The following is a 72,089-nucleotide window of genomic DNA, read 5'->3' on the forward strand; positions in this document are numbered from 1 at the left end:
TTCCGCTGGGAATGGTTGGAGAAAGAGGTTGCTACAGATGTTGGACATAAGACTGTGAGACATTTGTTCAGCGATTTCGTTCTTTGTGGGGACGGCAGAGGTCTCTGGCTGTCAAGTTTGAGGATGCTGGGACTTCCCCTGCCCGAGCTATGAGCGTGCAAAGTCGGGCTGGAGCCCGGGATAGAAACGAAACCTAAGTGAGTGAACACAGTAGTTTTGAATATCTTTAAGTGAGTGAACACTGGGGTTCTGAATATCCTTAAGTGAATGAACACTGTGGAGTTAGGATTATCCTTTGGTGAGTGAACACTATAGAGTTATGTATATGAAGTTGACATTGCTAGAGTAGTAACTGCAGAAAAAAGTGACTGATATGCTGGAACTGGACATGGATGCTAGCATCTTTTTTCTTTGAGAGTTCCTGAAGACTTGTGGATGAATTCTTATGTTGCATCATGTTTTGTTTGAAAAGGCACATTTAGGTATGTTCAACCTCTACAGTAATTGAAAGTATAAATTTTGTTTTTCCTTATACAATTTTCTATTTATTCTAATGCAGATGATTTAATTTAGAATGACATTTTTAGGTTTCATGTTTTGGCTTTTTGTCAGTTAAGAATCATTGAATTTACTATAGGGGCTCAGAGTTGCATGTTGACCATTAAATTGGCTTGAATTTGTTAATCATGACAAGATTTTTCTTGTGTGTTTGCTTGCCATTTTAGTACAATTTTTAAGTCAGAAAACCCCAGAACCCAGGAGCTTCGGGGGGCTTCGCCCCCCTTGTCCCCCCACCAGGGCGCTGCCCTGGACCAGCTGGGGGCCTATGGCCCCCAGACCCCCGGCTAAAATTTTTAGATAATTTCACCAGCCCCAAATCACATCCCTGTGACTGCTGTTTGTACATCTGATAAACCACAGGAAGAGTACTGAAGCAACAATATTTTTGTACTATAATTATCATTTAATTATCGTTATATCGTAGGTTAGTCTTGGTTAGGATGTGCACTGACTCTGTAGTGTCAGAAAAGTTAATATAATGTGTCTGCATGTCTCTCCAAACTCACCAGTAGCTTTCAGGTTGATCTGTGTGAAATAAACCTTGTATCCATGATCAGATGTCCCGGCTCCTTCAGCTCCACACCAGTATTCACCAGAGTCCTGCTCAGTCACATTTCTAATACTGACAGTGAAGATCTGTTTTGCTCCGTCATCATACAGGGAGAATTTCCCCTCATTTACAAACTTTCTACTTTCTTTAACAGATTCATTATAAAAACAAGCAGCTTGTTGCAGCCTCGACTTGCAGAGAAACTTGGGGTCACTCCTGAGGGATTCTGGGTATTTAAAGCTGATGTTCAAATCTCCTCCTACATGAACAGTCTTACTGATGGACTTCTCATAGGACAGATCTGCAAATCACAACCAATCAGTTTATATGTGTATGTGTGTATTAGCTCTGATTAACAACATGCATACAGTAAATTTACATAAAAAATATAATCACAACATGTTTCTTCTGCTAAAATCCATAATTATAGCTGCTCACCTTCTCTAACATTCAGCTTCACTACAGTGTAGGTCTCTATTTCATCAGACACAACAACAGCACACGAATATGTTCCAGTGTCCTCCGTAATCAGCTCTCTGATAAACACACTGAAGAATCCTGCACTTCTGCTGTCATGAACTGAGAATCTGCCATCATGTGACCATTCACTGTTTAGTTTTGTTGTTATTTGATTAAAACACCACTGATCAGCTCCGTTCTTACAGAAAGATTTTGGTTTGTCTTTATATTCATCCTCATATCTGCACTTGATGTTGATTCCTCCCCCTGCATCTGCTCTCACTTCTCTAGAGACCAAGTCCCCTGTTCAAAACAAGTTCAAATCAGGTGCAATTCATTAAAACTGGAAATAACTATTACAATTTTATAATGGAATTCAAGTTTTAATAAAATATTTTTCTTTCAAGATGATGTCTCTCTGGCAAATTCCTGACGATGCACATGATTCAATTTGTATGAAAATTTCTTAAAGTTCAGGTCACAGTTAGACAATTGAAATCAGAAAACTCATGGTCATAAAAAGGCAGGAGTGAAACAGCAGGCAAACTGAGCAGTACAGGGCAATCAGAAACCAAATGAAGTGATGTTATAAATAATAAAGTTTTTATGTTAATAAAGTATGATTAGCCGGTACTTTGTTTGTTAATGACACTGAAGTTTTGGGGAGATAAACAGAAGGCAGTGGTGGGAGACTCACCTTCCTTTACCTTCAGTTCCACAGCTGTATAAATGTCTGTCCATGTAGGTATATCAACTCCACAGTAGTACGTCCCAGTGTCCTGTACAGTGAGCTCTCTGATCATCACCCTGAACTCTGCTGATTTGGTGTCATCAAACAGTGAGAATCTTCCTGAATTTACCCACTCGTTTTTATTTCCTGTCTTTATTTGGTCAGAACAGCCTGGAGATGAACCCTTACAGAAATATTTTGGGTTTGGTGTGTATTCTGTATGATACTTGCACTTGATAAGGACTCCTCCTCCTGAATATCCTGTTACTTTCTTGGAGGCTCCTCCATCTAACAAAACACCAAACATCCATCTGAGCAAAACCTTCCTTCCTGTAACACTGCTGCTGATAGTGAGGATTATTTTGAAGTGCGTTTCTTTACCGGAGATCAGGCAGAGGGTGAAGATGAGGAGGATCTTCATCCTGAGTTCACACTCGCAGATCACCACACCAACTCCACTTCAGAAAGATATTAAAGCTCCTGTTCTGTTACACACTGTTACTGTCTCTGTCCTGCTCTGTAAATGTTCTGTCTTCATCTGTGTCTTAACCAGAAAGTGCTGCATCCCCCACTTCCTCTTGTAGCCTTGAGAGAAAGAGCTGCACAGCAAGTTTGTGTCTGAAATATATGTGTGAATTACATCAGCACAATACAAATGCTTTCATTTTAGTGACACAAAAACAAGCCTCTTATTACTTTTTGTATGTAAACAATCATATGAAAGTGTCCGAGTGTTTAATATTACCGTTCTGCATGTGAGCGTATTTCTCCATGTGAGTTATTTTTCCTCTCAGTGCTCCAGTGTTAACTTTACTGAGGATATTTATTACTCCATGTCAGTGTGTACTGATCTACTGCCAGAAGGCCTCGACTGCCCTCTAGACCACAAGGTGCGACACAGAGGAAGAAAGATACAGTTTAAACTGAACACTACAGTATTCACTATGGATGGTTAAAATTGTAACAATCAGAGAGCAGGACTTTATCTGAATTGTAGAAGTTTCTGGTGCTGCTTTGGGAAAACACAATCACATTCACATCATCTGCAGTTCTTAGATCAGTTTCCTGCATAACAACACCGCTGTGTGTCTGTGAACACTAGGGGTGTAACACAATGACACTTTCTGTCCCTGTATCTGTTCAATGCTCTAAATATCCAGATTTGCATGAAAATATTCACTAATTCACTCATACAAATGACATGTTTATAGAGATCCTAGCCTGGACACTCTGTATATAATGTGTTTATATGCCTGCTTCATGAAAGCTGATCCAAAGTAATGTACATGCATAGAGTGATGCTTAGTGTCAGTGTATCTATAATGAGTGCATGTGAGTCTGATGTGTTCACCTTTTTAATCTGCTGCTTGTGTTGTGAATGAGATTTAAATTATTTTCTTCTGAGAAAAACAGTGCGATTATTAAACGCACATGGATTTCTACTAGATTATTAAAAAGTTTTACTCTACTTATTACTCAAATTATTCATTAGGATCGGCCTCAATCTGTGTACTTTATTCCAACAGAGTTATCAGTCTGATTAACAGGTTATAAAGCTGCATGTAAACATCACTGTGGTGGATTCATTTCAATACTGAACTGGAATTGTCTTCCATTTTGTAATTTTCACCCCAATCTTGATGCCGTACTTCATGTTTCTGTATCTATTTGTGGCAGCAGGGGCGTGGTCAAGCACCGGTCTGTGACCGGAGGGCGGAGTCAGGGTAGGTAAGTGGCAGAATCACCTCACCTGATGTCAATTAACCTGTGTTTGTGCGTCTTCCCAGTGACCGCGCCCTATATAAAGAGAGAGAGAGCCAAGGAAGTGAGCTCTCTCCCCAGCCAGACGCTCGCTCTCACTTACGAATTATTTAATTATATTCTTGAGGGTGTGATTGAACCCTTTGACTAAACCGTCCATTTGTGGGTGATAAACGCTGGTGCGGATCGGCGTAATTCCTAATAACCCATACAGTTCGTTCAGTGTGTGTGACAAACGCGGTGCCTTGGTCAGTCAGAATCTCTTTGGGGATTCCGACTCGGGAGACGATGCGGAAGAGCGCTTCCACAATACTGCATGCTAAGATATTGCGCAAAGGCACCGCTTCCGGGTATCGCGTTGCATAGTCCACTAGAACTAATATAAAGCGGTACCCTCGTGTTGACTGATCTAATGGCCCGACGAGATCCATCCCAATTCTTTCGAACGGGGTCTCGATTAATGGCAGAGGGCGCAGAGGCGCTTTTGGAATGGCCGCTGGATTTACTAACTGGCATTCACTGCACGCCGTACACCACCTACAGACATCGCCGCAAATCCCTGGCCAATAGAACCGGGCCATTATTCGGGCTAGTGTCTTATCCTGCCCTAAGTGTCCAGCCATGGGATTAAAGTGAGCCGCCTGGAATACATAGTTTTCACTGACGTCACGGCATTCCGGGGAAAGCCCTCCAACTGCCATCTTGTGGGTCAAACAAAACGGACCATCGCCATTACCGGCTACGTTATCTCGGACGAATTTATGAAGTTATATAGTCAGTTTTCTAAAATAAAGATTAATGTCGGCAAAATCAAGCAAACAGAAGTATATAAATACATTAGACGACATCTCACAACAACGGTATGCAGCCAAACTGGCCTTGATTGGGGGAATTGACCCCTACGAAGTGGACAAAAGATGCATTTTCAAGTGACTATGTAGGGCTGCCATCCATATCGTACCCTGATATTGTGAACTATTTTGTGAATAGTAAAAGTGCCTACACACTTGATGACCTCAAAGCATACATGTCGCTGGAGTCATAAAATTATTTTGTCTGTGGCTGGGTCCGTGAAGTCCACCATATAAAAACAAGTGACAGTCGTGTCCTAATTACAGCCAAGGTATGTAAACATTGGAATTTTAGAGTTCTCAACACTGCATATAAATATATGTGTGTGTATAATATCGAGTTGATTTAAGACAAATTTTACATCCATTAGTGGTATTACAGTACCATGTCAGTGTACAATGTAAACGTACACTCAGCGGTTCCAGTTAGGCATTCTCTAGAGATTGTTTACACGATGTTTTGGTTTCCAAAAACAAACTTAAACACAATTGATTGTTTAAATAAACAACTTACCACTTATAAAATGATCGGAGCAGACTTTGCTGTGTTTGGAAGGCTGATCATCCTTGCGGTTGATTCGCGCAAGCCATAGATTTCTCCTTTGCATGCTGAGTTTCTTTGTTTGCTCGCCTTCGTGCTCCCGTACAGTGGGAATTCCATAAAAGCTCTGCTTGACGTCATCATCTGACCTATTATGACAGCATGAATACAACAGGTGTGCACCATTGCTAGCTTTAAATAGCTTGCTTGGGTTCTTTTGAAGACTTTGTACTCACGCATTACAATGTGTGCTCAGTGACCCGTACAGTAAGCTTGCCCCACAAAATGGCCGCCACTAAGGAATCCCCGACTCTGTGACGTCATGTGCAAACTATGTATACCAATTCCCGGCGGCTCTTTGGAATCAAAAGCTGCATGATCTGCTCTTTAGTCTGAGTGTCCTGCATCACTCTGTATAATCACTCCTTCATAATAGAAAAATAGGGGAAGGACGGGGTGGCGTTTGGCTGGAGCGTTTGACCATCGATTACTCTCACTTGGTCAAACGCATGCCGCAGAATCTCGTCTCGCGCCTGCTCAAACGGGAAATCTCCAAGGGATTCCCCGAGAGAGGGAGGAGGAGCCGGCTGCTCCTCACTCTGACGCGGAGATGACGTAGACGGCTCTGTGACGGCTGCTCCCGCCAATGCGACACCGGGACCTCCCCCTGCTGAACTACGGCAGGACCCACTCTTCACTAAATGACTCATTAACTCGCCGAATCCCAGCCAATCAGTCCCCAAAATTATCGAGTGGGTAAGGCGAGGATGAACCGCCACCTTCACTATAAATTTTTTCCCCTCAGAAAAAAATGTGGACCGACACTAAAGGGTAGCTTTGAACATCCCCGTGCACACACACAACACCTTCACCCCCTGTGCTCCCCCCAATGCCTCATCTTGCACCAGGCTTTGGTGAATTGAGGTCTGATTACAGCCAAAGTCCACCAACGCCTGATATGTATCCCCTTGGACACTCACCGGTATGCGAAACGCTTCAGCCCGATCGAGGGCGGCTCCTGGCGCGTCGGGGATCCGAACCACCGCACCCACTTCCATTGCCGAGCACTGCTGTTAGAGGTGGCCCGGCTCCCCGCAGCGCCAGCAAACCAGCCCGGGCTTTCTCTCTGCACCGGCACTCTGGGGCTCACTCACCTGGGGGGGGGGGAGACAGACACAGAAGGGAAAAACGGGAGGGCACTGCGGGTGCGACGGGCTGGCTGGGATGGGGCTGGCCCCCGCCTCCATGGTGGGGGAGCAGGGCGAGGACGAGACACAGGAGGAGAGAGGGGGAGAAAGAGGAAAGAAGAGGATGTCCGCTGTCCTGCCGTTGGAACAGCCACCAAATGGTCCTCTGCCAACTCGATGGCCTGATCCAGCGACGCTGGGCGGTGGCACTGGACCCACTCCGCAGTTCACTCTGGTAGGCAGGCGATGAACTGCTCCAGTACCACCTGATCAATGATTCCCTCTGCGTCGCGCTTGTCAGCCCTCAACCACCGTCAGGAGGCATCCCGAAGCTGCTGGCCAAACGCGACGGCCAGCCGACTTCCTCCAGACGCAGAGCGCAGAAGCGCTGTCGCTGTTGTTCGGGGGTGAGCCCCACCTGCTGGAGGACGGCCCGGCGAAGGTCTGCGTAGGCCAGCTGGCGGTCGGCAGGGAGCTGTAGCGCGGCCAGCTGTGCCTCGCCCATTAGCAGGGGGAGGAGGCGCGCTGCTCCACTGGCCAGCCCGAGGCCTCTGCTGCCTGCTCGAAGAGCGTGAGGAAGGCCTCAGGGTCATCGTGTGGGCCCATCTTAGTTAGGGTGAGGGAAGAAAGGCCCGCGGCGGTGGAGATGGTGGAACCCGCAGACGCGAGGAGGTGCCGGAACGCCTGACGATCTTCCTGCTGCGCCAGCACCAGGGCCTTGAACCGGTGCTCTTGTTCCTTCCGGAGGGTGACTAGTGCCTGGTGCTGGCTCTGCTGGGCCGTGGCGAGGGCGTGGACTAGGTCTGCAAAGGGGGAGGACTCCATGGGGCTGTTCTTTTCCTGTACTTGGTCCCGGGTTTCGGCACCACTGTAGCAGTTCGTAGGAGGGGGAGGAGCACAGAAAGACGGCAGGCCAGAATAAAGTTCAATAACTTGTTTATTTTGAGCTTTTCAGATGCAAATTCACTCAGGCATGCATGCACACCAGTCGTCTGGCTGGGGAGAGAGCTCACTTCCTCTGCTCTCTCTCTCTTTATATAGGGCGCGATCACTAGGAAGACACACAAAACACAGGTTAATTGACATCAGGTGTAGTGATTCTGCCACTTACCTTCCCTGACTTCGCCCTCCGGTTACAGACCAGCGCTTGACCACGCCCCCGCTGCCACACAATTTTTTGTAGCTTTTTTAAAAACCTCAGTAATGTCCAAAATCCAAAATGAGTTTGAAATAAAATGAAAGTTGATCCACTTTTAAACCCTCAAAAAGATTTTGTTGTCTGGTCCAGACTTGGACTCCTCGCTCTCATAACTTCATACATTTGCTATTTTAGTTGCTGATTAAAAAACAACATTCTACTGTAAAATCAATCAAGTGTTTAGTAAGCTGTGAGTCGGGGATTTCACAATTCTGGTTTAAATCCGGGATACCCAGAGAAATACAGCTTAAAGAGGTTAATTCTACAAGTTTGAGGATCAATACTGCCATCTAAAGGAGCCTTCAGCATAGTGACCTAGAAATTGTGCCGCATCTTGAATAATGAAAAGTTAATATTAGATTTTGCACTTTTTTGTTTTAGAGTTTTCAAAATTCTAAAACTTTATTTTCAGGTTTTTTTTAACTAGATTTTCAATGTGGTCTCAGACTTTTGTAATCTAACTGTATGTATATAACAATCTTGCATACTGGACTGAGAGTTCCTCAGGCCAGGACTATGCAGTCTATCTTCATCTCAATAACAAAGGACACTCATTTCAGGACTGCAACGTACACATTTTAGTCAGAGAAGACTGGTGGTTTGAAAGAGGAGTTCAAGAAGCCATCTTTTTCAACTTGGAATGTCCATCACTGAACAGACGAGGTGGTCTGAGACATCACTTATCAGCCACCTACAATGCAGTCCTTGGCACACTTCCCAGGAAACTGAACACACATCCACACCACGACTCAGCTGAATTCAATGACTCTCATGACGGCAGAGAGAGCCAACGACCCACAAGTCAACTTAACAACCCTCTAGGCTGCTATCACCGTTCACACCCGGCCTTCAGTGACCCGAACACCTACAGGATGAGAGAGGTTGAATGACCCATGTGACCTCAACGACTCTCCTCAGGGTTGCTTTTGGTCCACTAGAGCAGGGGTGTCTAAACTGATCCATAAAGGGCCGTGTGGCTGCAGGTTTTCATTCCAGCCATGCAGCAGCACACCTCATTTGGCTTATTCAATCAACTGACACACCCACCCTTTAATCAAGGGTGGGTGTGGCTGCAAGTATTTGACTGTGTGAAGACAGTTCAGCTGATTGAATGAGCCAAGTCAGGTGTGCTGCTGCATGGCTGGAATGAAAACCTGCAGCTACACGGCCCTTTATGGATCAGTTTGGACACCCCTGCACTAGAGGATAAATACCTGGAACTCCCCACTAGTCAGACAGAAATGAAGAAGCCTTTCAGCTGAGAGGTTCAAGATTCAAGATTAACTTTATTGTCTCACAAAGTGAGAAATTTGTTCTGGGCTATTCGCCCATGTTGCAGCCACAACACAGAACATACAATACAACACATTAACAAACATACAATAGATATGCGCATCCATATCATACAAGGTGCCTAAAAGTGCAAAAAACATTGTGAATTTAAATAAATAAATAAGAGAATTAATAAATAACACCTAATTGGTGTAATAAAATGCTAAAATTCTAATAAGTAAAAATACTAACCTGTGCAAAACAAACAATCACAAGTCATCTGTGCTCTGGTCTTATCTGACCTTGTTTACCAGATTAATTGACAGAGGAACAAACGAGTTTTTAAATCCGTTCAGTCTGCAGTGAGGAACTCTAAACCTTCTACCAGATGGTAGCAGCTCATACTCGCCATGCATGATGTGTGATGGATCGCAGATAATCTTATTTGCTTGTTGTAGAGTGGCCTGCTCATAAATACTCTGAATGGAGAAATGCTCTTTAACACCAATAATTTTTCCAGCAGCATGAATTAGCCAAAGCAGTTTGTTCTTTAGCTGCACAGAGAGGTTACCAAACCAAGCTGTGATACTATACCTGATCAGACTTTCTAAGACTGCCTTATAAAAAATCAACATAAATCTTTGATCAACACCATGAATTCTCAGACGATGAAGAAAATGCAACCGTTGCTGTAGTCTGCAACAGAGGCTGTCGACGTGTGTGCTCCAGGTGAGTGCGCTGTCAATAAAGACACCCAGATATTTGTATGACTGCACCTGGGCAATGGCTTGATTGTGGATGACCACGGGCCTGTGGTCACCCACTCCTCGAGGGTCGAACACCATTTCTTCCGTCTTATTCACATTCAGAATGAGGTGGTTATTATCGCACCACTCAACAAACCTCTGAATTTCCAGAAAGTAGTCAGATATATCATGATTCTTTTTCAACAGTGATAAAATTGCAGTGTCGTCTGAGAACTTAATGATGTGATTGTTTGTATAAGAACTTCTACACGCATCTCTGTACAGAGTGAACAGAACCGGTGAACTCACGCATCCCTGTGGTGCACCTGTGCTCAGAGTTTTAGTTTCAGATAAAGTTCCATTAACACTGACCCGCTGTCTGCGATTTGTTAAAAATGAAAAGTACCATTAAATAACAAAAGGATGAACATCAAAATCATTTAATCTGCTAATTAAAAGATGTGGCTGCAACGTATTAAAAGCTGAACTAAAATCAACCAGTAAAAGACGTGCAAATGAGCTAGAATCCTCCGAGTGCTTATTGATAAGGTGGGTCACAGCTAAAATGGCATCTTCAGTGCTTCTGTTGCACTTGTAAGCAAACTGAAAGGGATCTACAAAACCACTAACTTCTGTCTTCAAGAAATTGATCATTATTTTCTCAAAACACTTCATTACCAACGAAGTCAGTGCAACAGGACGGTAGTCATTATTCTCTTTACAGCTTGCTTTTTTAGACACAGGAATGATAACAGAACTTTTCCAGATAGAGGGAACAGAATGAGTGTCTAGTGATTTCTGGAAGATGGGACACCAGGCTTCTGCCAGTTCTTTCCTACAGGACATCAGTAGGCGCCCAGAGATGCCATCTGGACCAGAGGCCTTTCTGGAGCAGATGCATGAAAAACGTCTCTCCACAGCATGCTGGTCAATAATGATTACTCCAGGGCCTGATTCAGGTACACCATCCATAGCTATTTTCTTCTCATATGAGAAGTCTCTTGAGTCAAATCGGCAAAAAAAAGTTATTCAGCTCATTAGCCTTTTCCTCCTTATTTAACACACTGATACATCTCTTAGCTGGAGTCATGTTTGTCATGGTTTTCATAGAGTCCCATAGTTTTTTAGTATTCATACCTGAGCAATGAGATTCAAATTTCTCCCTCTCCTTCCTCCTAGCAGTCCTTAGTTTGTGATTAAGTTCCTTCTGCGTGTTTTTCATGCTTAGTAAGTCCCCATTCTTAAATGCTACTTTCCTCTGTACTATGCACTCTTTAATCTCCTTGGAGATATAAGATTTATTATTTGGGTACATAGTGATAGATTTTTGAGTTAACACATTATCTTTACAGAAAATATAAATCAGTGATAGTATCTGTGGCCTCTTCTAGTTCCAGACTATGAAAGAGGTCCCAGTTGGTGCAAGAGAAGCAGCTTTTCAGAGTTTCTACACTATCATTGTTCCATATAGAAACAGTTTTAACTTGTGGTTTGTTGCTTTTAAGCAGGGACTTGTAAGTAGGGATTAAATGGACAGCGTTGTGATCAGAGGACCGTAAAGGAGGTTTAACCTTAGCAGTATAGGCATTTTTTGATATTTCCATAACATTTATCCAATGTGTTTTTTCCTCTGGTATTACAGTTAACATATTGGCTGAACCCAGGTAAAGTAGCCTCAAGTTTACAATGATTAAAATCGCCTAGAATAAAACATGGTGCTTCAGGGGTGCGTTTCAGTTGTCTGTGAACACAGTCTGCTATGATATTAGCTGCCTTAGCAGCACTACCCCCAGGCGGGATATATGCAGTACAAAGTAAAATATTCCCAAATTCACGTGGCAGGTAGAAGGGTCTCAGGCTTAAACATACCAGTTCAATGTCGGGATCACAGACCGACTCTCTCATGGTGAACTGCGAGCACCACAGGTTGTTGATGTAGACACAGGTGCCGCCACCTTTGCTCTTGCCGGAGTTGTCGTTCGTATCAGAGCGCACCAACGAGAAGCCATCCAGGGAAACTAGGGAGTCGGGCACGTCCTCCTGCAGCCACCTCTCAGTGAACACAAGCAGGCATGATTCCCGGTACTCATGGAGAAACCTGGTGTTGGCTCTGAGCTCCTCAACCTTGTTCTTCAGGGAGCGGACGTTACAGAGAAGCATGGACGGCAGTGGTGGTCTATTAGCTCTTCTCCGTAGTCTCTGTCGTACTCTGCCACATTTCCCCCTCTTCCACATCCATCTCCTGCAGCCTCTCTCCAGGCATCGAGCCAGCAGTTCACACGGTAGCTGAGGGGCCGGTGTGGACCTGGTACAGAGAAGCAGGAGCTGGTCCCGGGTGTAACTCAGCAGCACAGTCGGCATAGCACCAGCCCCTTCTGGCGAGGGGCGGCATGATATAAGCTGGACGATAAAAGCCACAAACAGTCCTCTTAATAAAAGCAACATTGTTTTGCACAATCAAGCACCGTGTTGGATAAAGAAAAATGGTTAAAAAGTTAAAAAAGACCCCACAAATAACAACAAAAACACTTAAAACGCTAAAGCAGTAGCACGAGGTGGCCCGGGTCGCAGCAGAGCAGCGCCACCCATGCGTGGAAACCCACCACCAGAGAGCAATCTTCTGTGAAACATCTTCCAGGATTTCAAGCAAGTCCAGCTGCCTTCTTTAGCACCGACGGTTTACGATGACCTGGATGACTGAGAACCTTCACAGACATATTTTCATGTGACAGTTACAAGGCCCACAGAGAACTCAGGTTTGCTGATGGATGTAATCATGTACTGTCAGAGATATAAAACTGAATATTCTCAACAAGTCCCAGTGTTTATGTGGTTTAAAAAATAAAGTGAAAAAAAATGTTAATGGGATTTCAGGACTTTTTTTTTCCTCAACACTTTCTCCTCTGACTTATTCAGTCAGGATTTAAATCTAAATTTCTATGTCTATATTTAAAAACACCATACAAATCAAAATACAAAAAAATCATTACATGTACAGCATCCAGGAGACCCCCTTATCCAGAGCGACTCACAGATGTGTGTTGAAGTGTCTGTCAATAAATCCATCCTGATACTGGTTCACTAAGTCATGGACTAAAAACGGACTCCAGAAAGTTTCAGTTATTTTATTGTTTAACATCCTGGCAATAGCCTCAAAACACAACAGAGCCTAATTAATACAGAGATAACTTTACATCATTTAGCAAATAAAAAGTTGTGAAAAGCAACATTATAAACACCCCAATTCCATTATGTGCTCCTTTAACTGATGAAGCAAACGTGCCAGAATCAGTTGCTCAATAAATTAGTACAAACAAATAAAAAAAATACTACAATCTGTAAGTATTAGAGAAGACAATACCAGATGCTTTCAGCGCAGTGCACTAATTTCACTATTTTTTTCCTAAACTGACACGTTTTGCTTTAGGCCACTACAGCCAGCCCCCAATCTCAGCATATCACACAGCTATGGATCAGTATTTCAATTTCATAAACTAAAGAAAACCATGGAAATAACTGGACCACTGATGTTGTGAGGTCACTTGCAATCAGAGTGGCAGGCAGTAGCTTGTGATTAATAAAATGGGAGCAGGCCCAATATGCTGTGTGACTGTGGAGAAAACCCTAGTCGGGGTCTGAGGAGCAGAATCACACGAGCTCATTATCAGCACTGTCCTCCTCAGTCTGGCCCACAGGAACTCAACACCACAGAGGGGAAACACCAACTGGGAAGAAATATCTTTAAAAAACCCATTCCTGTCACAAAGTGGAAGTGGAGGTGCAGAACTCTTTAATAATAATAATAATAATAATAATAATAATAATAATAAATCTCGGAAACAAAGAAAAACTGGTTAAAACTCACAAAATCTCAGAAAACTGTCACAAGAGCCGAGACTGAGGCGAGCCAAGGCAAAGGAAGTGAACATGGAACATAAATGTGACCCATCGTGCAAAAAATACAACACACAGTAACAATAACAAAACAAACCCAATCAGAGTTTCTCAAAATCAAGGACACATCCTTTAAAGGCTGCATTTCAAGGATGCTACTTCATCAAATCCCATCTAAAGACTGATCCAATGTCTAGGATCCTTCAATTTCTACCAAGGACTGTATCCTTATTTCAGAGAAATTTTCAAGGATGTATGTGCAGATCCTCGGCATTCTTAAAATCACCCACAATTCTCTGCACACCAATAAGGTGGGGCCTTTTCAATGATCTACCCCATCACGACTGAATACAGGGGACATAAACCTAAATTGAAGTCAAAGATTGACAGGAAAACGTCGGGGGGGGGGGGGGGGTGTTTATACTGTGGGGGTGCATACTTTTGGAATGCAGGAAAAAAAACCTGGTGGATTTAGCTAAATTGGCAAAATGTGGGTTGATATGAAATAGACTGCAGTTTAGAACCTGGAACACAATCCACGACTAAAGCTGTTTTCATATTTCTAAGAATGTTTCGAGTTCTTAATTACAATTAAACTAACTTTTTCTTTCTTTTTCAAGCATTCATATTCCCAAACGTATTCAAACCTCAGTCCTGCACTTGGGGGGGTAATGCACTAAGATTGCAAGCTGCCAGTAACTCAACAGAGGAAGAAGACACACACCTGCACACTCACTTCACTGTTACAGTTATGTATTCTCTGATTGTTAGGAAGGAGTCTTGCCTCGCCTCTGAACGCTCTGACTTGAAGGACATGTCCTACCAAGGAAAGATCCTCGACATTGAGGAAAAACCCAATATTTCATTAGAGGACAGAAAACACAGGCCTTAAATAAGGGTAACAAATTAGGTGAAACAAAACACATATGCACAATCAAGGAAGGAAGTGGAGTAAACATCAAAAGAAGAATTCAAAAATAAAGGAAGGTTGACCTCTGGTGGTTTGGAGAGGAATTGTCCATGGTGATCATGACAAGTTCAGCCAATTTAAAGTGCACCTGACACCAAAAAACATGTTAATTTGTTAATTTCCGTCATATTGAGTTGAATAAAATGACAGATTTACTTCACACATCGGTGCGACAGAATAGTAAGTAACATCGTTTTGAATGGCCCGCCACGCAGATAAATCGATATCACGGCGAGCCAACCCACGGCCAAGGAAGAAGGCGGATATGACGTCACATGCAGAACCACTGACAGACATTTTCTCAGCTTCTCGTTGTTCACCAGTGCTTTTGCAAGTGAATATTTTTGCGTCTGACTTGTGGATTTTGGTGAATATGCCTGCTCGCTGTGTGGCTGGGTTTTGCTCCAACACCAGGGAAGCCAGGTATAGTCTGTATACCTTTCCCAAGGATCCCATCAGACACGAAGAGTGGGCAAAACAAGTGCGCCAGACACGGGACATGTGGACTCCCAATGACAGGTGGGCCTCTGACAGACTTGTGACACTTGTTTGATTAGCTGTTGATTGATGATTTTTCGGTGTAGATCTCCATCTTGTAATCAGATCTTTCCTACTAAATAATAGCAATAGGTGAATTTGTTCATGATTCAAAGTTCTGCCACAGTTCCGCTGCAATACCGTGTTGGCTGGAGCTTATAGGCCTAACATGCAATTGAATTTCATCAGTTCATAGAAGTTTTTATTCTTATCAAATAAAAATATGAGAAAACGTCCCAAATCTAAAGGACCATGAACTTTCAAGAGAGCATATTTTTTTAAAAGGAAATCAGTGCGGTAATATTGTCACTGTTTGTCAATTTTATATGATAGAAGTATTTTATCCTGTTATCATTTACCACCTAAGATACGGCCTATTTTTCAATGAAAAATAACATTTCGTATTATGAATATTCATAATAACACAATAGTTCGCAAATTACTGAATCTTCAAATCTTCAATCTTCAAATTTGACGTGAATCGAAGGGTTTGTATGCAAACCTAAGGCGATTTTTTGGTAATTCTATCAATGAAAACCAATCCAATGCATACAAATAGGATGCTGTCGTATAAGATATGGGCAATCTGACTACTTGCATGGAGATTTCACAGTATTGTCTCTTGAGAGAAATCTTGAGAGTATTCAACATACTAACTCTGTTTAACAGGAAGTGATTAACACAAACAAGTGAAATGACCTAATCATTATCACGTTGCCATTGATGGCAGGATGTGTAAGGTAAACAAATCCCGCTCAGGCGGCAGCCGGGATGTGTACCGTACCTCACCAATCCCACTGTCAATGGCAACCAGGAAATTGTTGCAGAATAATACAGAATAATACTGACTTGCTACTTGTGTTACAAATTTATTATTATTATAATAAATGTTCAATCACTCAGTCATAAACTCTGTACTACACAGTACATCTATATCCTAGGTAAGTTTTTAGATGCTTGGTTACAGTAATAGGGGAGAGGCCTGGATTTATGCACCAGTCCACGTCAAGACCCTGTGTGTGTGTGTGTGTGTGTGTGTGTGTGTGTGTGTGTGTGTGTGTGTGTGTGGGGTGGCGTAGACCGGGCAAGGGGTCATTCCCTGCCTAATCGCCTTCCTCCCCCGCGCTTTCCTCCCTCATCCTTCATGCCCCCCCGAGGACTAGATCTATTATTATTATTATATTACCATTCAGTGCTTTGGAGCCTCCCGATGTCAGCTGGGATCACGACGTCATCTGCATCAGTTCCGTCGTCGTTGTCTGTCCGAGTCGGAAATCTCGCCTTCTGCAGGCAAATCGTCCAGATACGGCTCAAAACGATAAGGAAAAATGCCACCCACTGCTTCGTCTTCATGTAATCCGACATGTCCAGTGTCAACCTCAAAAAGGGCCTCAGTTTCTGAAGACTGACCAGAAAATCGCTCTGTTTCGTCAGCCATAGCTGCATAGAAGGCCGAGCAGTCGTTCTGCATGTGACATCACGGCAAATATGGCGGCCACTGACAGCGGCTTGGTGCTTGGCCAGATTGATGCAGCTGCGCACAAAGAGTTTTGTTCTGTTGGTGGTTAGTTCTATCATGAAAGTGATCAGTGGTGTTTGTAGTTTTATTACAGAAACCTATTTTAGAACATAATTTTGCTGTCAGGTGCACTTTAAGCAACAGAACAATGTACTGATCTTTACTTCAAACATGGCCTGTAGATTTCCAGCAACCTGACATGACCTCATCACCTATCGAGTGACCCATTTGGGCTTCATATATTTTGTTGAAGAAGAAAAAATATCTGAAGAAAGCATCCATCCATCCTGTTTGTAACAGCTTATCCTGTGCAGGGTTGCAGGCAAGCTGGAGCCTATCCCAGCTGACTGTGGGCAAGAGGCAGGGAAGACCCTGGACAAGTCACCAGATCATCACAGGGCTGACACACAGAGACAAGACAACAATTCATACTCACACCTACAACCATCAATTAGCCAAACCTGCATGTAGGGGAAACCGGAGCAAACACACAGACACAGGGAGAACATGCAAACTCCACACAGAAAGGCCTCTGTTGGCCACTGGGCTTGAACCCAGAACCTTCTTGCTGTGAGGAAACAGTGCTAACCACTACACCACCGTTCCACCCCTGAAGAAAGCAAAAGATCCTGAATGATGAGAAACTAGCCACATGAAGTAACATGATTGACTGAAGCAGAGTCACATGAGAGCTCTTCCTTCTTGAAGATAATCAGAGGAACTCCATCATTAGAGCTGGTGGCCTTGGTGTGAAATCTCACTGTTGCGTAATTCAGACTTTCAGGAGATTTCTCCGCTGAGACACATGTGGGTAACTGAGCTGTGGAGTAGATGTCCTGATCACAGGGGATTGTGGGTAGTTGAACAGTAGAATAAACAAGAGAATCACAGGAGCTTGTGGGTATCTCTGTGTTTGTATAAATAGTTTGAGGATCAGAGGAGATTGTTGGTAGTTGTGCAGAAGAAAAATCTGTGAAAGTTCCAGCGTCTGATGCAGAAAGTCGTCCAGTGTCTTTAATCTCCTCATACTCACAGACAGCAAGCGGAACATGAGGGCAAAGAGAAACAAAAAATTTAAAATTTCACACTTTTTTGTGCAAAATACAATAAGTGTTGGTCACACACACACACACACACACACACACACACACACACACACACAATTACCTCTTGGTCATTTCCTGAGCTTTCGATAAAACTCCTGCCAGTTGCAGCTCTACCTGCTGAAAACAGCAGCCAAGTCATCAGCAATTGTTCTAAATGATCTTCTTTTTAATTTTGGATTTCGTTATATTTTAGAATCAGTTATGAATCATTCATTTCCAGTAAATGCTTTACATTAGTCCATTACAGGGCATCACATACCCACCTACCAGCATGTTTTTATTTAGTGGGATATTCAAAAGAGTAACCCAAGCTCAGGATTGAATGCGGGACACTGAAACTGTGATGCAGCAATAGGACCTGCTGTACCATGAACCAGTTACACTAAACTGAATGTGTTAAACATTTGAGAATGTGTTGTGCTTGTATGTGGGTACCTCGCATCTTGCGGCATCTTTGTACAATCACAAAGACGAATGAGATTCCAATCAGAAACAGCAGCAGAATTATAAACACAGGGATCACAGTGGAAGCTGGAAATCCTGGAAGAGAAACAGTCAATTTAACAAACATGCTGATCCATCATAAGGGATCAGATTCATCAAAGTCATGGAGTTAGACTATGGGGGTGATGGGGATCTGAGCAGAACCTGGTGGAGGAGAAGCTGCTGTAGGCTCAGATGATGATGATGATGATGGTGATGATGATGATGAGGGTGATTGTGATGAAGATGAAGAAGAAGAAGATGATGGTGGTGATGAAGATGATGATGACGATGACAATGATGGTGATGAAGATGATTGTGGTGGTGATGAAGATGATGATGACGACGATGGTGGTGGTGATGAAGATGGTGGTGGTGGTGGTGATGATGATGATGGTGGTGGTGGTGGTGATGAAGATGATGATGATGAAGGTTGTTTTGGCTTCAGGGTTGAAACTGGGACACGTGGATCTAAAGCAGTGAAAAGTTTAGTTAGATAATGAATGAGAAAGTGAGTAAATCTAGTATATGACTGATAGCAGTGCAGATGCAACACTATACAGTGTACATTTTGTATGTGTGGAACTTCCGAAATACTGACTGCTCTTTGTACATCTGATAAATCACAGGAAGAGTACTGAAGCAACAATATTTTTGTACTATAATTATCATTATATTATCGTTATATTGTAAGTTAGTCTTGGTTAGGATGTGCACTGACTCTGTAGTGTCAGAATAGTTAATATAATGTGTCTGCATGTCTCTCCAAACTCACCAGTAGCTCTCAGGTTGATCTGTGTGAAATAAACCTTGTATCCATGATCAGATGTCCCGACTCCTTCAGCTCCACACCAGTATTCACCAGAGTCCTGCTCAGTCACATTTCTAATACTGACATTGAAGATTTCTTTTGCTCCATCATCATACAGGGAGAATTTCCCCTCATTTACATACTTTCTACTTTCTTTAACAGATTCTTTATAAAAACAAGCAGCTTGTTGCAGCGTCTTCTTGCAGAGAAACTTGGGGTCACTCCTGAGGGATTCTGGGTATTTACAGCTGATGTTCAAATCTCCTCCTACATGAACAGTCTCACTGATGGACTTCTCATAGGACAGATCTGCAAATCACAACCAATCAGATCAGTTTATATGTGTATGTGTGTATTAGCTCTGATTAACAACACGCATACAGTAAATTTACATAAAAATATAATCACAACATGTTTCTTCTGATAAAATCCATAATTATAGCTGCTCACCTTCTGCTACATTCAGCTTCACTACAGTGTAGGTCTCTATTTCATCAGACACAACAACAGCACACGAATATGTTCCAGTGTCCTCCGTAATCAGCTCTCTGATAAACACACTGAAGAATCCTGCACTTCTGCTGTCATGAACTGAGAATCTGCCATCATGTGACCATTCACTGTTTAGTTTTGTTGTTATTTGATTAAAACACCACTGATCAGCTCCGTTTTTACAGAAAGATTTTGGTTTGTCTTTATATTCATCCTCATATCTGCACTTGATGTTGATTCCTCCCCCTGCATCTGCTCTCACTTCTCTAGAGACCAAGTCCCCTGTTCAAAACAAGTTCAAATCATGCACAATTCATTAAAACTGGAAATAACTATTACAATTTTAAACTGGAATTCAAGTTTTAATAATATATTTTTCTTTCAAGATGATGTCTCTCTGGCAAATTCCTGACGATGCACATGATTCAATTTGTATGAAAATTTCTTAAAGTTCAGGTCACAGTTAGACAATTGAAATCAGAAAACTCATGGTCATAAAAAGGCAGGAGTGAAACAGCAGGCAAACTGAGCAGTACAGGGCAATCAGAAACCAAATGAAGTGATGTTATAAATAATAAAGTTTTTATGTTAATAAAGTATGATTAGCCGGTTATTTGTTTGTTAATGACACTGAAGTTTTGGGGAGATAAACAGAAGGCAGTGGTGGGAGACTCACCTTCCTTTACCTTCAGTTCCACAGCTGTATAAATGTCGAACTGTGCAGGTCTATCAACTCCACAGTGGTACGTCCCAGTGTCCTGTACAGTGAGCTCTCTGATCATCACCCTGAACTCTGCTGATTTGGTGTCATCAAACAGTGAGAATCTTCCTGAATTTACCCACTCGCTTTTATTTCCTGTCTTTATTTGGTCAGAACAGCCTGGAGATGAACCCTTACAGAAATATTTTGGGTTTTGTGTGTATTCTGTATCATACTTGCACTTGATAAGGACTCCTCCTCCTGAATATCCTGTTACTTCCTTGGAGGCTCCTCCATCTAACAAAACAGCAAACATCCATCTGAGCAAAACCTTCCTTCCTGTAACACTGCTGCTGATAGTGAGGATTATTTTGAAGTGTGTTTCTTTACCTGAGATCAGGCAGAGGGTGAAGATGAGGAGGATCTTCATCCTGAGTTCACACTCGCAGATCACCACACCAACTCCACTTCAGAAAGATATTAAAGCTCCTGTTCTGTTACACACTGTTACTGTCTCTGTCCTGCTCTGTAAATGTTCTGTCTTCATCTGTGTCTTAACCAGAAAGTGTTGTTTCGCCCACTTCCTCTTGTAGCCTTGAGAGAAAGAGCTGCACAGCAAGTTTGTGTCTGAAATATATGTGTGAATTACATCAGCACAATACAAATGCTTTCATATTAGTGACACAAAATGAGATTCTTATGACTTTTTGTATGTAAACAATCATATGAAAGTGTCCGAGTGTTTAATATTACCGTTCTGCATGTGAGCGTATTTCTCCATGTGAGTGATTTTTCCTCTCAGTGCTCCAGTGTTAACTTTACTGAGGATATTTATTACTCCATGTCAGTGTGTACTGATCTACTGCCAGAAGGCCTCGACTGCCCTCTAGACCACAAGGTGCGACACAGAGGAAGAAAGATACAGTTTAAACTGAACACTACAGTATTCACTATGATTAAAATTTTAATAATCAGAGAGCAGGACTTTATCTGAATTGTAGAAGTGTCTGGTGCTGCTTTGGGAAAACACATAATCACATATTCACATCATCTGCAGTTCTTAGATCAGTTTCCTGCATAACAACACCGCTGTGTGTCTGTGAACACTAGGGGTGTAACACAATGACACTTTCTGTCCCTGTATCTGTTCAATGCTCTAAATATCCAGATTTGTATCCAAATATTCACTAATTCACTCATACAAATGACATGTTTATAGAGATCCTAGCCTGGACACTCTGCATATAATGTGTTTATGTGCCTGCTTAATGACCCTTACAAAAAATATATTTATTCAAGTGTGCTTCTCGTATACTTCTTTTAAACTAAAAATAAGAGAGTATGCTTTCAGTTTACTTATCAGAGATATACTTAATAAAGTTATACATAAGTATACATGGCTTATACTGAAAAGTATATTGAAAAGTCTAAGTATATTAAGCTTATACTTAAACTTTTGATCAAGATATACTTAACAAAAGTGTAATAAAGTATTAAAATATTTGTGCCTTATGTTTAAGTGTGGGAAGCATGGTGGTGTAGTGGTTAGCACTGTCACCTCACAGCAAGAAGGTCTTGGGTTCGAGCCTAGCGGCCGATGAGGGTCTTTCTGTGCAGAGTTTGCATGTTCTCCCCGTGTCCGCGTGGGTTTCCTCCGGGTGCTCCGGTTTCCCCCACAGTCCAAAGACATGCAGGTTAGGTTAACTGGTGACTCTAAATTGACCGTAGGTGTGAATGGTTGTCTGTGTCTATGTGTCAGCCCTGCGATAACCTGGCGACTTGTCCAGGGTGTACCCCGCCTCTCGCCCGTAGTCAGCTAGGATAGGCTCCAGCTTGCCTGTGACCCTGTAGAACAGGATAAGCGGCTACAGATAATGGATGGATGGATGTTTAAGTGTACTTGCCCTGTTGTTGTGCTTATCCTTTTGATAGTAGCCTATAAAATACTTCTTTTTCACACATATTGGCTTCTTTGTGAGATACGGCAGCGTGTTTTAAATCCCATCTTTTAAACCTACATGCACCATAAGTTTGTGGTCAGTTCTGGGGTGGAATACTAATAGTATATTTCCAATATGCTATCAAGTATACTGTGGCAGTGGAGGCGTGGCCAAGCGTCGGTCTGTGACCGGAGGGCGGAGTCAGGGAAGGTAAGTGGCAGAATCACTACACCTGAGGTGAATTAACCTGTGTTTGTGTGTCTTCCCAGCAACCACGCCCTATATAAGGAGAGAGAGAGCAGAGGAAGTGAGCTCTCCCGAACCAGATGACTGATGTGTGTGTATATGCGTGTGGCTGGGAGAGTGGACGTTTGCGACTGTAAAGTGCAAATAAAAAGAGTTTTTGGAACTCAGTTCTGGCCTGCCGTACTTCTGTGCTCCACCCACCTGCTCTGACCTCTACATATACTTTTATAAACTAAAAAGTGGACTAGACGTGTGTAATGAGGAAACAAATAGTACATTTCCAGTATTCTGCAAAGTATACTTTTGTAAACTAACAAAGTGGAAACATGTCTGTGAAGATTCTCAGTCATCCAGGTCATAGTAACTGTGGGTGGTAAAAGAGAGCAACTGGACTTGCTTGAAGATTCTTGAAGACGTTTCACCTCTCATCCGAAAGGCTTCTTCAGTTCTGTCTGACTAATAGGGGGTATCAGGTATTTATCCTCTCATGGATGAAAAGCTCATCCAAGGTGTTGTTGAGTCATCCTGTTGGTGTGGGTCACTGGGGGCTGGATGTGAACGGCCTCGAGAGTCGTTAGGGTGATCAATGGATTGCCCGTTAAGGTGATCAATGGAATGCTGATTCTCTCTGTCCTCCTGTGAGTCACTGAAAACAGCTGGGTTTTGGTGTGCATTCAGTTGTCTGGGAAGTGTGCCAAGGGCTGCATTGTAGGTGGCTGATAAATGATGTCTTAGACCCCCACCTCTGTTCAGTGATGGCCGTTCCAGGTTGACAAAAATGGCTTCTTTAACTCCTCGCTCATACCAACGATCCTCTCTGGCTAAGGCCCTGTTTACATTATTTCGAATCAGCGGATCATCAGATTAACGTTTTTAAAACGATTCGCGTACACACAGCAACGCCAATACACGATTCGCGTGCACACAGCAACACCAATACACGGATACGCTAATCACATGACTAATTAGATTGCACGTCACATGATCCCAGTGCATATCGGGCATGCGCAAGTCACTCACCACTTGCAAGTGGAAGGATGGCAAGCGAACACCTTCTCCAGCAGATAAACACACCTGGCTGTGATGTTCATGTTCTCACTGAGTTTAAGCGCCTGAAGGAGGTTGAAATGTGTAAATAAACCTCAGTGCGGCTCAGCGCTTCCTCCTGCGCTCCAAATCACTCCGCCCTGAACAGCAAGTGCCCTCTGGAGGGTGCGCACTCTGGCCCTGCGCAGCTCACAGAGCGCGCGAGTGAAGCACACGAGCAGTGATTCGGGACTGAGCCGCTGTGTGTGTGATCCCAACGCCAGCGAATCAGGAAGGTGGATGTCACAGTGACGTTGTCCAATGACAACGTCAGCTAGAGCTCAGCACAGCGTATCCGCATATCTCAATGTTTACACAGCACCGGACCAGACACGATCTAGATTGAATACGTGGACCCTGGCGGATTCCCGTTTCCCGGCGTTTCCAGGCGTTTTAATGTAAACGGACAGTGCATCTGCGAAGAAAACGAGACAGATACGGTCTAATGTAAACTTGGCCTAAAATGCGTACGTTGCAATCCTGAAATGAGTGTCCTTTGTTGTTAAGATGAAGATAGACAGCAGAGTCCTGGCCTGAGGTACTGGCTCTCCTGTGTTGAGCCATACGCCTGTGAAGCGGTTGTTTTGTTTTTCCCCAATATACGAGTCCATGCATTCCTTACTGCACTGAATTGCATACACTACATTGTCCTGTGGGCGGCACGGTGGTGTAGTGGTTAGCGCTGTCGCCTCACAGCAAGAAGGTCTGGGTTTGAGCCCCGTGGCCGGCGAGGGCCTTTCTGTGCGGAGTTTGCATGTTCTCCCCGTGTCCGCGTGGGTTTCCTCCGGGCGCTCCGGTTTCCCCCACAGTCCAAAGACATGCAGGTTAGGTTAACTGGTGACTCTAAATTGACCGTAGGTGTGAATGTGAGTGTGAATGGTTGTCTGTGTCTATGTGTCAGCCCTGTGATGACCTGGCAACTTGTCCAGGGTGTACCCCGCCTTTCGCCCGTAGTCAGCTGGGATAGGCTCCACCTTGCCTGCGACCCTGTAGAACAGGATAAAGCGGCTAGAGATAATGAGATGAGATGAGACATTGTCCTGTTTGTGTCTGGCTATTCTGTCCTTAGGGTGGACCAGTTTCTGCTTCAGGGTGTTACTGGGCCTGAAATGTACCGGAATGTTGTGTTTGTAGAAGATCCTCCTGAGTTTCTCAGATAGACCAGAAATGTAGGGAATGACAATGTTCTTGCATTTGTTCCTGTTATCCTCCTCGTTTTATACTTCTAGTCCTAACAAAGTGGACTAGAAGTATAAAACAAGTAAACTCACAGTATATTTCCAGCATACTATGAAGTATGCTTTTGTAAACTAAAGAGTCGACTACAAGTATAGAACTAGGAAACTATTAGTATATAAGTTTACTTGTGGTATACTTGCAGTACAAAATAAAAAATATTCATTGAATACTCAGAGTTTACTTCTCTGAGACTTAAAGTATACTTCTTATAAACTAAAAGTGGGCCAATTTAGTCCCAAGAAGTATTAGATTAGTTTACGTACAAGTATACTGTAAGTACATTGATATCAGTATACCTGGTACACAAAAGTATACTTCAGGAAATATACTTTAACTTAAGTATACTTACAACCCCGATTCCAAAAAAGTTGGGACAAAGTACAAATTGTAAATAAAAACGGAATGCAATGATGTGGAAGTTTCAAAATTCCATATTTTAATCAGAATAGAACATAGATGACATATCAAATGTTGAAACTGAGAAAATGTATCATTTAAAGAGAAAAATTAGGTGATTTTAAATTTCATGACAACAACACATCTCAAAAAAGTTGGGACAAGGCCATGTTTACCACTGTGAGACATCCCCTTTTCTCTTTACAACAGTCTGTAAACGTCTGGGGACTGAGGAGACAAGTTGCTCAAGTTTAGGGATAGGAATGTTAACCCATTCTTGTCTAATGTAGGATTCTAGTTGCTCAACTGTCTTAGGTCTTTTTTGTCGTATCTTCCGTTTTATGATGCGCCAAATGTTTTCTATGGGTGAAAGATCTGGACTGCAGGCTGGCCAGTTCAGTACCTGGACCCTTCTTCTACGCAGTAATGATGCTGTAATTGATGCAGTATGTGGTTTGGCATTGTCATGTTGGAAAATGCAAGGTCTTTCCTGAAAGAGACGTCGTCTGGATGGGAGCATATGTTGCTCTAGAACCTGGATATACCTTTCAGCATTGATGGTGTCTTTCCAGATGTGTAAGCTGCCCATGCCACACACACGAATGCAACCCCATACCATCAGAGATGCAGGCTTCTGAACTGAGCGCTGATAACAACTGGGGTCGTCCTTCTCCTCTTTAGTCCGAATGACACGGCGTCCCTGATTTCCATAAAGAACTTCAAATTTTGATTCGTCTGACCACAGAACAGTTTTCCACTTTGCCACAGTCCATTTTAAATGAGCCTTGGCCCAGAGAAGACGTCTGCGCTTCTGGATCGTGTTTAGATACGGCTTCTTCTTTGAACTATAGAGTTTTAGCTGGCAACGGCGGATGGCACGGTGAATTGTGTTCACAGATAATGTTCTCTGGAAATATTCCTGAGCCCATTTTGTGATTTCCAATACAGAAGCATGCCTGTATGTGATGCAGTGCCGTCTAAGGGCCCGAAGATCACGGGTACCCAGTATGGTTTTCTGGCCTTGACCCTTACGCACAGAGATTCTTCCAGATTCTCTGAATCTTTTGATGATATTATGCACTGTAGATGATGATATGTTCAAACCCTTTGCAATTTTACACTGTCGAACTCCTTTCTGATATTGCTCCACTATTTGTCGGCGCAGAATTAGGGGGATTGGTGATCCTCTTCCCATCTTTACTTCTGAGAGCTGCTGCCACTCCAAGATGCTCTTTTTATACCCAGTCATGTTAATGACCTATTGCCAATTGACCTACTGAGTTGCAATTTGGTCCTCCAACTGTTCCTTTTTTGTACCTTTAACTTTTCCAGCCTCTTATTGCCCCGTCCCAACTTTTTTGAGATGTGTTGCTGTCATGAAATTTCAAATGAGCCAATGTTTGGCATGAAATTTCAAAATGTCTCACTTTCGACATTTGATATGTTGTCTATGTTCTATTGTGAATACAATATCAGTTTTTGAGATTTGTAAATTATTGCATTCCGTTTTTATTTACAATTTGTACTTTGTCCCAACTTTTTTGGAATCGGGGTTGTAATAAAATGAACTTGAAGTATACTTCTTTTTGATAAGGGGAAAGCTGATGCAAAGTAATGTACATGCATGGAGTGATGCTTAGTGTCAGTGTATCTATAATGAGTGCTTGTGAGTCTGATAAGTGTGTTCACCTTTTTAATCTGCTGCTTGTGTTGTGAATGAGGTGTAAATTATCATTAATAATTAAAATAATTATTTTTGTTTGAGACAAACAGGGCGGCACGGTGGCGTAGTGGTTAGCACTGTCGCCTCACAGCAAGAAGGTCCGGGTTCGAGCCCCGGGGCCGGCGAGGGCCTTTCTGTGTGGAGTTTGCATGTTCTCCCCGTGTCCGTGTGGGTTTCGTCCGGGTGCTCCGGTTTCCCCCACAGTCCAAAGACATGCAGGTTAGGTTAACTGGTGACTCTAAATTTACCGTAGGTGTGAATGTGAGTGTGAATGGTTGTCTGTGTCTATGTGTCAGCCCTGTGATGACCTGGCGACTTGTCCAGGGTGTACCCCGCCTTTCGCCCGTAGTCAGCTGGGATAGGCTCCAGCTTGCCTGCTACCCTGTAGAACAGGATAAAGCGGCTAGAGATAATGAGATGAGATGAGACAAACAGTGTGATTATTACATACACATGGATTTCTAGTGGATTATTTTTAAAAAATACTCGACTTATTACTCAAATTATTCATTAGGATCGGCTTCAATCTGTGTACTTTATTCCAACAGTTATCAGTCTGATTAACAGGTTATAAAGCAGCATGTAAACATCATCACTGTGGTAGATTCATTTCAATACTGAGCTGGAATTGTCTTCCATTTTGTAATTTTCACCCCAATCTTGATGCCGTACTTCACGTTTCTGAATCTATTTTTTGTGGCTTTTTTTTTTTTTAAATCTCAGTAGTGTCCAAAACTGATCCACTATTTAAACCTCCATAAGGTTTTGTTGTCTGGTCCAGACTTGGATTTCTCGCTCTCATAACTTCATATGTTTGCTAATTTAGTTGCTGATTAAAGAACAATATTCTACTGTAAAATCAATCAAGTGTTTAGTAAGCTGTGAGTCGGGGATTTCACAATTCTGGTTTAAATCCTGGATACCCACTGAAATACGGCTTAAAGCATATACGCAGAGCCATGGCCTCACTTTCGTTTATAAATGCCTTGAGACCTCAAGAATGGCGCAGGAATAGTTTTAAGTGTTAACAATAAATCTAATCTAGGAATTTTTACAATTAAAGTGATTTATATAGGTAGCGGTCTGAGTGAATGACCTTGACGTCTGTAACGTCACAGCAGGAAGTCTATCGGTGTCATCACCATTTCTGCTATACTAAAACATCAGCAGCAGCAGCAGCAGCGCCATCCTCACTGAAGGCTCTGAGGAGGATATTCATCGTAAGGAGGACATTCATTACATGTAACGAGTCAGACCATCATCATACGAAAACACAGCTGATTGCAACTCCAATCCTCTATTTTGAGTTAATTTATCGCCATGCCACGTAGATGTGTTGCTGGCGGGTGCAACAACATGACAGAAGCTGGATTTCCGTTGCATTCATCGCCCAAGAATGTTCAAACTGCAAAGATTTGGATGCGTTTTGCGAGAAGTTCACAGGCACATTGGGCGCCGATGAAGTGGTCTCTCCCCTGCTCTGCACATTTTACTGAAGACTCGTATGAGACATCTGATCTGTTGAGGAGCGTTGGCTATAAGCCCGTATTGAAAGAGGGTGCAGTATCAACAATTAAAGAAAAAGAAAACTACAAGAAAAGGAAAGTATTTAATTTTATTTTTTGAAAGGAAAGTGAGTTCTGTTGCACCAGTTCTCCTGGAGTGAGCTGAGGGTTCTTGCTAAAACACGGGACAGAACGGGACGGGACATATCGCTCAGGCAAAGACCTCCCCACAGTTGTTGCTAAAACCGGTGACGTCCCGTTCTGTCCCGGGTTTTAGTAATTGCCTGAGCCGAGCAGTAATGGCGGAATACACAGTACGAAGAAACAGTGAATGAGTGGAGCAGCCGTCTTATTTCTAAGCTGGATATTGCTGCCATCTCACCCTTATGTGGAAGAAGTGAATAAACAGAGAACTGAACAAACAACTGAAAGTCAGATTGCTTCACAAACAATCAGCCACAAGATCGGCCTTCAAGAAGCGAGAACAGACGGGTAAGCTCCGACTGTCATTTGGATTAAAAAAAAAAAAAACACATTGTTTACTTGCATTTAGATGAATACATGTAACTTGTATTGTGTGTTGACGTTACCGGTATAAGATTATTTAATTTGCTTCAGAATGCAATTGTCTCAGTTCATCTGATTATTTAATTAGCCTTTTACATTTTATCAGTGAAAATGCATGCATGTACATGTATGTTGCATAAGTTATAACACCTATCCTGTTTTAATGAGAGTCAACCCACAATCAATGAAGTCAAATCAGTCTTAGTTGAGCGAGTCGGTAACGGTATTTCTTACTTTCACCGTAAATTTTTATTTATTTGACTTTGGTCTATAGCTGTAAAAGGCTAAAACCAGTTACCGCTGTGATGTCACGCACTCAGGGCTGGCTGGCTCAGCGGGGCGGCTCAAATGCCAACTTTGCAGTCGATTTTAACTCTCAAAACAAATTTTTTTTATTCCTATTTATGCAGCATACAAGAGTCAAGGATGGAGATACTATCCACTCAGAAATTTATTTAAAAATAAAGCGTCTGCGTATCTACTTTAAAGAGGTTAATTCTACAAGTTTGAGGATGAATACTGCCATCTAAAGGAGCCTTTAGCATAGTGACCTAGAAATTGTGCCACATCTTGAGATGTTGAACTTTTCCTTTTTTTGTTTTAGTTTTCAAAATTTTAAAACTTTGTTTATTTCAGTTTTTTAAAACCAGAATTTAAATATGGTCTCGGACTTTTGTATTATAACTGAATGTGTATAATAATCTGACATATTGGTTTAAATACTGGACTGAGATGATCGCCTACTGCGATACACTTGAGAACTTTTCAAAGTTTATTGTGGAACATCCTGCTGATAACATCAAAACTGAACAGTACTTAATTAACGCTACATAAAAAAAATCATTCAAAATGGCAAAAATACACTGCGCTCCTTTAACTGATAAAGAATCCATGACTGAATCAGTGTCTTTACTGTGACAGAGAGCATGAGGATGGCTGATATCAGTGTGCAGAGCAGTAATAATGAGTGTGGTCACTATCAGAGAAAGCAAGATGATGACGATCGTGTGAAATAAAATTAAGAATTGAAGTGAGCAAGTCAAGCTGATATTGAGACTTTGGGGTTAAGATAGGCTAAGACGAATGCCTCGATTTGTCTCTTTCTTCTTGCACACGTGTAAAGATATGACTTAAAATCATACTCTAATATTCAGTATTATACATTCTCCATACATGCTGCATTTCCTGTAAAACACACCATAGTCCACACATACAGTACAATGCATACAGCACTCCATACACACAACACATACATATAGCTATTTAAAATGGATAAAATACAAAGATGAATATAGTCACAAACTGTGATATGTTAAAAAAAAATGACAATCTGCACTTAATGTACAATTATAGAAGATTCCAGACACTATGATGGAGTGGTGTTCCTCCAAGGTTGTATTCCTGCTTCATGTCCAGTGCTCCTGAGATCGGCTCTGGATCTACTGCAAACCTGAGCAGGAGGCAGTTACTGAAGATGCAAAATACTGACCTGGACGAAAGGATGGATGGAATAATGATGAATAATAATGGGTGACTGAGCTGGAGAGTAGACGTCATGATCAGGAGGGATTATGGGTAGTTGAGGAGTAGAATAAACTTCTTAACTACATTACGTTGGCATAAACACTTTCAGAAGGATCAGAGGAGATCGTGGGTAGTTTAACACTCGAGAAATATCTGGAAGTTCCAGCATCTGAGGCAGAAAGGTGTCTGGTGTCGTTAACATTCTCATAAACCTAGACAGTAAGCACAGAGAAATAGAAACAAAATATATAAATATTTCAATCTTTTTAAAAAAAAAAGACAGTAAGTTTTGGTACTGAACACACACTGATGGAGACAATTACCTGTTGGTCATTTCGTGAGCCTTGGACAGAACATCGATCAATGGAAGCTGTTCCTGCTGAAAAAATAAATAGTCAGGTATTCGGTAGTTAAATTACTACTTTTGTTCTTATGAGCTTTGGATTTTGTGATGGCCAAAAATCCTGTGGTGCGTTTATTCATCTGTATTATGCGTCGTTTGTTTTCTGTCTGTTCTTCGGACAGGCTCAGTGTCACTACTCCTTCTACTGATCATGTAACTGACTAATGACCAAGATTAATAGAAAACATACACACACCAAACATCTGAAACCGTTCAGATTCATCTCATCTCATTATCTCTAGCCGCTTTATCCTTCTACAGGGTCGCAGGCAAGCTGGAGCCTATCCCAACTGACTACGGGCGAAAGGCGGGGTACACCCTGGACAAGTCGCCAGGTCATCACAGGGCTGACACATAGACACAGACAACCATTCACACTCACATTCACACCTACGGTCAATTTAGAGTCACCAGTTAACCTAACCTGCATGTCTTTGGACTGTGGGGGAAACCGGAGCACCCGGAGGAAACCCACGCGGACACGGGGAGAACATGCAAACTCCGCACAGAAAGGCCCTCGCCGGCCCCGGGGCTCGAACCCAGACCTTCTTGCTGTGAGGCGACAGCGCTAACCACTACACCACCGTGCCGCCCACCGTTCAGATTAAATAGTTAATTGTGTAGTAAATATGTATCGTTCCAGACAAAGTTGGTAAGTAATATTGAACAGATGATACCTTGCATCCTGTGTCTCTTTGACAGAATCGCAATGAGGAATATGATTCCAAACAGAAACAGCAGCAGAATTACAGACACAGGGATCACAGTGGAAGCTGGAAATCCTGGAAGGGAAACAAACAGTCACTTTAACCGACATGATGATCAATCCTAAGGGATCAGATACATCAAAGTCATGGAGTTAGACTCTGTGTGTGATGTGCATTTCAGCAGAATCACCTGTCGGAGGAGAAGCTGATGTGAGCTCAGATGATGATGATGATGATGATGATGATGAAGAAGGTTGTGCTGGTATTGGAACTGAAACTAGGACAGATGGATCTAAAGCATGTTAAAAAGTTTAGTTAAATAATAAATGACAAAGTGAGTGAATCTAGTGTATGACTGATAGCAGTACGGATGGAACAGAATATGGGTTACATTTGATATATGTGACACTCAGATATACTGACTGAGACCATGTGTCTGCATGTCTCTCCAAACTCACCAGTAGCTCTCAGGTTGATCTGTGTGAAATAAACCTTGTATCCATGATCAGATGTCCCGGCTCCTTCAGCTCCACACCAGTATTCACCAGAGTCCTGCTCAGTCACATTTCTAATACCGACAGTGAAGATTTGTTTTGCTCTGTCATCATACAGGGAGAATTTCCCCTCATTTACATACTTTCTACTTTCTTTAACAGATCCTTTATTAAAACAAGCAGCTTGTTGCAGCGTCTTCTTGCAGAGAAACTTGGGGTCACTCCTGAGGGATTCTGGGTATTTACACCTGATGTTCAAATCTCCTCCTATATGAACAGTCTCACTGATGGACTTCTCATAGGACAGATCTGCAAATCACAAGCAATCAGATCAGTTTATAAGTATATGTGTGATTAACAAGACGCATACAGTAAATTTACATAAAAATATAATCACAACATGTTTCTTCTGGCCAGCGAGAGCCTTTCTGTGCAGAGTTTGCATGTTCTCCCCGTGTCCGCATGGGTTTCCTCCGGGTGCTCCGGTTTCCCCCACAGTCCAAAGACATGCAGGTTAGGTTAACTGGTGACTCTAAATTGACCATAGGTGTGAATGTGAGTGTGAATGGTTGTCTGTGTCTATGTGTCAGCCCTGTGATGACCTGGCGACTTGTCCAGGGTGTACCCAGCCTTTCGCCCGTAGTCAGCTGGGATAGGCTCCAGCTTGCCTGCGACCCTGTAGAACAGGATAAAGCGGCTAGAGATAATGAGATGAGATGAGATGAGATGAGATGTTTCTTCTGCTAAAACATTTCCTCCCTCTCCCCTACTATAATTCTGCTTGGTGACTTCAATGTACATACTGTATTGATAATACTCATAACAACCTCACCAAAGACTTCATATCCTGCTTAGACAGCTTCGGGCTGCAGTAGTTTATTGATTTTCCCACGCACTCAAAAGGTCATATTTTGGACCTTTTGCTCTCGTGTTACTTCCTGTAATTATTCTGCAGCTGATCTCCCCATCTCTGACCACATGCTTATTTCATTTAATGTTAATGTCACGTTATCCAAAACTAAACTGTCTCATACCATCTCATTCCGTAATATTAAGGACATTAACTTAACTGCACTGGATACTGGTATCGTAAGTCTCCCTAGCATCAACCTCACATCCACTCCTGATGAACTGCTCTTCCACTACAATAGTGGCCTCCACAATCTCCTGGACACCCTGGCTCCTTTAAAAACATGGACTGTCTCCTTCATCCAATCCGTACCTTGGTTTACACCCAAACTCTGCCAACTTAAGGCCAAAAGTCATCAACTGGAATGCCTCTACAGAAAAACTGGTCTCACTGTTCATAAGGACATGTTCATGAATCACATTCTCTTCTATAAGGATTCTCTCTCCATTGCAAAATCCAATTACTATGCAGACTTAATCATACTAGATAATGGAAACACACAAGCATCATTTTCTCTGGTTAACAAAACACTACGCCCACCTGACTGTCTCCCTCCCCATTTCTACTCAACTGATTTTTGCAACTCAATTGTGGCATTTTTCAACACAAAGATTGACAGTATTCATCAGCAACTAGCCCCTCACATCTCAGCCACCTCACCCTTCCCAGCTTTTCAAATCCCTTTCTCCCACCCTCTCTCTAGCTTCAAACTTCCCTCTGCTGGTGATATATCTGACCTCATCCACAAATCCAAGCCATCTACCTGCCAGCTTGATCCTCTCCCTACTTCTCTGGTAAAAGCCTCCATCCATTCTCTGACCCCCCTAATAATTGCTATTGTCCATTCTTCTCTCACCTCTGGTATTGTCCCCTCATCTTTCAAATCAGCCAGAGTAACCCCAATTCTCAAGAAACCTGGTGCTGACCCCAATGATTTCAACAACCTTTGTCCCATCTCCAATCTCCCTTTCCTTTCCAAAATCCTGGAAAAATCTGTTGTGTCTCAGGTTCATGATCACCTCTCTCTTAATAATCTCTATGAACAGTTCCAGTCTGGCTTTCGCCCATTTCATAGCACAGAAACAGCTCTTGTCAAAATCACTAACAACATCCTCATGGCTGCTGACACTGGACTCCTTACCATCCTCATCGACTTGAGTGTGGCCTTTGGAACAATCTCCCACACCATCCTCATTGACAGATTAGCCGCTATTGGACTATCTGACACGCCCCTGGACTGGTTAAATCATATCTCTCTGGCTGCACTCAGTTGGTCCAACTGAAAACATTCACATCCCAACCATTCCCCCTCTCTTTTGGTGTACCCCAAGGTTCTGTTCTTGGACCCCTCTTATTCATTATCTACCTCCTCCCTCTTGGCAGTATTTTCCATAAATTTAACATCCAGTTCCATTGTTATGTGGATGACACCCAGCTCTACCTGTCCACCAAACCCACCTCCTCAATCCCACCCACTTCCCTCTCCGATTGCCTCCAGGAACTCAGATCCTGATTCTCCCATAACTTCCTTAAACTTAACAGTGATAAAACTGAGGTCCTTCTCATTAGCACTAAATCCACCCTTTCAAAAATAAACAGTTTCTCCATTTCCTTTGACAACTCCTCAGTTTCCCCCTCCCCCCAGGTTAAGAGTCTGGGTGTCATCCTTGACAGCACTCTATTATTCCAGTCCCACATAAATAATGTCACTCGGTCAGCTTACTTCCATTTACGTAATATCTCACGCCTGCGCCCGTCCCTCACACCCAACAGTACCGCTATCCTGGTCCACACCCTGGTTACATCCCGCCTTGACTATTGTAGCTCCCTTCTTTTTGGTTTACCTGACAAGTCCATCCATAAACTGCAACTGGTTCAAAACTCTGCCGCCAGAATTATTTCCAGAACCCCTCCTTCAGTCATATCACACCTGTCTGCAGCAACTTCATTGGTTTCCTATCAAATTTTGCATCATCTATAAAATCCTACTTTTTACCTTCAAGGCCATCAACACCCTCGCCCCCCAGTACCTTACTGAGCTCCTCCACACCAACATACCCAGCCGTACTCTCAGGTCCTCCTCCTCCATCCAACTCACCCTCCCACCTGCTCACTTGTCCACCATGGGGTCGAGAGCCTTCAGCCGCTCGGCACCCCACCACTGGAACTCCCTGCCACAGGACATACAACACTCTGAGTCCATCATCTCCTTCAAATCTCACCTCAAAACCCACCTTTTCCAACAAGCATATTCCCTTTAATCTGGGACTGGAATGATCCCACCGTTGCACTTTATTTCTGTTTTATTATGTTTTGCACGATTTTGATTATGTTTTTCATTTTATCGATTGCTTTTATTATTGTCTTTGTACGGTGACCTTGATTGTCCTGAAAGGTGCCTATAAATAAAATTTATTATCTCATCTCATCATCTCTAACCACTTTATCCTGTTCTACAGGGTCACAGGCAAGCTGGAGCCTATCCCAGCTGACTACGGGCGAAAGGCGGGGTACACCCTGGACAAGTCACCATGTCATCACAGGGCTGACACGTAGACACAAACAACCATTCACATTCACACCTACGGTCAATTTAGAGTCACCAGTTAACCTAACCTGCGTGTCATTGGACTGTGGGGGAAACCAGAGCACCCGGAGGAAACCCACGCGGACACGGGGAGAACATGCAAACTCCGCACAGAAAGGTCCTTGCCGGCCACGGGGCTCAAACCCGGACCTTCTTGCTGTGAGGCGACAGCGCTAACCACTACACCACCATGCCACCTAAAATTTATTATTATTAATAAAATCCATAATTATAGCTACTCACCTTCTGCTACATTCAGCTTCACTACAGTGTAGGTCTCTATTTCATCAGACACAACAACAGCACACGAATATGTTCCAGTGTCCTCCGTAATCAGCTCTCTGATAAACACACTGAAGAATCCTGCACTTCTGCTGTCATGAACTGAGAATCTGCCATCATGTGACCATTCACTGTTTAGTTTTGTTGTTATTTGATTAAAACACCACTGATCAGCTCCGTTCTTACAGAAAGATTTTGGTTTGTCTTTATATTCATCCTCATATCTGCACTTGATGTTGATTCCTCCCCCTGCATATGCTCTCACTTCTCTAGAGACCAAGTCCCCTGTTCAAAACAAGTTCAAATCATGCACAATTCATTAAAACTTGAAATAACTATTACAATTTTATACTGGAATTCAAGTTTTAATAAAATATTTTTCTTTCAAGATGATGTCTCTCTGGCAAATTCCTGACGATGCACATGATTCAATTTGAATGAAAATTTCTTAAAGTTCAGGTCACAGTTAGACAATTGAAATCAGAAAACTCATGGTCATAAAAAGGCAGGAGTGAAACAGCAGGCAAACTGAGCAGTACAGGGCAATCAGAAACCAAATGAAGTGATGTTATAAATAATAAAGTTTTTATGTTAATAAAGTATGATTAGCCGGTACTTTGTTTGTTAATGACACTGAAGCTTTGGGGAGATAAACAGAAGGCAGTGGTGGGAGACTCACCTTCCTTTACCTTCAGTTCCACAGCTGTATAAATGTCGAACTGTGCAGGTCTATCAACTCCACAGTGGTACGTCCCAGTGTCCTGTACAGTGAGCTCTCTGATCATCACCCTGAACTCTGCTGATTTGGTGTCATCAAACAGTGAGAATCTTCCTGAATTTACCCACTCGTTTTTATCTCCTGTCTTTATTTGGTCAGAACAGCCTGGAGCCCATGAATCCATACAGAAATATTTTGGGTTTTGTGTGTATTCTGTATCATACTTGCACTTGATAAGGACTCCTCCTCCTGAATATCCTGTTACTTCCTTGGAGGCTCCTCCATCTAACAAAACACCAAACATCCATCTGAGCAAAACCTTCCTTCCTGTAACACTGCTGCTGATAGTGAGGATTATTTTGAAGTGCGTTTCTTTACCTGAGATCAGGCAGAGGGTGAAGATGAGGAGGATCTTCATCCTGAGTTCACACTCGCAGATCACCACACCAACTCCACTTCAGAAAGATATTAAAGCTCCTGTTCTGTTCCACACTGTTACTGTCTCTGTCCTGCTCTGTAAATGTTCTGTCTTCATCTGTGTCTTAACCAGAAAGTGTTGTATTGCCCACTTCCTCTTGTAGCCTTGTGAGAAAGAGCTGCACAGCAAGTTTGTCTCTGAAATATGTGTGAACTACATCAGCACAATACAAATGCTTTCACATTAGTGACACAAAAACGAGCCTCTTATTACTTTTTGTATGTAAACAATCATATGAAAGTGTCCGAGTGTTTAATATTACCGTTCTGCATGTGAGCGTATTTCTCCATGTGAGTTATTTTTCCTCTCAGTGCTCCAGTGTTAACTTTACTGAGGATATTTATTACTCCATGTCAGTGTGTACTGATCTACTGCCAGAAGGCCTCGACTGCCCTCTAGACCACAAGGTGCGACACAGAGGAAGAAAGATACAGTTTAAACTGAACACTACAGTATTCACTATGGATGATTAAAATTTTAATAATCAGAGAGCAGGACTTTATCTGAATTGTAGAAGTTTCTGGTGCTGCTTTGGGAAAACACAATTACATATTCACATCATCTGCAGTTCTTAGATCAGTTTCCTGCATAACAACACCGCTGTGTGTCTGTGAACACTAGGGGTGTAACACAATGACACTTTCTGTCCCTGTATCTGTTCAATGCTCTAAATATCCAGATGTGCATGAAAATATTCACTAATTCACTCATACAAATGACATGTTTATAGAGATCCTAGCCTGGACACTCTGTATATAATGTGTTTATATGCCTGCTTAATGAAAGCTGATCCAAAGTAATGTACATGCATGGAGTGATGCTTAGTGTCAGTGTATCTATAATGAGTGCATGGGAGTCTGATAAGTGTGTTCACCTTTTTAATCTGCTGCTTGTGTTGTGAATGAGATTTAAATTATTTTCTTCTGAGAAAAACAGCGTGATTATTAAACGCACATGGATTTCTACTAGATTATTAAAAAGTTTTACTCAACTTATTACTCAAATTATTCATTCGGATCGGCCTCAATCTGTGTACTTTATTCCAACAGAGTTATCAGTCTGATTAACAGCTTATAAAGCCGCATGTAAACATCATCACTGTGGTGGATTCATTTCAATACTGAGCTGGAATTGTCTTCCATTTTGTAATTTTCACCCCAATCTTGATGCCGTACTTCACGTTTCTGTATCTATTTGTGGCAGCGGGGGCGTGGTCAAGCGCCGGTCTGTGACTGGAGGGCGGAGTCAGGGAAGGTAAGTGGCAGAATCACTACACCTGATGTCAATTAACCTGTGTTTTGTGTGTCTTCCCAGTGACCACGCCCTATATATATATATATATATATATATATATATATATATATATATATATATATATATAGAGAGAGAGAGAGAGAGAGAGAGCGAGCAGAGGAAGTGAGCTCTCTCCCCAGCCAGACGCGCGCGCGGCCTCACTTACGAATTATTTAATTCTATTCTTGAGGGTGTGATTGAACCGTTCAACTAAACCGTCCATTTGTGGGTGATAAACGCTGGTGCGGATCGGCTTAATTCCTAATAACCCATACAGTTCGTTCAGTGTGCGTGACATAAACGAAGTGCCTTGGTCAGTCAGAATCTCTTTGGGGATTCCCACTCGGGAGATAACGCGGAAGAGCGCCTCCGCAATACTGCATGCTGAGATATTGCACAGAGGCACCGCTTCCAGGTATCGCGTTGCATCGTCCACCAGAACCAATATAAAGCGGTACCCTCATGTTGACCGATCTAATGGCCCGACGAGATCCATCCCAATTCTTTCGAACGGGGTCTCGATTAATGGGAGAGGGCGCAGAGGCGCTTTTGGAATGGCCGCTGGATTTACTAACTGGCATTCGCGGCACGCCGTACACCACCTACGGACATCGCCGCGAATCCCTGGCCAATAGAACCTGGCCATTATTCGGGCTAGTGTTTTATCCTGCCCTAAGTGTCCAGCCATGGGAGTAAAGTGAGCTGCCTGGAATACCAATTCCCGGCGGCTCTTTGGAATCAAAAGCTGTGGAATCGGCTACTTAGTCTGAGTGTCCTGTGTCACTCGGTATAAGCTATCCCTCATATTGGAGAAATAGGGGGAGGACGGGGTGGCATTTGGCTGGAGTGTTTGACCATCGATTACTCTCACTTGGTCAAACGCGTGTCGCAGAGTCTCGTCTTGCGCCTGCTCTAAAGGCCAATTTATGCTGACAACCCAGTCCTCGCAGATGGTGTCGTAGATGGCGTCTGCGAAGCCCCCCCCTTCGCAGACGCTCCACGCGCACCTCCCAAAAATTGTGACCACCGCAGACAGCCTTGCAGACAGCGTTGCAGACAAGAGGGCTCTGATTGGTCCACTCTACATTCGCTGTACATGCACTTCTGCTTCCCTACTTTCCCGGTTTGTTTTGTTTTCACAACCGCCATTTTTAAAAACATGAGCGAAGATGGAGCAGCATGAAGAGCGGTTGATCAAGGAAGTACGTACATCTATAAGACTCCAGTCCTAGTCATTATCAGTAACCGGAGGATAAACACTCCACTAACCACACCCACCAACTACTCCTAGCGATTTCGCAACTTCGCGCCCCCTTGCATTGTGGCAGTGAATAACATCGCGCACGCCTATTACTCCCCGCTCAACGATAAATTACAACTGTCTGCGAAAAGCTATCTGCGAAAGCCTTGTCGCAAGAGCATGCAGAAGCCCTTAACGGGAAATCCGCGAGGGATTCCACAACAGAGAGAGGGAGGAGGAGCCTGCTGCTCCTCGCTCTGATGCGGAGATGACGTAGACGGCTCTGTGACAGCTGCTCCCGCCAAAGTGACACCGGGACTTCCCCCTGCTGAACTCCAGCAGGACCCACTCTTCACTAAATGACTCATTAACTCCCCGAATCCCAGCCAATCAGTCCCCAAAATTATCGAGTGGGTGAGGCGAGGATTAACCGCCACCTTTACTATAAATTTTTCCCCTCGGAAAAAAATGTGGACCGACACTAAGGGGTAGCTGTGAACATCCCCGTGCACACACAACACCTTCACCCCCTGTGCTCCCCCCAATGCCTCGTCTTGCACAAGGCTTTGGCGGATTGAGGTCTGATTACAGCCAGAGTCCACCAACGCCTGATATGTATCCCCTTGGACACTCACCGGTATATGAAACGCTCCGGCCCGATCGAGGGCAGCTCCTGGCGCGTCGGGGATCCGAACCACCACGCCCACTTCCATTGCCAAGCACTGCTGTTGGAGGTGGCCCGGCTCCCCGCAGCGCCAGCAAACCAGCCCGGGCTTTCTCTCTGCAGGGGCTCACTCACCTGGGGGGGGGAGACAGACACAGAAAGGAAAAACGGGAGGGCACCGCAGGTGCGACAGGCCGGCTGAGGTGGGGCCGGCCCCCGCCCCCACGGTGGGGGAACGGGGCGAGGATGAGACACAGGAGAAGAGAGGGGGAGAAAAAGAGAGAGGAGAGGAAAGAAGAGGATGTCTGCTGTCCTGCCGTCGGAACAGCCGCCAAATGGTCCTCTGCCAACTCGATGGCCTGATCCAGCGACGCCGGGCGGTGGCACTGGACCCACTCCACGGTTCCCTCTGGTAGGCAGGCGATGAACTGCTCCAGCACCACCTGATCGATGATTCCCTCGGCGTCATGGTTGTCGGCACTCAACCACCGCCAGCAGGTGTCCCGGAGCTGCTGGCCAAACATGAACAGCCAGCTGACTTCCTCCAGACGCAGAGCATGGAAGCGCTGTCACTGTTGTTCAGGGGTGCACCCCACCTGCTGGAGAACGGCCCGGCGAAGGTCCGCGTAGGCCAGCCGGTGGTTGGCAGGGAGCTGCAGCGCGGCCAGCTGCCCCTCGCCCGTTAGCAGGGGGAGGAGGCGCGCTGTTCCACCGGCTAGCCCGAGGCCTCTGCTGCCTGCTCGAAGAGCATGAAGAAGGCCTTGGGGTCGTCATGCGGGCCCATCTTAGTTAGGATGAGGGAAGAAGGGCCTGCGGCGGTGGAGATGGTGGAACCCGCCGACGCGAGGAGGTGCCGGAACGCCTGACGATCTTCCTGCTGCGCCAGCACCAGGGCCTCGAACCAGTGCTCTTGCTCCTTGCGGAGGGTGACTAGCGCCTGGTGCTGGCTCTGCTGGGCCATGGCAAGGGCGTGGACCAGGTCTGCGAAGGGGGAGGACTCCATGGGGCTGTTCTTTTCCTGTGCTCGGTCCCAGGTTTCGGCACCACTGTAGCAGTTCGTAGGAGGGGGAGGAGCACAGAAAGATGGCAGGCCAGAATAAAGTTCAATAACTTATTTATTTTGCTCTTTTCAGATGCAAATTCACTCTCAGGCATGCATGCACACCAGTCATCTGGCTGGGGAGAGAGCTCATTTCCTCTGCTCTCTCTCTCTTTATATAGGGCGCGGTCACTGGGAAGACACACAAAACACAGGTTAATTGACATCAGGTGTAGTGATTCTGCCACGTACCTTCCCTGACTCCGCCCTCCGGTCACAGACCAGCGCTTGACCACGCCCCCGCTTCCACACTATTTTTTTGTAGCTTTTTTAAAACCCTCAGTAGTGTCCAAAACCCAAAATGAGTTTGAAATAAAATGAAAGTTGATCCACTTTTAAACGCTCAAAAAGGTTTTGTTGTCTGGTCCAGACTTGGATTCCTCGCTCTCATAACTTCATACGTTTGCTCTTTTAGTTGCTGATTAAAAAACAACATTCTACTGTAAAATCAATCAAGTGTTTAGTAAGCTGTGAGTCGGGGATTTCACAATTCTGGTTTAAATCCTGGATACCCAGTGAAATACAGCTTAAAGAGGTTAATTCTACAAGTTTGAGGATCAATACTGCCATCTAAAGGAGTCTTTAGCATAGTGACCTGGAAATTGTGCCGCATCTTGAATAATGAAAAGTTAATATTAGATTTTGCACTTTTTTTGTTTTAGAGTTTTCAAAATTTTAAAACTTTATTTTCAGGGGGTTTTTTTAACTCGATTTTCAATGTGGTCTCAGACTTTTGTAATCTAACTGTATGTATATAACAATCTTACATACTGGCCTGAGAGTTCCTCAGGCCAGGACTCTGCAGTCTATCTTCATCTCAATAACAAAGGACACTCATTTCAGGACTGCAACGTACACATTTTAGTCAGAGAAGACTGGTGGTTTGAAAGAGGAGTTCAAGAAGCCATCTTTTTCAACTTGGAATGTCCATCACTGAACAGACGAGATGGTCTGAGACATCACTTATCAGCCACCTACAATGCAGTCCTTGGCACACTTCCCAGGAAACTGAACACACATCCACACCACGACTCAGCTGAATTCAATGACTCACATGACGGCAGAGAGAGCCAACGACCCACAAGTCAACTTAACAACCCTCTAGGCTGCTATCACCGTTCACACCCGGCCTTCAGTGACCCGAACACCTACAGGATGACAGAGGTTGAATGACCCATGTGACCTCAACGACTCTCCTCAGGGTTGCTTTTGGTCCACTAGAGCAGGGGTGTCTAAACTGATCCATAAAGGGCCGTGTGGCTGCAGGTTTTCATTCCAGCCATGCAGCAGCACACCTCATTTGGCTTATTCAATCAACTGACACACCCACCCTTTAATCAAGGGTGGGTGTGGCTGCAAGTATTTGACTGTGTGAAGACAGTTCAGCTGATTGAATGAGCCAAGTCAGGTGTGCTGCTGCATGGCTGGAATGAAAACCTGCAGCCACACGGCCCTTTATGGATCAGTTTGGACACCCCTGCACTAGAGGATAAATACCTGGAACTCCCCACTAGTCAGACAGAAATGAAGAAGCCTTTCAGCTGAGAGGTTCAAGATTCAAGATTAACTTTATTGTCTCACAAAGTGAGAAATTTGTTCTGGGCTATTCGCCCATGTTGCAGCCACAACACAGAACATACAATACAACACATTAACAAACATACAATAGATATGCGCATCCATATCATACAAGGTGCCTAAAAGTGCAAAAAACATTGTGAATTTAAATAAATAAATAAGAGAATGAATAAATAACACCTAATTGGTGTAATAAAATGCTAAAATTCTAATAAGTAAAAATACTAACCTGTGCAAAACAAACAATCACAAGTCATCTGTGCTCTGGTCTTATCTGACCTTGTTTACCAGATTAATTGACAGAGGAACAAACGAGTTTTTAAATCCGTTCAGTCTGCAGTGAGGAACTCTAAACCTTCTACCAGATGGTAGCAGCTCATACTCACCATGCATGATGTGTGATGGATCGCAGATAATCTTATTTGCTTGTTGCAGAGTGGCCTGCTCATAAATACTCTGAATGGAGAAGTGCTCTTTAACACCAATAATTTTTCCAGCAGCATGAATTAGCCAAAGCAGTTTGTTCTTTAGCTGCACAGAGAGGTTACCAAACCAAGCTGTGATACTATACCTGATCAGACTTTCTAAGACTGCCTTATAAAAAATCAACATAAATCTTTGATCAACACCATGAATTCTCAGACGATGAAGAAAATGCAACCGTTGCTGTAGTCTGCAACAGAGGCTGTCGACGTGTGTGCTCCAGGTGAGTGCGCTGTCAATAAAGACACCCAGATATTTGTATGACTGCACCTGGGCAATGGCTTGATTGTGGATGACCACGGGCCTGTGGTCACCCACTCCTCGAGGGTCGAACACCATTTCTTCCGTCTTATTCACATTCAGAATGAGGTGGTTATTATCGCACCACTCAACAAACCTCTGAATTTCCAGAAAGTAGTCAGATATATCATGATTCTTTTTCAACAGTGATAAAATTGCAGTGTCGTCTGAGAACTTAATGATGTGATTGTTTGTATAAGAACTTCTACACGCATCTCTGTACAGAGTGAACAGAACCGGTGAACTCACGCATCCCTGTGGTGCACCTGTGCTCAGAGTTTTAGTTTCAGATAAAGTTCCATTAACACTGACCCGCTGTCTGCGATTTGTTAAAAATGAAAAGTACCATTAAATAACAAAAGGATGAACATCAAAATCATTTCATCTGCTAATTAAAAGATGTGGCTGCAACGTATTAAAAGCTGAACTAAAATCAACCAGTAAAAGACGTGCAAATGAGCTAGAATCCTCCGAGTGCTTATTGATAAGGTGGGTCACAGCTAAAATGGCATCTTCAGTACTTCTGTTGCACTTGTAAGCAAACTGAAAGGGATCTACAAAACCACTAACTTCTGTCTTCAAGAAATTGATCATTATTTTCTCAAAACACTTCATTACCAACGAAGTCAGTGCAACAGGACGGTAGTCATTATTCTCTTTACAGCCTGCTTTTTTAGACACAGGAATGATAACAGAACTTTTCCAGATAGAGGGAACAGAATGAGTGTCTAGTGATTTCTGGAAGATGGGACACCAGGCTTCTGCCAGTTCTTTGCTACAGGACTTCAGTAGGCGCCCAGAGATGCCATCTGGACCAGAGGCCTTTCTGGGGCAGATGCATGAAAAACGTCTCTCCACAGCATGCTGGTCAATAATGATTACTCCAGGGCCTGATTCAGGTACGCCATCCATAGCTATTTTCTTCTCATATGAGAAGTCTCTTGAGTCAAATCGGCAAAAAAAAGTTATTCAGCTCATTAGCCTTTTCCTCCTTATTTAACACACTGATACATCTCTTAGCTGGAGTCATGTTTGTCATGGTTTTCATAGAGTCCCATAGTTTTTTAGTATTCATACCTGAGCAATGAGATTCAAATTTCTCCCTCTCCTTCCTCCTAGCAGTCCTTAGTTTGTGATTAAGTTCCTTCTGCGTGTTTTTCATGCTTAGTAAGTCCCCATTCTTAAATGCTACTTTCCTCTGTACTATGCACTCTTTAATCTCCTTGGAGATATAAGATTTATTATTTGGGTACATAGTGATAGATTTTTGAGTTAACACATTATCTTTACAGAACTTAATATAATCGGTGATAGTATCTGTGGCCTCTTCTAGTTCCAGACTATGAAAGAGGTCCCAGTTGGTGCGAGAGAAGCAGCTTTTCAGAGTTTCTAGACTATCATTGTTCCATATAGAAACAGTTTTAACTTGTGGTTTGTTGCTTTTAAGCAGGGATTAAATGGACAGCGTTGTGATCAGAGGACTGTAAAGGAGGTTTAACCTTAGCAGTATAGGCATTTTTGATATTTCCATAACATTTATCCAATGTGTTTTTTCCTCTGGTATTACAGTTAACATATTGGCTGAACCCAGGTAAAGTAGCCTCAAGTTTACAATGATTAAAATCGCCTAGAATAAAACATGGTCCTTCAGGGGTGCGTTTCAGTTGTCTGTGAACACAGTCTGCTATGATATTAGCTGCCTTAGCAGCACTACCCCCAGGCGGGATATATGCAGTACATAGTAAAATATTCCCAAATTCACGTGGCAGGTAGAAGGGTCTCAGGCTTAAACATACCAGTTCAATGTCGGGATCACAGACCGACTCTCTCGTGGTGAACTGCGAGCACCACAGGTTGTTGGTCTAGACACAGGTGCCGCCACCTTTGCTCTTGCCAGAGTTGTCGTTCCTATCAGAGCGCACCAACGAGAAGCCATCCAGGGAAACTAAGGAGTCGGGCACGTCCTCCTGCAGCCACGTCTCAGTGAACACGAGCAGGCATGATTCCCGGTACTCGTGGAGAAACCTGGCATTGGCTCTGAGCTCCTCAACCTTGTTCTTCAGGGAGCAGACGTTACAGAGAAGCATGGGCGGCAGTGGTGGTCTATTAGCTCTTCTCCGTAGTCTCTGTCGTACTCTGCCACATTTCCCCCTCTTCCACGTCCGTCTCCTGCAGCCTCTCTCCGGGCGTCGAGCCAGCAGTTCACACGGTAGCTGAGGGGCCGGTGTGGACCTGGTACAGAGAAGCAGGAGCTGGTCCCGGGTGTAACTCAGCAGCGCAGTCGGCATAGCACCAGCACCTTCTGGCGAGGGGCGGCATGATATAAGCTGGACGATAAAAGCCACAAACAGTCCTCTTAATAAAAGCAACATTGTTTTGCACAATCAAACACCGTGTTGGATAAAGAAAAATGGTTAAAAAGTTAAAAAAGACCCCACAAATTACAACAAAAACACTTAAAACGCTAAAGCAGCAGCACGAGGTGGCCCGGGTTGCAGCAGAGCAGCGCCACCCATGCGTGGAAACCCACCACCAGAGAGCAATCTTCTGTGAAACGTCTTCCAGGATTTCAAGCAAGTCCAGTTGCCTTCTTTAGCACCGACGGTTTACGATGACCTGGATGACTGAGAACCTTCACAGACATATTTTCATGTGACAGTTACAAGGCCCACAGAGATCTCAGGTTTGCTGATGGATGTAATGATGTACTGTCAGAGATATAAAACTGAATATTCTCAAAAATTCCCAGTGTTTATGTGGTTTAAAAAATAAAGTGAAACAAAATGTTAATGGGATTTCAGGACTTTTTTTTTTCCTCAACACTTTCTCCTCTGACTTATTCAGTCGGGATTTAAATCTAAATTTCTATTTCTATATTTAAAAACACCATACAAATCAAAATACAAAAAAATCATTACATGTACAGCATCCAGGAGACCCCCTTATCCAGAGCGACTCACAGATGTGTGTTGAAGTGTCTGTCAATAAATCCATCCTGATACTGGTTCACTCAGTCATGGACTAAAAACGGACTCCAGAAAGTTTCAGTTATTTTATTGTTTAACATCCTGGCAATAGCCTCAAAACACAACAGAGCCTAATGAATACAGAGTTAACGTTACATAATTTAGCAAATAAAAAGTTGTGAAAAGCAACATTATAAACGCCCCAATTCCATTATGTGCTCCTTTAACTGATGAAGCAAACGTGCCAGAATCAGTTGCTCAATAAATTAGTACAAACAAATAAAAAAATACTACAATCTGTAAGTATTAGAGAAGACAATACCAGATGCTTTCAGCGCAGTGCACTGATTTCACTATTTTTTTTTCCTAAACTAACACGTTTTGCTTGAGGCCACTACAGCCAGCCCCCAATCTCAGCATATCACACAGCTATGGATCAGTATTTCAATTTCATAAACTAAAGAAAACCAGGGAAATAACTGGACCACTGATGTTGTGAGGTCACTTGCAATCAGAGTGGCAGGCAGTAGCTTGTGATTAATAAAATGGGAGCAGGCCCAATATGCTGTGTGACTGTGGAGGAAACCCTAGTCGGGGTCTGAGGAGCAGAATCACACGAGCTCATTATCAGCACTGTCCTCCTCAGTCTGGCCCACAGGAACTCAATACCATAGAGGGGAAACACCAACTGGGAAGAAATATCTTTAAAAAACCCATTCCTGTCACAAAGTGGAGGTGCAGAACTCTTTAATAATAAGGAGAAGAGAAGAGAAGAGAAGAGAAGAGAAGAGAAGAGAAGAGAAGAAGAAACTGGGAAATAAAGAAAAACTGGAAAAACTCACAAAAACCTCAGAAAACTGTCACAAGAGCCGAGACTGAGGCGAGCCAAGGCAAAGGAAGTGAACATGGAACATAAACGTGACTCATAGTGCAATAAAATACAACACACAGTAACAATAACAAAACAAACCCAATCAGAGTTTCTCAAAATCAAGGACACATCCTTTAAAGGCTGCATTTCAAGGATGCTACTCCATCAAATCCCATCTAAAGACTGATCCAATGTCTAGGATCCTTCAATTTCTACCAAGGGCTGTATCCTTATTTCAGAGAAATTTTCAAGGATGTATGTGCGGATCCTCGGTGTTCCTAAAATCACCCACAATCCTCTGCACACCGACAAGTTGCACTACTGCACAGTACAATATACAGTACTGCCCGATCTCCATATGAGGCACTGAAGAAAATGCAGGATGCTTTCACAATTTTACAAAAGAATCTATTGAAATTAAAACTGGTGCTTAATTCTAAAAAAAACAAAATATATATGCTGTTTATTCACTCTAGTAACATGCAGGATTTACCTCAAATTGTCACTCTACATGGTCAGGAAATTGAAAAAGTAGCATATTATAAATACCTGGGTTTTTTACTGGATGAAAATCTCTCATTTAAACTCCATGTAGAGAACTTGGTAAAGAAGTTAAGGGTTAAGTTTTTATTATAGAAATAAGGCTTGTTTTAATTTAAAAGTAAGGAATGAACTTGTGGCTGCTACCGTTTTGTCTGTTGTGGATTATGGAGACATTCTTTATATGCATGCAGCAAAGTCTGTATTACGCTCACTGGACTCTGTTTATCATTCTGCCTTGCGCTTTGCCATTAAGGCTGAGTATTCTACACACCACTGCAGTTTATACAGTTTATCAGGTTGGCCTCCACTCTCAGTTCGTAGACAGCATCACTGGCTTATTTTCATTTATAAGGCAGTGATAGGATTGTTGCCCTCTTATTTATCGGTCTTCTCTCTAGTAGAAAACAACAGGTACAATCTGAGGTCTAGCAATAGCATTATTTTTACTACACCTCCTGTACGATCTGAATTTGGTAAAACTGCCTTCCGTTACAATGCTCCTTCCACCTGGAATGCTCTGCAGAAACAGTTGAAGCTAAGCACTTTTATCTCACTTAATGAGTTTAAATTGTATGTCTCAGAGGCCTTCAGCTATAAGTGTGATTGTATGTAGTTTACTGTTCTTATCTCTTGTGTTTGTTTGTTGTTTCTTATGCTGGTTGTTGTATGTTATATTCTTGCGTTATATTTTGTTCTTCATTGTATTTAATTTTTATTCTGTTAGGTGTTGTGTTGTGCTATGTTGCTGTGTAATGTGGTGTGATTTGTGTGGTGTTTTTGTGTAATATGGTGTGCTCTGTGTGTTGCTGCTTTTGTGTTTTTATGTCTGTATTAATTGGTGTTTGTTGTTTATGTGTGTTTGGCTTCGTTTGATGTTGAGGTTTCTCTATTTTTTACTTAAATTTTAAAGTGCTGCCTTTCTTGGCCAGGGACCATTTGAAAAAGAGACGATAGTCTCAATATGACTCCCCTGGTTAAATAAAGGACAAATACAATAAATAGGAGTCTTGCCTCGGCTCTGAAGGCTCTGACTTGGAAGGACATGTCCTACCAAGGAAACATCCTCGACATTGAGGAAAAACCCAATATTTCATTAGAGGACAGAAAACACAGGCCTTAAATAAGGGTAACAAATTAGGTGCCACAAAACACATGCACAATCAAGGAAGGAAGTGGAGCAAACAACAAAAGAAGAATAAAAAAATATAAAGGAAGGTTGACCTCTGGTGGTTTGGAGAGGAATTGTCCATGGTGATCATGACAAGTTCGGCCAATTTAAGCAACAGAACAATGTACTGATCTTTACTTCAAACATGGCCTGTAGATTTCCAGCTACCTGACATTACCTCATCACCTATCGAGTGACCCATTTGGGCTTCATATATTTTGTTGAAGATGAAATATCTGAAGAAAGCATCCATCCATTATCTGTAACAGCTTATCCTGTGCAGGGTTGCAGGCAAGCTGGAGCCTATCCCAGCTGACTGTGGGAAAGAGGCAGGGAAGACCCTGGACAAGTCACCAGATCATCACAGGGCTGACACACAGAGACAAGACAACAATTCATACTCACACCTACAGCCATCAGTTAGCCAAACCTGCATGTCGGGGCAACCGGAGCAAACACACAGACACAGGGAGAACATGCAAACTCCACACAGAAAGGCCTCTGTTGGCCACTGGGCTTGAACCCAGAACCTTCTTGCTGTGAGGAAACAGTGCTAACCACTACACCACCGTTCCACCCCAGAAGAAAGCAATAGATCCTGAATAATGAGAAACTAGCCACATGAAGTAACATGATTGACTAAAGCAGAGTCACATGAGAGCTCTTCCTTCTTGAAGATAATCGGAGGAACTCCATCATTAGAGCTGGTGGCCTTGGTGTGAAATCTCACTGTTGCGCAATTCAGACTTTCAGGAGATTTCTCCGCTGAGACACATGTGGGTAACTGAGCTGTGGAGTAGATGTCCTGATCACAGGGGATTGTGGGTAGTTGAACAGTAGAATAAACAAGAGAATCACAGGGGCTTGTGGGTATCTCTGTGTTTGTATAAATAGTTTGAGGATCAGAGGAGATTGTTGTTAGTTGTACAGAAGAAAAATCTGTGAAAGTTCCAGCGTCTGATGCAGAAAGTCGTTCAGTGTCTTTAATCTCCTCATACTCACAGACAGCAAGCGGAACATGAGAGCAAAGAGAAATAAAAAATATAAAATTTCACACTTTTTTGTGCAAAATACAATAAGTGTTGGTCTCTCACACACACACACACACACACACACACTCACAATTACCTCTTGGTTGTTTCCTGAGCTTTCGATAAAACTCCCGGCAGTTGCAGCTCTACCTGCTGAAAACAGCAGCCAAGTCATCAGCAATTGTTCTAAATGATCTTATTTTTAATTTTGGATTTCGTTAGATTTTGGAATCAGTTATGAATCATTCATTTCCAGTAAATGCTTTACATTAGTCCATTACAGGGCATCACATACCCACCTACCAGCATGTTTTTATTGAGTGGGATATTCAAAAGAGTAACCCAAGCTCAGGATTGAATGCGGGACACTGAAACTGTGATGCAGCAATAGGACCTGCTGTACCATGAACCAGTTACACTAAACTGAATGTGTTCAACATTTGAGAATGTGTTGTGCTTGTATGTGGGTACCTCGCATCTTGCGTCTTCTTAGCACAATCACAAAGACGAATGAGATTCCAATCAGAAACAGCAGCAGAATTATAAACACAGGGATCACAGTGGAAGCTGGAAATCCTGGAAGAGAAACAGTCAATTTAACAAACATGCTAATCCATCATAAGGGATCAGATTCATCAAAGTCATGGAGTTAGACTATGGGGGTGATGGGGATCTGAGCAGAACCTTGTGGAGGAGAAGCTGCTGTAGGCTCAGATGATGATGATGATGATGACGATGATGATGATGGTGATGATGATGAAGAAGATGGTGATGATGATGAGGAGGATGATGATGAAGATGATTGTGGTGATGATGAAGATGATGATGACGATGATGATGGTGGTGGTGATGAAGATTTTGATGATGAAGGTTGTTTTGGCTTCAGGGTTGAAACTGGGACACGTGACTCTAAAGCAGTGAAAAGTTTAGTTAGATAATGAATGAGAAAGTGAGTAAATCTAGTATATGACTGATAGCAGTGCAGATGCAACACTATACAGTGTACATTTTGTATGTGTGGAACTTCAGAAATACTGACTGCTGTTTGTACATCTGATAAACCACAGGAAGAGTACTGAAGCAACAATATTTTTGTACTATAATTATCATTATATTATCATTATATTGTAAGTTAGTCTTGGTTAGGATGTGCACTGACTCTGTAGTGTCAGAATAGTTCATATAATGTGTCTGTATGTTTCTCCAAACTCACCAGTAGCTCTCAGGTTGATCTGTGTGAAATAAACCTTGTATCCATGATCAGATGTCCCGGCTGCTTCAGCTCCACACCAGTATTCACCAGAGTCCTGCTCAGTCACATTTCTAATACTGACATTGAAGATTTGTTTTGCTCTGTCATCATACAGGGAGAATTTCCCCTCATTTACATACTTTCTACTTTCTTTAACGGATCCTTTATAAAAACAAGCAGCTTGTTGCAGCCTCTTCTTGCAGAGAAACTTGGGGTCACTCCTGAGGGATTCTGGGTATTTACAGCTGACGTTCAAATCTCCTCCTACATGAACAGTCTTACTGATGGACTTCTCATAGGACAGATCTGCAAATCACAAACAAGCAGATCAATTTATATGTGTATGTGTGTATTAGCTCTGATTAACAACACGCATACAGTAAATTTACATAAAAATATAAATCACAACATGTTTCTTCTGCTAAAATACATAATTATAGCTGCTCACCTTCTCTTACATTCAGCTTCACTACAGTGTAGGTCTCTATTTCATCAGACACAACAACAGCACACGAATATGTTCCAGTGTCCTCCGTAATCAGCTCTCTGATAAACACACTGAAGAATCCTGCACTTCTGCTGTCATGAATTGAGAATCTGCCATCATGTGACCATTCACTGTTTAGTTTTGTTGTTATTTGATTAAAACACCACTGATCAGCTCCGTTCTTACAGAAAGATTTTGGTTTGTCTTTATATTCATCCTCATATCTGCACTTGATGTTGATTCCTCCCCCTGCATCTGCTCTCACTTCTCTAGAGACCAAGTCCCCTGTTCAAAACAAGTTCAAATCATGCACAATTCATTAAAACTGGAAATAACTATTACAATTTTATACTGGAATTCAAGTTTTAATAAAATATTTTTCTTTCAAGATGATGTCTCTCTGGCAAATTCCTGACGATGCACATGATTCAATTTGAATGAAAATTTCTTAAAGTTCAGGTCACAGTTAGACAATTGAAATCAGAAAACTCATGGTCATAAAAAGGCAGGAGTGAAACAGCAGGCAAACTGAGCAGTACAGGGCAATCAGAAACCAAATGAAGTGATGTTATAAATAATAAAGTTTTTATGTTAATAAAGTATGATTAGCCGGTTATTTGTTTGTTAATGACACTGAAGCTTTGGGGAGATAAACAGAAGGCAGTGGTGGGAGACTCACCTTCCTTTACCTTCAGTTCCACAGCTGTAAAAATGTCTTTCGCTGCACGTCTATCAACTCCACAGTGGTACGTCCCAGTGTCCTGTACAGTGAGCTCTCTGATCATCACCCTGAACTCTGCTGATTTGGTGTCATCAAACAGTGAGAATCTTCCTGAATTTACCCACTCGCTTTTATTTCCTGTCTTTATTTGGTCAGAACAGCCTGGAGATGAACCCTTACAGAAATATTTTGGGTTTGGTGTGTATTTTGTATGATACTTGCACTTGATAAGGACTCCTCCTCCTGAATATCCTGTTACTTCCTTGGAGGCTCCTCCATCTAACAAAACACCAAACATCCATCTGAGCAAAACCTTCCTTCCTGTAACACTGCTGCTGATAGCGAGGATTATTTTGAAGTGCGTTTCTTTACCTGAGATCAGGCAGAGGGTGAAGATGAGGAGGATCTTCATCCTGAGTTCACACTCACAGATCACCACACCAACTCCACTTCAGAAAGATATTAAAGCTCCTGTTCTGTTCCACACTGTTACTGTCTCTGTCCTGCTCTGTAAATGTTCTGTCTTCATCTGTGTCTTAACCAGAAAGTGTTGTTTCGCCCACTTCCTCTTGTAGCCTTGAGAGAAAGAGCTGCACAGCAAGTTTGTGTCTGAAATATATGTGTGAATTACATCAGCACAATACAAATGCTTTCACATTACTGACACAAAAATGAGCCTCTTATTACTTTTTGTGTAAAAAATCATGTGAAAGTGTCCGAGTGTTTAATATTACCGTTCTGCATGTGAGCGTATTTCTCCATGTGAGTTATTTTTCCTCTCAGTGCTCCAGTGTTAACTTTACTGAGGATATTTATTACTCCATGTCAGTGTGTACTGATCTACTGCCAGAAGGCCTCGACTGCCCTCTAGACCACAAGGTGCGACACAGAGGAAGAAAGATACAGTTTAAACTGAACACTACAGTATTCACTATGGATGATTAAAATTTTAATAATCAGAGAGCAGGACTTTATCTGAATTGTAGAAGTTTCTGGTGCTGCTTTGGGAAAACACATAATCACATATTCACATCATCTGCAGTTCTTAGATCAGTTTCCTGCATAACAACACCGCTGTGTGTCTGTGAACACTAGGGGTGTAACACAATGACACTTTCTGTCCCTGTATCTGTTCAATGCTCTAAATATCCAGATTTGCATGAAAATATTCACTAATTCACTCATACAATGTTTATAGAGATCCTAGCCTGGACACTCTGTATATAATGTTTATATGCCTGCTTAATGAAAGCTGATCCAAAGTAATGTACATGCATGGAGTGATGCTTAGTGTCAGTGTATCTATAATGAGTGCATGTGAGTCTGATAAGTGTGTTCACCTTTTTAATCTGCTGCTTGTGTTGTGAATGAGATTTAAATAATTTTCGTCTGAGAAAAACAGTGTGATTATTAAACGCACATGGATTTCTAGTGGATTATTAAAAAGTTTTACTCGACTTATTCCTCAAATTATTCATTCGGATCGGCCTCAATCTGTGTACTTTATTCCAACAGAGTTATCAGTCTGATTAACAGGTTATAAAGCCGCATGTAAACATCATCACTGTGGTGGATTCATTTCAATACTGAGCTGGAATTGTCTTCCATTTTGTAATTTTCACCCCAATCTTGATGCCGTACTTCACGTTTCTGTATCTATTTTTTGTATCTTTTTTAAAAACCTCAGTAGTGTCCAAAACCCAAAATGAGTTTGAAATAAAATTAGAGTCGATCCACTATTGAATCCACCATTTGGTTTTGTTGTCTGGTCCAGACTTGGATTCCTCGCTCTCATAACTTCATATGTTTGCTAATTCAGTTGCTGATTAAAAAACAACATTCTACTGTAAAATCAATCAAGTGTTTAGTAAGCTGTGAGTCGAGGATTTCACAATTCTGGTTTAAATCCTGGATACCCAGTGAAATACAGCTTAAAGAGGTTAATTCTACAAGTTTGAGGATCAATACTGCCATCTAAAGGAGTCTTTAGCATAGTGACCTGGAAATTGTGCCCCATCTTGAATAATGAAAAGTTAATATTAGATGTAGGGCGGCACGGTTGTGTAGTGGTTAGCGCTGTCGCCTCACAACAAGAAGTTTCTGGGTTCGAGCCCAGTGACTGACGAGGGCCTTTCTGTGTGGAGTTTGCATGTTCTCTCCATGTCTGTGTGGGTTTCCTCCGGGTGCTCCGGTTTCCCCCACAGTCCAGAGACATGCAGGTTAGGATAATTGTTGGCTCTAAATTGACCGTAGGTGTGAACGTGAGTGTGAATGGTTGTTTGTCTCTACGTGTTAGCCCTGCGATGACCTGGCAACTTGTCCAGGGTGTACCCCACCTCTCGCCCATAGTCAGCTGGGATAGGCTCCAGCTTGCCTGCGACCCTGCACAGGATAAGCGGTTACAGAGAATGGATGGATGGAATATTAGATGTTTCAAATTTTCCTTTTTTGTTTTAGAGTTTTGAAAATTTGAAAACTTTCTTCATTTTCAGTTTTTTGAAGCCAGATTTTAAATGCGGTCTCGGACTTTTGTATTATAACTGTATGTGTATAATAATCTGATATATTGGTTTAAATATTGGCCTGAGATGATGACTTACTGCAACACACTTGAGAACTTTTCAAAGTTTATTCTGGAACAGCCTGCTGATCACATCAATACTGAACAGTGCTTAATTAACGCTACATTAAAACAATAATTCTAAATGGCAAAAACACACTGCACTTTACTGGGGAAACAAAACAACCGCTTCACAAGCGCATGGCTCAATACAGGAGAGCCAGTTCCTCAGGCCAGGACTCTGCAGTCTATCTTCATCTCAATAACAAAGGACACTCATTTCAGGACTGCAATGTACACATTTTAGCCAGAGAAGACTGGTGGTTTGAAAGAGGAGTTCAAGAAGCCATCTTTTTCAACTTGGAATGTCCATCACTGAACAGACGAGGTGGTCTGAGACATCACTTATCAGCCACTTACAATGCAGTCCTTGGCACACTTCCCAGGAAACTGAACACACATCCACACCACGACTCCGCTGACTTCAATGACTCACATGACGGCAGAGAGAGCCAACGACCCACAAGTCAACCTAACGACCCTCTAGGCTGCTATAATGGTTCACACCCGGCCTTCAGTGACCCGAACACCTACAGGATGACCGAGAGGGTGAATGACCCATGTGACCTCAACGACTCTCCTTAGGGTTGCTTTTGGTCCACTAGAGGATAAATACCTGGAACTCCCCACTAGTCAGACAGAAATGAAGAAGCCTTTCAGATAAGAGGTGAAACGTCTTCCAGGATTTCAAGCAAGTCCAGTTGCCTTCTTTAGCACCGACGGTTTACGATGACCTGGATGACTGAGAACCTTCACAGACATACTTTCATGTGACAGTTACAAGGCCCACAGAGATCTTAGGTTTGCTGATGGATGTAATCATGTACTGTCAGAGATATAAAACTGAATATTCTCAACAAGCCCCAGTGTTTATGTGGTTTAAAAAATAAAATGAAAAAAAAAAAAACTGAAAGGGATTTCAAAACGATTTTTTCCTCAACACTTTCTCCTCTGACTTATTCAGGAGGGATTTAAATCAAAATTTCTATGTGTATAGTTTAAAACACCATACAAATTAAAATACAAAAAAATCATTGCATGTACAGCATCCAGGAGACCCCCTTATCCAGAGCGACTCACAGATGTGTGTTGAAGTGTCTGTCAATAAATCCATCCTGATACTGGTTCACTAAGTCATGGACTAAAAACGGACTCCAGAAAGTTTCAGTTATTTTATTGTTTAACATCCTGGCAATAGCCTCAAAACACAACAGAGCCTAATTAATACAGAGATAACTTTACATAATTTAGCAAATAAAAAGTTGTGAAAAGCAACATTATAAACGCCCCAATTCCATTATGTGCTCCTTTAACTGATGAAGCAAACGTGCCAGAATCAGTTGCTCAATAAATTAGTACAAACAAATAAAAAATACTACAATCTGTAAGTATTAGAGAAGACAATACCAGATGCTTTCAGCGCAGTGCACTAATTTCACTGTTTCTTTTCCAAAACTGACACATTTTGCTTTAGGCCACTACAGCCAGCTCCCAATCTCAGCATATCACACAGCTATGGATCAGAAGGTCCGGGTTCGAGCCCCGTGGCCGGCGAGGGCCTTTCTGTGTGGAGTTTGCATGTTCTCCCTGTGTCCACGTGGGTTTCCTCCAGGGATGGGAGTAGAATTACATTTTCACATGCAGCATGCATGTTCAAGTCAGAGTGAACTATGCTATTTCAAAAAGAGCCAGTATTAAACGCTTTTGGTGGAAGGGCACCTTTAAAGCATATACAGTATGCAGAGCCATGGCTTCACTTTCATTTATAAATGCCTTGAGACCTCAAGAATGGCACAGGAATAGTTTTAAGTGTTAACAATAAATCTAATATAGTAATTTTTACAATTAAAGTGATTTATATAGGTAGCGGTCTGAGTGAATGACCTTGACGTCCGTAATGTCACGGCAGGAAGTCTATCAGTCTCATTGCCATTTCTGCTATACTAAAACATCATCATCAGCGCCATCCTCACTGAAGGCTCTGAGGAGGATATTCATCGTAAGGAGGAGGACATTCATTGCATGCAACGAGTCAGACCATCATCATACGAAAACACAGAGCTGAGTGCAACTCCAATCCTCTATTTTGAGTTAATTTATCGCCATGCCACGTAGATGTGTTGCTGGCGGGTGCAACAACATGACAGAAGCTGGATTTATGTTGCATTCATGGCCCAAGAATGTTCAAACTGCAAAGATTTGGACGCGTTTTGCGAGAAATTCACGGGCACATTGGGCGCCTACGAAGTGGTCTTTCCCCTGCTCTGCACATTTTACTGAAGACTCGTATGAGACCTCTGATCTGTTGAGGAGCGTTGGCTATAAGGCTGTATTGAAAGAGGGTGCAGTATCAACAATTAAAGAAAAAGAAAACTACAAGAAAAGGAAAGTATTTATTTTTTTAAATGAAAGTGAGTTCATCAGTTCTCCTGGAGTGAGCTGAGGGTTCTTGCTAAAACCCGGGACAGAACGGGACGGGACATATCGCTCAGGCAATGACCTCCCCACAGTTGTTGCTAAAACCGGTGATGTCCCGTTCTGTCCCGGGTTTTAGTAATTGCTTGAGCCGAGCAGTAATGGCGGAATACACAGTACGAAGAAACAGTGAATGAGTGGAGCAGCCGTCTTATTTCTAAGCTGGATATTGCTGCCACCTCACCCTTATGTGGAAGAAGTGAATAAACAGAGAACTGAACAAACAACTGAAAGTCAGATTGTTTCAAAAACAATCAGCCACAAGATCGGCCTTCAAGAAGCGAGAACACACAGGTAAGCTCTGACTCTCATTTGGATTTAAAAAAAAAAAAACATTGTTTACCTGCACTTAGATTAATACATGTAACTTGTATTGTGTGTTGACGTTACCGGTATAAGATTATTTAATTTGCTTCAGAATGCGATTGTCTCAGTTCATCTGATTATTTAATTAGCCTTTTACATTTTATCAGTGAAAATGCATGCATGTACATGTATGTTGCATAAGTTATAACACCTATCCTGTGAGAGTCAACCTACAATCAATGAAGTCAAATCAGTCTTAGTTGAGCGAGTCGGTAACGCTATTTCTTACTTTCACCATAAATTTTTATTGATATGACTTTGGTCTATAGCTGTAAAAGGCCTCAGCCTTAAAACCTGTTACCGCTGTGACGTCACGCACTCAGGGCTGGCTGGCTCAGCGGCGCAGTTCAAATGCCAACTTTGTGGTCGATTTTAACTCTCAAAAACATTTTTTTTTATTCCCATTTATGCAGCATACAAGAGTCAAGGATGGAGATACTATCCACTCAGAAATTTATTTAAAAATAAAGGTTCTGCGTACCTGCTTTAAAGAGGTTAATTCTACAAGTTTAAGGATGAATACTGCCATCTAAAGGAACCTTTAGCATAGTGACCTAGAAATTGTGCCACATCTTGAGATGTTGTACTTTTCTTTTTTTTTGTTTTAGAGTTTTCAAAATCCCCTCCTTGAACTGCCACCTTATTGTGGTGGAGGGGTTTGTGTGCTTGAATGATCCTAGGAGCTATGTTGTCGGGGGCATTATGCCCCTGTCAGGGTTTCCCAAGGCAGACAGGTCCTAGGTGACAGGCCAGACTAAGAGCAGTTCACCAAAACCCCTATGGAGAAAAATCCGAGGACCGTGACGTCGCCCGGGATGACGCAGCCGGGGCCCCACCCTGGAGCCAGGCCCGGGGTTGGGGCTCGTATGCGAGCGCTTGGTGGCCGGGCCTTTGCCCATGGGGCCCGGCCGGGCTCAGCCCGAAGAGCTGACGTGGGCCCGACCTCCTGTGGGTTCACCACCCACAGAGGTAGCAGTAGGGGACTGGTGCAATGTGGATTGGGTGGCAGTCGAAGGCAGGGGCCTTGACGACCTGATCCCCGGACACAGCGGCTGGCTGTTGGGACATGGAATGTCACTTCGCTGGGGGGGAAAAGAGCCTGAGCTTGTGCGGGAGGTTGAGAGGTACCGGCTAGAGATAGTCGGGCTCACCTCCGCGCACAGCTTGGGCTCTGGAACCCAGCTCCTCGAGAGGGGCTGGACTCTCCACTTCTCTGGAGTCGCCCGTGGTGAGCGGCGGCGGGCTGGTGTGGGCTTGCTTATAGCTCCCCAGCTCAGCCGCCATGTGTTGGAGTTTACCCCAGTGAACGAGAGGGTCGCCTCGCTGCGCCTTCGGATTGGGGAGAGGGCTCTTGCTGTTGTTTGTGCCTATGGCCCAAATAGCAGTATAGAGTATCCGGCCTTCTTGGAGTCCCTGGGAGAGGTACTGAGGAGTGCTCAGACTGGGGACTCCATTGTGTTACTGGGGGACTTCAATGCTCACGTGGGAGATGACAGTGACACCTGGAGGGGCGTGGTTGGGAGGAACGGCCTCCCCAATCTGAACCCGAGTGGTGTTTTGTTATTGGACTTCTGTGCTAGTCACGGTTTGTCCATAACGAACACCATGTTCGAGCATAGGGGTGTCCATAAGTGCACGTGGCACCAGGACACCTTAGGTCGGAGGTCAATGATAGACTTTGTAGTCGTTTCATCTGATCTCCGGCCCTATGTCTTGGACACTCGGGTGAAGAGAGGGGCTGAGCTGTCAACTGATCACCACCTGGTGGTGAGTTGGATCCGCTGGCGGAGGAGGAAGCTGGACAGACCTGGCAGGCCCAAACGTATGGTGAGGGTCTGCTGGGAACGTCTGGCCGAGCACTCTGTCGGGGAGGTCTTTAACTCCCACCTCCGGGAGAGCTTTTCCCAGCTTCCGAGGGAGGCGGGGGACATTGAGTCTGAGTGGACCATGTTCTCTACCTCCATTGTGGACGCAGCTGTTCAGAGCTGTGGCCGCAAGGTCTCCGGTGCCTGTTGTGGCGGCAATCCCCGAACCCGGTGGTGGACACCAGAAGTAAGGGATGCCGTCAAGCTGAAGAAGGAGTCCTATCGGGCCATGTTAACCTCCAGGACTCCCGAGGCAGCTGACGGGTATCGGCAGGCCAGGCGTGCTGCAGCTCGGGCAGTTGCGGAGGCAAAAACTCGGAACTGGGAGGAGTTCGGGGAGGCCATGGAGAAGGACTATCGGTCGGCCTCGAAGAAATTCTGGCAAACCGTCCGGCGCCTCAGGAAGGGGAAGCAGTACTCTGCCAACACTGTTTACAGTGCGGGTGGGGAGCTGTTGACCTTGACTGGGGACATTGTCGGGCGGTGGAAGGAATACTTTGAGGATCTCCTCAATCCCACCGTCATGTCTTCCACTGAGGAGACTGAGGCTGATGACTCAGAGGTGGACTCGTCCATTACCCAAGCCGAAGTCACTGAGGTGGTTTGCAAGCTCCTCGGTGGCAAGGCACCGGGGGTGGATGAGATCTGCCCTGAGTATCTCAAGTCTCTGGATGTTGTGGGGCTGTCTTGGTTGACACGTCTCTGCAACATCGCGTGGCGGTCAGGGACAGTGCCTCTGGAGTGGCAGACTGGGGTGGTGGTCCCTCTTTTTAAGAAAGGGGACCGGAGAGTGTGCCCCAATTATAGGGGAATCACACTTCTCAGCCTCCCAGGGAAGGTTTACTCCAGGGTACTGGAGAGGAGAATTCGACCAATAGTCGAACCTCGGATCCAGGAGGAACAATGCGGTTTTCGTCCTGGTCGCGGAACACTGGACCAGCTTTATACCCTTCATAGGGTGCTCGAGGGTTCATGGGAGTTTGCCCAACCAGTCCACATGTGCTTTGTGGATCTGGAGAAGGCATTCGACCGTGTCCCCCGTAGTATTCTGTGGGGGGTGCTTCGGGAGTATGGGGTTCGGGGCTCTTTGCTAAGGGCTGTCCGGTCCCTGTACGAACGGAGCAGGAGTCTGGTTCGCATTGCCGGCAGTAAGTCAGACCTGTTCCCAGTGCATGTTGGACTCCGGCAGGGCTGCCCTTTGTCACCGGTTCTGTTCATAATTTTTATGGACAGAATTTCTAGGCGCAGCCAGGGGCCAGAAGGAATCCTGTTTGGGAACCACAGGATTTCATCTCTGCTTTTTGCGGATGATGTTGTCCTGTTGGCTTCTTCAAACCAGGACCTTCAGCTTGCACTGGGGCGGTTTGCAGTCGAGTGTGAAGCGGCTGGGATGAGAATCAGCACCTCCAAGTCCGAGGCCATGGTTCTCGACCGGAAAAGGGTGGCTTGCCCTCTCCAGGTTGGTGGAGAAGTTCTGCCTCAAGTGGAGGAGTTTAAGTATCTCGGGATCTTGTTCACGAGTGAGGGAAGGATGGAGCGTGAGATCGACAGGCGGATCGGTGCAGCCTCCGCAGTGATGCGGTCGCTTTACCGGTCCGTTGTGGTGAAGAAGGAGCTGAGCCAAAAGGCGAAGCTCTCAATTTACCGGTCGATCTACGTTCCGACTCTCACCTATGGTCATGAGCTTTGGGTAATGACCGAAAGGACAAGATCGCGGATACAAGCGGCCGAAATGAGTTTCCTTCGCAGGGTGGCTGGGCGCTCCCTTAGAGATAGGGTGAGAAGCACAGTCACTCGGGAGGAGCTCGGAGTAGAGCCGCTGCTGCTCCACATCGAGAGGAATCAGCTGAGGTGGCTCGGGCATCTTTTTCGGATGCCTCCTGGACGCCTGCCTGGGGAGGTGTTCCAGGCATGTCCCCCCGGGAGGAGGCCCCGGGGAAGACCCAGGACACGCTGGAGGGACTATGTCTCTCGGCTGGCCTGGGAACGCCTCGGTGTTCTTCCCGAGGAGCTGGCCGAGGTGTCTGGGGAAAGGGAAGTTTGGGCTTCCCTGCTTAGACTGCTGCCTCCGCGACCCGGTCCCGGATAAAGCGGAAGAAGACGAGACGAGACGAGTTTTCAAAATTTGAAAACTTTGTTTATTTCAGTTTTTTAAAACCAGATTTTAAATGTGGTCTCGGACTTTTGTATTATAACTGAATGTGTATAATAATCTGACATTTTGGTTTAAATACTGGCCTGAGATGATGACTAACTGCGATACACTTGAGAACTTTTCAAAGTTTATTGTGGAACATCCTGCTGATAACATCAAAACTGAACAGTACTTAATTAACGCTACATAAAAAATCATTCGAAATGGCAAAAATACACTGCGCTCCTTTAACTGATAAAGAATCCATGACTGAATCAGTGTCTTTACTGTGACAGAGAGCATGAGGATGGCTGATATCAGTGTGCAGAGCAGTAATAATGAGTGTGGTCACTATCAGAGAAAGCAAGATGGTGACGATCATGTGAAATAAAATTAAGAATTGAAGTGAGCAAGTCAAGCTGATATTGAGACTTTGGGGTTAAGATAGGCTAAGACGAATGCCTCGATTTGATGAGGAATATGATTCCAAACAGAAACAGCAGCAGAATTACAGACACAGGGATCACAGTGGAAGCTGGAAATCCTGGAAGGGAAACAAACAGTCACTTTAACCGACATGATGATCAATCCTAAGGGATCAGATACTGTACATCAAAGTCATGGAGTTAGACTACGTTCAGACTGCACCCTGAAACGACCCATATCAGATTTTTTTGCCCATATGCGACCTGTATCCGATTTGTTATTGACAATCTGAACGACACAGATCCGATTTTTTCACATGCGACCCAGGCCGCTTGGATATGTGGTCCTAAATCCGATGCATATACGATATTTTCACATGCGACTGCAGTCTGACCGGACAGGTCGCATTCATGCGACCTACACGTCATCAACAAGAGACAAACGTCACTATTCTGCGTTGGCTAATCCCGCCTCTTTGGTGGAAAACAACAACATTTGTACAGTTTTCAGAATTTAAATAGACTTTTATAGAATTGATCAAGCTAATGGTGGATTTGGTAGGGACCTGGATGTTGATCTGTTAGCCTGATTAAATAAAACAGTTTCTATAACTGATTTATAACTTAAACCATCCTGTATTACAAGATTATAAAATTGTTCTGGAAATTTCCAGTAATTTGACACCTTCGGTCTCATTAGTCTGCTGCCCACATTAATCAGATTATTGTGCGAGTTCCGCCGCCGCCACAAAAACCACATCGCCAGGTCTCGCCTCATCTCCATAGCAAACTGCACTGGTGTTTCTGCACCTTGAGCCAGCGCTGAGAGAAGCTGCAGAATTCAGCTGGCTATAAACAATCTAAATAAATATTTATAAAAATGTAGAAAAAAGTTTATTAATATGACGAAATAAATATGTGCAAATTATTAAGCCTGAATTAAGAGTTTGGTAATACAGCGGCCGTATCCCAAATGACTGCCTACTGAAGCTCGAGTGCACTATATAGAGTTTAAAAATCCATTACTTCCTAGTAACATGTAGTGCACTTATATACAGTAGAAATTAGAGAGACATTTAGGAGTCAACCCTCATTACCAGGCTACACGTTTTCATTTCAGTTCAGAAACAAAAACACACACGAGACCTCACACTTTAACACTAACCAGATAATTAAACAAACAAACAAAAAAGAAATCATTAAACATGAAGAGTGCGCGGGTGGCACGGTGGTGTGTAGTGGTTAGCGCTGTCGCCTCACAGCAAGAAGGTCCTGGGTTCGAGCCCCGTGGCCGGCGAGGGCCTTTCTGTGTGGAGTTTGCATGTTCTCCCCGTGTCCGCGTGGGTTTCCTCCGGGTGCTCCGGTTTCCCCCACAGTCCAAAGACATGCAGGTTAGGTTAACTGGTGACTCTAAATTGACCGTAGGTGTGAGTGTGAATGGTTGTCTGTGTCTAATGCCGCTTTTCCACTACAAACGCGGCTGAGTCGTGCCGTGCTGAGTCGAGCTGAGCGGGGCTGTTGGAGTTGCATTTCGACTACAACCGCGCTGAACCGTGCTGGCTGGAAGTGGGTGGACACATTGGGTGGAGTTAGCGAAAGTGGGTGGACGTCACGTGATGTCGTTAAGCAGCGCAAACAGTGACATCAGTGACAGTGGCGGAACAAGTCAGAGGGCCGGGCCCTTTATTAAAGCTTATCATAACATCATTTTAGGCTACAAAATGTCCGCAACTGCGGTGTTTACCAATTTCAACACTACCGGGTGCAACTATGTTATTTAGTACATCAAGTCCTTCAAACGAACATGTAACTCAGAAACAAAAAACATTAGGATACTGTACATGGCTCATAATAAAACATCAATAGCCTATACTGCGCACATTATTTGAAGGGCATACGAATGAGCGCTCAGAGGTTGCAACGGTGACAGGAAGAGTCAGAAATAAAAGGAGGGCGGTGCAAACCTCACTGAATGCACTGTTTATACCAATTTCAACACTACGGGGTGCAACTATGTTATTTTGTACATTAAGTCCTTCAAACGAACATGTAACTCAGAAACAAAAAAACATTAGGCGACATACTGTACATGGCTCATAATAAAACATCAATAGCCTACTGCGCGCATTATTTGAAGGGCATACGACGAGCCTTGCGCTCCGCGAACTCGTCCACGATGCTCTGTATGTCACTGATTCAGTGATCTTTTAAGCGGTAGTCTCACGACCCGAATAGTAAACAATAAACATGGAGGACATGGAGTCGTTAGTGTTGCTGGTCTTGGTGCTGTGGCCAACAGATACTGGCAAGAGCGTATAGATGAGGCGAGGCGCATAAGGCTTCAGAAATTCTCGTAATTCGTAATTCTTCTTCTTCCGGGTTTGCGGTGTTTACAGATCCCAGCGTGCTCGCGGGGCGTGTGTGGGCATGTGAGGACACTCCTCCTCAACAATCAGTGCACAGGGGAGTGTCTGCTCACGCCCCCAGCCTCACTCGGCACGGTTTGGCTCGCTTCAGCCCCACTCCAAAACGGTGCGAGTTTTAGGGGCTAAGCAGGGCTGAAGCGAGCTGAGTCGTGCTGGTTTTTGGTAGTCGAAACGCGAGCCGTGTCGGGCTGAAGTGAGCTGAAGTGAGCTGAAAAAGGGTAGTGGAAAAGGGCCATATGTGTCAGCCCTGTGATGATCTGGCGACTTGTCCAGGGTGTACCCCGCCTTTCGCCCGTAGTCAGCTGGGATAGGCTCCAGTTTGCCTGCGACCCTGTAGAAGGATAAAGCGGCTAGAGATAATGAGATGAGATGAAGAGTGCGCTTTTTTTTTTGTTTACGTATTACGTAGATGTGCTTATTACGTGTCAATCTGCGCATGCGGGACACTTTTGGGTCGTTTTCCGTTCATATTGGAGATCGCACACAAGTCTCATATAATTGGTAATGTGAACGGCCTAACAAAAAAATCGGATTTCACCACAAATCAGATATGGGTCATTTCAGGTTGCAGTCTGAACGTAGTGTTACACTACGTTCACACTGCAAGGCTTAATGCTCAATTCCGATTTTTTTGTGAGGTCGTTCACATTAACAAATGTATGCGACTTGTATGTGATCCTCAGTATGAACGAAAAACGACCTAAAAGTGTTCCGCATGCGCATTGCAGGATACGGCGATGTCACACGCAGTGAGCATGGCCAGTGTTTACGGAAGTAAAACCGCCCGGTTGCGGTATGACCCATCCAATCTAGCTTGAATAGCTGTATCCCCCCAAATGAAAATCAGCTCCCTAACCTCTGTGTCCTTCCATTGAGAAGATTCAGAACCTTCACAGCCCGAAGCGTCCCTCGCATTGATGTCATGCGCAGGGGCGCAGATACGCTTTTTGAACTGGGGGGGGGGGGGGGGGGGGGGGACAAAAAACTGGGGGGGACAAAGCTGCCAGCAAACCAACCCCAACCCCGATATGCCTGTCAAACTTGTTGTGGGTTACCATAGAAACCAAGCTTGAGCTCGCAACCTGTGCAGTCTGCGCAGCTCAACCAACCGAATATCAGTCTTTGTTTTATGTGAGTTGTTGCAACTATGTATACACTGCCGTGCACCTCAATAAACCGAATGGTAATTAGTCTTTTGATTTTTCCGTGAGGTTTGCCTTATGCAAAGAAAGACAGCATAGACGTTTTTTCCTCCCTATAAGTGGGGGGGACCGAACGCAGTGAATTTAAATCTGGGTGGGACGAGTCCCACCCTCTATCTGCGCCCGTGATTATGCGCCATGTTGTTGTAACTTTGAGAGACCCGCCGCCTACTTCAGCGCAGAATAGTGACGTTTGTGGCTTGTTGATGACGTGTAAGTCGGATGAATGCGACCTGGCGGTTCAGACTGAAGTCGCATATGAAAAGAGCAGATAGGAATCGGAATTAGGACCACATATCCAAACGGCCAGGGTCGGATTTGAAAAAAATCGGATCTGTGTCGTTCATATTGTCAATAAAAGATCGGATACAGGTCACATATGGGCGAAAAGATCGGATTTGAGTCACTTCAGCCTGCAGTGTGACTCTGTGTGTGATGTGCATTTCAGCAGAATCACCTATAAGAGGAGAAGCTGATGTGAGCTCAGATGATGATGATGATGATGAAGGTTGTGCTGGTATTGGAACTGAAACTAGGACAGATGGATCTAAAGCATGTTAAAAAGTTTAGTTAAATAATAAATGACAAAGTGAGTGAATCTAGTGTATGACTGATAGCAGTACAGATGGAACAGAATATGGGTTACATTTGATATATGTGACACTCAGATATACTGACTGAGACCATGTGTCTGCATGTCTCTCCAAACTCACCAGTCGCTCTCAGGTTGATCTGTGTGAAATAAACCTTGTATCCATGATCAGATGTCCCGGCTCCTTCAGCTCCACACCAGTATTCACCAGAGTCCTGCTCAGTCACATTTCTAATACTGACATTGAAGATTTGTTTTGCTCCGTCATCATACAGGGAGAATTTCCCCTCATTTACATACTTTCTACTTTCTTTAACAGATTCTTTATAAAAACAAGCAGCTTGTTGCAGCCTCTTCTTGCAGAGAAACTTGGGGTCACTCCTGAGGGATTCTGGGTATTTACAGCTGATGTTCAAATCTCCTCCTACATGAACAGTCTTACTGATGGACTTCTCATAGGACAGATCTGCAAATCACAACCAATCAGATCAGTTTATATGTGTATGTGTGTATTAGCTCTGATTAACAACACGCATACAGTAAATTTACATAAAAATATAAATCACAGCATGTTTCTTCTGCTAAAACCCATAATTATAGCTGCTCACCTTCTCTTACATTCAGCTTCACTACAGTGTAGGTCTCTATTTCATCAGACACAACAACAGCACACGAATATGTTCCAGTGTCCTCCGTAATCAGCTCTCTGATAAACACACTGAAGAATCCTGCACTTCTGCTGTCATGAACTGAGAATCTGCCATCATGTGACCATTCACTGTTTAGTTTTGTTGTTATTTGATTAAAACACCACTGATCAGCTCCGTTCTTACAGAAAGATTTTGGTTTGTCTTTATATTCATCCTCATATCTGCACTTGATGTTGATTCCTCCCCCTGCATCTGCTCTCACTTCTCTAGAGACCAAGTCCCCTGTTCAAAACAAGTTCAAATCATGCACAATTCATTAAAACTGGAAATAACTATTACAATTTTATACTGGAATTCATGTTTTAATAAAATATTTTTCTTTCAAGACAATGTCTCTCTGGCAAATTCCTGATGCATTTGATTCCAGTTCGATCACCTCTCCAGTAGCTCTGTAGTTTTTAGCTCTTTTAACCTCTTTTTTTCCCACCTTTTTACTTTCTGCTCTTCTTACAAAGACATGGTGTGTTTTTCTTCATATCCCATGGATATTTTTAACTTTGACACGCAACCAGGAGCCAGTTTTCTCTCTTATTCGAGAGAGGAGCTGCTGGCCCTGAAAGCAATGGGGCGAGCCGGGATACGCCACCCCATCCCGGCCGAGCTGAGGAGGAAACCCGGGGGCTGCAAAGCCGGGGCTAAGCTAAAGGCTAGGCTAGCGGACAACCGGCGGCGCGACAAACCATCCATTCCCTCCGGTATCATGGGGAATGTGAACTCGCTGCCGAACAAGGTCGCCGAGCTTTCCGCACTGAACAACCAGCGGGTTTACCGGGAGAGCTGCTCGCCGTTAGCCTGCGGCCATATTCTCTGCCGAGGAAGTTCAGTCACGTGATCACCATCTGTGTTTCCATCCCTCCGATGGCACACGTAGCTGCTGCATGTGAGAGGATTCACTCTGTCACAGCCAGGCTGCAGACTCAGCACCCTGAGGCATTTATAGCGGAGCTCCAGCGGAGCACCACACCTCAGAAATAATGGTAAATCCATCAAGTCGATTTTTTTGTGGTTTGTCCGTGTACCACCACTCGTACACACTGCCTAGTGGCCAGTGTTAGTAATTACAGTCATACACACCGCCTAGTGACCAGTGTTAGTAATTACAGTCATACACACCGCCTAGTGGCCAGTGTTAGTAATTACAGTCATACACACCGCCTAGTGGCCAGTGTTAGTAATTACAGTCATACACACTGCCTAATGGTCAGTGTTAATAATTACCACTCGTACACACCGCCTAGTGGCCAGTGTTAGTAATTACAGTCATATACACCGCCTAGTGGCCAGTGTTAGTAATTACAGCCATACACACTGCCTAGTGGCCAGTGTTAGTAATTACAGTCATACACACTGCCTAGTGGCCAGTGTTAGTAATTACAGTCATACACACTGCCTAATGGTCAGTGTTAATAATTACCACTCGTACACACCGCCTAGGGGCGGCACGGTGGTGTAGTGGTTAGCGCTGTCGCCTGATTTGATTTGATTTTATTTGGCAATATAAATATATATGATAAAAACATACATGTACATATCGCCGAGGATGACACAAAAAGCATTAAAATACACTTATTTCCATTGTGGTCCTCAAGATGACAAGATGGTTGTGGCAAACTTGGCACGTAAAAATAATAAATTTGACAACGTAAATATTTAAATTATAAACATACTATGATTAAATTAATTTATCACTAGAAACAAAAATTATATTTAAAAAAACATAATTAAAATTAACATAGTAGATACTCGTAAAATAATAAGTATTTAACCATTGTAAAAAAAAACTGTACAATTTTGACACCTAATACATACATAACTAATAATAACTAAAATCGTTATTTTCTTCATTCATTATTTTAGCCATTAGGTGTTCCTTTACACATTTTTTGAAAGTAAACTTTGAATCTATTTGTCTTACTTTAATTGGCAATCCATTCCAGCATTTAACACCACAAAATAAAAAAGAATTCTTTCCAAACCCATTCACCCTAGGGACAAAAAAAGCTGATTGACTCTGTCTTGTATTATGTGTTTGTGCTGCACTATGAAATTGACCTTTCAAGTATGAAGGAGCATTTCCACGCTTAATGTTAAACATGTGATTTAGTTGGAGTTGCTCAACTCTATACTGTACAGGCAGCAAACCAACTTTGGAGAACTCTGCTACACCAATGTGTGCTCTGGGAGAGAGGTCTAATATGAACCTTATCACCTTATTTTGGGCAACTTGTAACCTTAACTTGCTCTTCTTAGTCAGGCCATTGTACCAAGAAGAGCAAGCATAGTCAAAATGACACTGGACCAAGGCAGATACAATTAGCTTCCTGGTTTTCAGATTAAAATTTCGACAGTTCCGGTATAAAAATTTTATTTTGGCGGAAGTCTTTGAGATCACTCTCTTCGCAATTAATTCGCCAGAGAGAGATTGATCCAGATTTACACCAAGATATGTAATTGACTGCCTTGGTCCAATGTCAGTCCCACCACAAGAAACATGTATACTGTCACATTTGGCTAATTTTCTTTTGGACCCGAAAAGTATTGATTCTGTTTTACCGAGGTGTAAGGATAATTTATTGTCAACCAACCAGTCATGCACCTTGGCCATTTCATTACTGAGCCTTTCTTCAATTTCTACTGTGCTCCTGCCTGATACAAGTAGTGCAGAGTCATCGGCATATAATAAAAGCTTGCAATTAACTGCTGCCGGCATATCATTCACATATATAAGAAATAAAAGAGGTCCAAGTATTGATCCCTGGGGCACACCACATTCTATATCACACTCATTTGACATAGTGCCATTTATGTCCACAAGCTGTTTGCGGTTTGATAGGTATGATTTAAACCAACCGACAGAAGGACTAGACATACCAAGACACTTCATCTTATCTAAGAGAATGTTGTGATTAACAGTGTCAAAGGCCTTTTGCAGATCAAGCATAACCATACCTGTATAGTTGCCTTTATCACATTCTAGTTTTATGTAATCACACAGGTGAATTAGGCAAGTATCTGTGGAGTAGTTGGACCTGAAACCAGATTGAAGTTCATACAGTAAGTTGTGGTCCATTAAATACTCATTAAGCTGGTTATACATGAGTCGTTCAAAAACCTTTGACATTACATTCAATACTGACACAGGTCTATAATTACCAACTTCAGTTTTAGATTTTTTCTTGTATAGTGGAACCACTCGAGCAAGCTTTAAGTCATCAGGAACCTTGCTGCTACTGATCGACAAGTTTATAATGTGCCTCACCAGATGAGCAATAACATCCGCCCCATCTTTAAGAAATCTGGCTGGTAGGTTGTCTAGACCAGTTGCTTTACTGGCACTCATGGAAGTGAGAACTTTATATACTTGGTCAAAGCTGACTTCTTTGAGGCTAAAACAGTCACCAGATACATTCAAATTTGTATAGTAGTTTCTAACAAAATCAGTACCAAACATACCAGTACAAGGTGGAAGCTGCTCAACGAGCTTAGAGGCTATTGTAGTAAAAAAGTTGTTAAAATAATTAGCCACTGTTTCTGTTTCAAATGTCAAGGAGTCATCGATTTCAAGACCAATGCTGCTGACTCTGGATTTGCATTTTGAGGATGAGCCCAATGATTTTATGGTCCGCCATAACCTTTTGGGGTGATTTTTGTTTTCCTCAATCTGATTTTCAAAGTAGTCAGCCTTGGCTTTTGTTTTTTTATACTTGACCTGGTTACGATAAAATTTAAACTGTTCATGATCTTCAAGGTTTTGGGTGTTATTAAACCTGGCTAAACATTTATCTCTTTTCCTAATCAGTTCAATTATTTCCCCAGACATCCAAGGTTCAGTTCTTTGTTTTACTCTGACCTCTTTGAATGGGGCAATGGAGTCTAAAATCAATGTGAATGTAGTTTTAAACAATAGCCAAGCCTTATCTACATCATTGCAGTCTAGTATAGTTTGCCAGTTTGCTGTACCGAGGGCCTGATGCAGAACCTCTTTAGAATAGTTTTTGAGAGAACGCATGCGTACACCATTATGCTTGTTAATAGGTTGACCCTTTTTTAATTTCCGGGTACAGTATGTGATAAAATGATCACTTAGGCCTAAGCTTAGTACACCAGATTGACTTATTCGGTCAGAGTCAGAAACAAATATAAGATCTAGTATGGACTTTGTTGTTTTAGTCACCCTTGTAGGCTTATCTATAATTTGTTTTAGACCACATGACCCTGCAAAATGGTACAAAGCATTTACTAGGGCATTGTCAGACTTCTTTAGTAGATCAGTATTGAAATCACCAAGAACCACTGTCTCAACCTGAACTAGACTAGTGCCACATGCGTCTTCAAGCAGTGCATAAAAGTCTCGTTCTTTCTCAGTTCTATAGCACACACCAGTAAGAATGGGTCTAGTCTTTGG

At 43.3% G+C, this 72,089-nt stretch overlaps 4 protein-coding genes across 4 annotated transcripts in view; all 4 read right to left on the bottom strand.

Moving 5' to 3' along the window:
- Positions 1-2,637, bottom strand: part of LOC132884647 (polymeric immunoglobulin receptor-like) — a 4,347-nt gene extending 1,710 nt beyond the window's left edge. The window contains exons 1-2 of the mRNA XM_060918485.1: positions 2,268-2,637; positions 1,068-1,412 (exon numbers count right to left, since the gene is read on the bottom strand). Of these exons, the coding sequence (XP_060774468.1) occupies positions 1,068-1,412; positions 2,268-2,607 (685 nt within the window). The 5' untranslated portion in view covers positions 2,608-2,637. The remainder of the gene's footprint in view (positions 1-1,067; positions 1,413-2,267) is intronic.
- A 10,867-nt stretch (positions 2,638-13,504) lies between these two features.
- Positions 13,505-20,450, bottom strand: LOC132884648 (CMRF35-like molecule 6). Its single transcript, XM_060918486.1, has 6 exons — positions 20,345-20,450; positions 19,141-19,485; positions 18,710-18,836; positions 18,318-18,454; positions 17,462-17,572; positions 13,505-13,554 (listed from the first exon to the last, which is right to left on the bottom strand). Exons 1-6 carry the CDS (start codon positions 20,448-20,450, stop codon positions 13,505-13,507), a joined length of 876 nt encoding a protein of 291 aa, XP_060774469.1.
- A 10,092-nt stretch (positions 20,451-30,542) lies between these two features.
- Positions 30,543-36,832, bottom strand: LOC132884533 (uncharacterized). Its single transcript, XM_060918394.1, has 6 exons — positions 36,657-36,832; positions 32,163-32,507; positions 31,895-31,996; positions 31,675-31,779; positions 30,918-30,970; positions 30,543-30,806 (listed from the first exon to the last, which is right to left on the bottom strand). The coding sequence occupies exons 1-6, from the start codon at positions 36,760-36,762 to the stop codon at positions 30,675-30,677; spliced, it is 843 nt and encodes a 280-aa protein (XP_060774377.1). The 5' UTR covers positions 36,763-36,832; the 3' UTR covers positions 30,543-30,674.
- Positions 36,833-49,991: 13,159 nt separating this feature from the next.
- Positions 49,992-52,933, bottom strand: LOC132884649 (CMRF35-like molecule 8). Its single transcript, XM_060918487.1, has 5 exons — positions 52,828-52,933; positions 51,623-51,967; positions 51,210-51,318; positions 50,881-50,999; positions 49,992-50,389 (listed from the first exon to the last, which is right to left on the bottom strand). The coding sequence occupies exons 1-5, from the start codon at positions 52,931-52,933 to the stop codon at positions 49,992-49,994; spliced, it is 1,077 nt and encodes a 358-aa protein (XP_060774470.1).
- Between the last annotated feature and the right edge of the window lie 19,156 nt (positions 52,934-72,089).

The sequence above is a fragment of the Neoarius graeffei genome, chromosome 4 (assembly GCF_027579695.1).
Source record: "Neoarius graeffei isolate fNeoGra1 chromosome 4, fNeoGra1.pri, whole genome shotgun sequence".
NCBI classification, from domain to species: Eukaryota; Metazoa; Chordata; class Actinopteri; order Siluriformes; family Ariidae; genus Neoarius; species Neoarius graeffei.

Bases quoted from the DNA above. Each gene is read 5' to 3' on its own strand.
- LOC132884648 (XM_060918486.1), bottom strand. From the start codon at position 20,450: ATGATCAGAGAGCTCACTGTACAGGACACTGGGACGTACCACTGTGGA. The intron at 17,573-18,317 runs GTACCCACATAC...CATGTGTCTCAG, and splicing joins AAGATGCCGCAAGATGCGAG to CGGAGAAATCTCCTGAAAGT. The intron at 13,555-17,461 runs GTGACTCTGCTT...TGTGGTGTTGAG, and splicing joins CAAGAAGGAAGAGCTCTCAT to TTCCTGTGGGCCAGACTGAG.
- LOC132884533 (XM_060918394.1), bottom strand. From the start codon at position 36,762: ATGATCAGAGAGCTCACTGTACAGGACACTGGGACGTACCACTGTGGA. The intron at 31,780-31,894 runs GTGATTCTGCTG...TTTCCCTTCCAG, and splicing joins ATCAGCTTCTCCTCCGACAG to GATTTCCAGCTTCCACTGTG. The intron at 30,807-30,917 runs GTAATTGTCTCC...CTTACTGTCTAG, and splicing joins GCTCACGAAATGACCAACAG to GTTTATGAGAATGTTAACGA.
- LOC132884649 (XM_060918487.1), bottom strand. From the start codon at position 52,933: ATGATCAGAGAGCTCACTGTACAGGACACTGGGACGTACCACTGTGGA. The intron at 51,968-52,827 runs GTGAGTCTCCCA...TGTGATTTGCAG, and splicing joins GGAACTGAAGGTAAAGGAAG to ATCTGTCCTATGAGAAGTCC. The intron at 51,319-51,622 runs GTGAGTTTGGAG...TCACTGCTTTAG, and splicing joins GATCAACCTGAGAGCTACTG to AGTCACGTGTCCCAGTTTCA.